At 36.2% G+C, this 72,089-nt stretch overlaps 5 protein-coding genes across 12 annotated transcripts; 4 read left to right on the forward strand and 1 right to left on the reverse strand.

Moving 5' to 3' along the window:
* Positions 1-15,766: 15,766 nt before the first annotated feature.
* Positions 15,767-17,218, reverse strand: LOC116165647 (inactive selenide, water dikinase-like protein). The gene is made up of 7 exons (XM_031480265.1): positions 17,007-17,218; positions 16,851-16,955; positions 16,653-16,801; positions 16,493-16,605; positions 16,249-16,442; positions 15,985-16,197; positions 15,767-15,939 (listed from the first exon to the last, which is right to left on the reverse strand). The coding sequence occupies exons 1-7, from the start codon at positions 17,185-17,187 to the stop codon at positions 15,782-15,784; spliced, it is 1,113 nt and encodes a 370-aa protein (XP_031336125.1). The 5' UTR covers positions 17,188-17,218; the 3' UTR covers positions 15,767-15,781.
* On the forward strand, positions 17,154-20,895 carry LOC116165646 (E3 ubiquitin-protein ligase KCMF1-like). Of its 7 annotated transcripts, none has more exons than XM_031480262.1 (7): positions 17,154-17,278; positions 18,983-19,012; positions 19,076-19,243; positions 19,294-19,436; positions 19,888-20,120; positions 20,201-20,312; positions 20,367-20,895. In XM_031480262.1, the coding sequence occupies exons 1-7, from the start codon at positions 17,191-17,193 to the stop codon at positions 20,778-20,780; spliced, it is 1,188 nt and encodes a 395-aa protein (XP_031336122.1). In that variant the 5' UTR covers positions 17,154-17,190; the 3' UTR covers positions 20,781-20,895. The 7 variants fall into 7 exon arrangements, with proteins under 7 accessions (XP_031336122.1, XP_031336123.1, XP_031336124.1 ...); XM_031480263.1 differs by having other exon boundaries at positions 20,210-20,312; XM_031480264.1 differs by having other exon boundaries at positions 20,213-20,312.
* Positions 20,896-28,653: 7,758 nt separating this feature from the next.
* Positions 28,654-45,334, forward strand: LOC116166287. 2 transcript variants are annotated; one of them, XM_031481194.1, is made up of 5 exons: positions 28,657-28,955; positions 29,313-29,447; positions 30,709-30,836; positions 30,887-31,552; positions 44,714-45,334. In XM_031481194.1, the coding sequence occupies exons 1-5, from the start codon at positions 28,919-28,921 to the stop codon at positions 44,960-44,962; spliced, it is 1,215 nt and encodes a 404-aa protein (XP_031337054.1). In that variant the 5' UTR covers positions 28,657-28,918; the 3' UTR covers positions 44,963-45,334. The 2 variants fall into 2 exon arrangements, with proteins under 2 accessions (XP_031337055.1, XP_031337054.1); XM_031481195.1 differs by lacking the exon at positions 29,313-29,447 and having other exon boundaries at positions 28,654-28,955.
* A 4,051-nt stretch (positions 45,335-49,385) lies between these two features.
* On the forward strand, positions 49,386-50,337 carry LOC116165709. The gene is made up of 2 exons (XM_031480370.1): positions 49,386-49,724; positions 49,774-50,337. The coding sequence occupies exons 1-2, from the start codon at positions 49,386-49,388 to the stop codon at positions 50,335-50,337; spliced, it is 903 nt and encodes a 300-aa protein (XP_031336230.1).
* Positions 50,338-56,179: 5,842 nt separating this feature from the next.
* Positions 56,180-70,913, forward strand: LOC116165710 (cytoplasmic polyadenylation element-binding protein 3-like). The gene is made up of 2 exons (XM_031480371.1): positions 56,180-57,534; positions 70,794-70,913. The coding sequence occupies exons 1-2, from the start codon at positions 56,686-56,688 to the stop codon at positions 70,911-70,913; spliced, it is 969 nt and encodes a 322-aa protein (XP_031336231.1). The 5' UTR covers positions 56,180-56,685.
* Positions 70,914-72,089: the final 1,176 nt, after the last annotated feature.

The following is a 72,089-nucleotide window of genomic DNA, read 5'->3' on the forward strand; positions in this document are numbered from 1 at the left end:
CAGATAATTTAAACATAATCAAACAAAAAAACAAAAACATTTGGACCACTATAAAAGTTACAACCCCCGCAATGAACGATGCTATGCATGCTAGTGTGTATTTTCTAAAAATTTACGTAAGTTAAAAACGAGAATGATATTTATTTATAGAGGGCAGTTCCTGAGTTGCTTATAGAACATTTAAACATAATCAATCACACAAACAAAAATATTTGGACCACTACAACCCCTGCAGTCGAAGACTGCTATGCGTGTAAGTATGAAATTTCTGGAAAGTTACCTAAGTTTAAAACAAGAATGAAATTTATTCCTACTGGGCAGTTTGAGGGTTGGTTATAGATCATTTAAACATAATCAATCAAAAAAACGAAAACATGTGGCCCACTAAAAAGTTACAACTCCTGCAGTCGAGGATTGTTGTACGTGTAAGTGTGAAATTTCTAAAAAATTACGTAAGTTTAAATCTAGAATGAAAATCATTTCTAGAGGGTAGTTTCCGGGTTGCTTAGAGATCATTTAAACATAAATCGGTCAAAGTACCTAAAATATTCGGAACTCTGCAAAAATTACAACCCCCTTAATCAACGATTGCTATGCATGTAAATGTAAAATTTCCACAAAATTACATAAGTTTAAAACGAGAATGAAATTTATTTTTAGAGAACAGTGTCGGGGTTGCTTAGAGATCATTTAAACATAGTCGATCAAGGAAACAAAAATATTTGGACCACTGCAAAAGTTACAACCCCCGCGATGCACTATTGCTATGCATGAAGTGTAAATTTTCTAAAAAATTACGTAAGTTTAATACTAGAATGAAATTTAATTTTAGAGGGAAGTTTGGGGGTTGCTTATAGATCATTTCAACATAATCGATCAAAGAAATAGAAATATTCGGTCCGCTGCAAAAGTTACAACCCCCCTAATCAACGATTGCTATGCATGTAAGTGTGAATTTTCTAAAAGCTAAAACACTACGTTAGTGTAAAACGAGAATGAAATTTATTCCTAGAGGGCAGTTTCGGGTTTGCTTATAGATCATTTCAACATAATCGATCAAAGAAACAAAAATATTCGGTCTGCTCCAAAAGTTACAACTCCCCTAATCAACGATTGCTATGCATTTAAATGTGAATGTTCTAAAAAATTACGGAAGTTTAAAACGAGAATGAAATTTATCGTTAGAGGGTAGTTTGGGCGTTGCTTATAGATCATTTAAACATTACCGATCAAAGAAACAAAAATATTCGGTGCGCTACAAAAGTTACAACCCCTGCAGTCGAGGATTGCTTTGCTTGGATATATGAAATTACTATTAAATTACGTAAGTTTAATACAAGAATGGAAGTGATTTTCGAAGAAACAAAAATATTTAGTGTGCAACAAAAGTTAGAAACCCTGCAGTATAGATTTGCAAGTGTGAATTTTCTAATGAACTTAATCCTGAAACGAGCAGAAAATTTATATTTATAGTTGCAGTTGCAGTGCTGATTATAGATTATTTAAATATAATATTGCAAAGAAATAAACATATTTGGTGTACTACAAAAGTTACAACCCCCACAATCGAGTACTGCTATGCATGTAATGTGAATTTTATCATAAATGTGAGGTTAAGTTAAAACGAAGACATACCGGTTGTAGGATTCGTTATAGATTATTTAATCATAGGAATGAAAATATGTGGTGTACCACAACCCCAAGCAGTCGGAGACTTATATACATAACAAATTCAAACTTAGTTAAAAACACTTTCATATACCAATCAGAATGTCAGATTGCCAGGAATATCATAATGGATTTGACTTTTACTAGCTAATTGGCACAATTAGCTCATATTTCCCAATCGTGTATTATTGTTTTTATCAGGCGTAGTTAAGGGGGTTGGGGGAAGCACATCAGCTATTTGTAAACGGTCTCCGCAAAACGAGACAATTTCTAAAGTGAAATTATATGAAAACTTATCGCAGGAAGACCCGAATAAGCCACACATGTGGAAATTTTAAAAGTTTACGTTATTAACTTTTACTTATGGCCCGAAATTTTATAATTTCGAGTTATAAGTGGAAGTGATGCGAGTCAAACTGCAATTTTAGATTTCGATTTTCGAGTTCGATTCCTCATATAAGAAATTTAATCTATCGTGAAAAGTTAGGTATTTATTTTTTCTGCAAGCATGTATAAGTATTCCTCAATATCTAATTTTTTAATTTATTTGGAAAGAAAGTGTAGATCCTATACACAAAAACCCTACGGGTTTTAACTGTTGTAGGAAGAATCGCCTCGGAAAATTCCCTCCGGCGAATTCGCTCCCGAAAGATTAGCCCAAGGGGATTTCCTTCTCAACGGTAAGATTCGCCCCCAGAAGTAAAAGCTGTTGGCTCTCAACTCAACAGAGAATTCGCCCCATACGGAAGAATCTCTCGTCAGGAACTGAAAGGAAAATTGGGCACCACTCGTCTTTGATTCAATTGCTCAATACTGTCAAATTGCTCATTGAATCTGATAATGAGATACACAACCAAAACTATTCCGTGAAATTCCACCTCCATGCCTGAGCTTACTTTTCAGAATACCCACCTCACACAAATGCCATCCAAAGAGACAACGCCCCTTCAGTATACATAGTTGCTCAAAACCAATTACCAAATTACTAATTACACCGTCAAATTTAATCGGGGTTTAGGGTTACACATCGTTTAATATCCATGGCAACAATTTGTTGAGTCTATAGGGTGCGTCCGCGTATATGTATTTACCTCCATGGAAAATTCTCCCCTATACACCCGTTCACGACAATTTGAATTTGGCATTAATAGTGACAGCAAATTTTCCGAGAGCAAACCTTCCGGATGTGAATATTGCGGGGGCGAATTTTCGTAGTCGAATTTACCGAGTCCGAGTTTTCCGCCCTTCTCATGCAATATTGTGTCTAAGATGTGCAAATAAATAAATTTGTCCTTTTTGTGAAAACACGGCGGGGGGTGGGGGATGCTAGCTTTAACTTCGCTGTTTCCCAATTCCTATTACTAGATCTGAAATTATCAACAACGCCGAGGTCCTATTTTGATAGGTACTGAACCTTCCCAAGTCTATTGTTTTGCAATTTTTCTTGTTATTATTGCATGCAGACATTGGACTTGGTTTATGCTTTGTGACGCAATTAATTCAATAGATTTGAATGAAGTGCTTTGATTTTGGGAATGTTGCACGAAAAAATCTGCAATAGCCCTGGAAATCGGAAAGGTCGATTTTTTTGTTATTCCGGAATTAATTTGCATGTGAACAAACGAAAATACTATCACAGATTTAAATTTAAATCTGTGATACTATGTACCTAGGTACGTTCGTTAGAAAATAATTTTTCGCACTTGAATATTTATAGCTTTTTTTGTCCGTAATAACCTAAGACAACATAAAAGTGAATAACAAGTCGTAGTTATAACAACGGCCTTGTTTTTAACCAAACGATTCCATGAAATGTATGATAATATAAAAATATTTACTACGAAGAGACGTTGACGGAGCAAGTATATAATGTAAATATTCAAGATTACAAAATTAGATGTTTTTATGTAGAAGGAATAATTTTTCACGACCATCAGGGACGGTTCAAGAGACTGACTGGCCGACTGCCTTGAATAGTCCATTGGCCCACCATTTTGCACATATGCACTTCGTCTGCATTGTCTAATGTCTGTGACCCCAAAAATTTGGGCGTTTACTCGTATAACTGCACTGCATGTGTTAAACGTATCTATTTCAAATTTGGCGTCTGCATTTTTACGTCGAGATAATTTCGCCCGTCGCATGTTCCTTTAATTTATGTCAGATCTTGTAAGTAGTAGGTGCTAGGTGAAAGATTTCCAAATAAAAGGACGGACAAAAACGGAGATAAAAATAAAAACATTGTCCTAGAGCAGGGAATATTTTTAAGTTACGAAAATAAATAAGTCAATTCGTGTAAAGGATGACGGGAAAGCAGATTAAAAACAGAGAGAGAGGCCCTGAACCCGTGCGATGCACTTTGCTGAAGGTCGTATCCATCGAAATGAACATGTCGTATTCACTACGTAGTGTCTGGTTCACGGTACACACAACTTATATGGCAAAAAAAACTACTTAACCCATGAACTTGTTCGATTATCAAACAGCTACCTGTTCCATTATTGATATTCCTCAAAATAATCTTCCAAAACAATGATGTAATCTGCACAAAGCCATGCTGATTTATTTTTAGTTATTTTTCAGCCGCCTCTTGCCGCTTTTCATTTTATGAACACACAAGTGCATCGTCCTGCAATGCAGTTCGGAAGGGGCTCTGTTAAGGTTTTCAAAACAATAGGGGGCAAATCTCAAGAGAAAAAGTTAAAAGACCTCATTTATTTTATTAATACTTTTCCACGTAAAATTGCGAGGAAAAGTGCTTCTGAGTATCGAATTATTCCGAATTATTAATAAGTCCCGAAAATTTTCTCGAGCGAAAATTCGCGGAACTTTGATGAGTAAAAATAAGTTGTTTTTAATGTTATGACATCCTTACATCATTACGATCCTTTGGTCATGAGCTACCTAATAGTAGGCAACCTAAAAAACAGTTCTGTACTCGCAAGTTTGTGATACGTTTTTCAATGTATATTGCAGAATATACAGTTTTCTGAAAAACTCTCTAGGAGCTTCCAGCAGGGAAGAGCATCTCATAGTTATTCCTGGGGAAATCTTCTTCCTTCCACAAAGGAATGTGTATTTTGAGAGCGCTTCTTCACATTTTTCTTCTCGCAGTGCCTACCTCGAAGCCAGGGAGGTAGCAAGAGAGATTTTTATGGGAGTGCATGCATGTAGGTGGGTCCAAAAACAGTTTGAGAGGCACTATCCTTTATACACTATTTACTTCAGATACTATTATAAATTGTTGTTTATATTTGTATACAAGGGAGCTTATAATCGACAAATATGCACTGTACGGTGATCTGATGATAAACATGAGGATTTCAGAAACTGGTGCAACAAAGGGGCAAGCATTGTAGTTTTGCAATTCGACTCCATTTTTATACTAAGGGATACTAACGATACGCATAGAGTCGCACGCCGAGGGGTCTTTCTTGGCGACTTCAAACAATGCACAATACACACGTCATGTAGACCCAAACAATATGAGTCCCTCTAACATCTATATACGAATCTCCGCAGACACAACAAACTCTATCAATGCTGGACAGGTTTTTTCATTTTGCAAAATTGCTATCATATTTGTAGGAAATGTAATTTTTCTCTCGGCGCCTTCTATAAGACATTTGTTTCAGTTTGTGCTGGATACTTAGAACATACCAAAAAATTATGATTCAGATCACCTTAATTTGGTCCACCGTCACAATCAGGTGTATCTGCTAACCCAATGCTATGTAAATGAGCCGGAAAGCGGCCATGTCCAAGTTTTAATCTTGCAATTAAGACGCAGGCAGATTTCTATACAATCCGACAAGGCATGACGCTAATTTCGTAGGGATACCAATTTTTACAAGTTTTTGTTGTAATAAATATAGGTATCCTAACCACCATTCTATTTGTACTTTCCGTATAGGCTCAAATGTTCTAGTTAAAGTCTTTACCGATTCGTGGTAAATGGTAAATCAAGTCATAGCTGATATTGTCAATTCCGGAGAAGTATTGGTTAGTATTTTTCATAGCCACTTCTAATTTCGACAAAACAAAAGTGAAAAGGCCTTAAAAGATAGTGTTCACGCTCATCTGTTGCTGTGAGTGGTTTATTATCATCAATAAATGACGGTGCAAGATTATTTATAAAGGTGTTCATTCCCTCACTTGCTTCCCAGGAATGGCTCTTACTTTGGGTAATTTTTCCATTAAATGATCACTTTTCACTCCTGGTAAACTTATTTAAATTTTCACATAATTGTTTACAACTGTCTCTTTTTTATATCTTAAAAATCGTTTAGAATGTGCGATTTCTTTAACAAGTTCAAATAATCTTCCCAACTTCTAGACAACTGATATTTGTTAAGAGCCTCCTTCTGCGGTTAACAACTTGGGTACATTTTTCATCCCACCATGGAGATGTCTTATTACCTAGATTGCAAAGGTACAGTTTAAGTCTTCCTTGTCCACTATACAATACAGTCTGATAATGCAGCACTTTCTGAATAAAACTATTTGCTTAATTCTATTATTTAGTGTATTTGTTTTACTATTTAAATGCACATAAAGTATATATCCTTTTCCTGTTTTAAAAAATAGAAAGTTTTACGGAAATTGTATTTTTTAATGACAATTCGTTTTTTACAAGGGAGGTAATTTTTGTAGTATGTACAGCGAATATTTTTGTTTTTTTGTTTGATTTTGTGTACATGACCTACAAGGGTTATAAGTGCACATGAAAGAATAAATCCCCCTCCCCTTCCCTTAAAAAAATATACATTTTTTATTATAACTCACTTTACATAACAATCAGTTTATTGTGAGGGCTTGCATTGAATTTTTGTGGATAGATTTTAAGTAGTTTAGAACAAACCCTGCAGGTGCTCTATAAAAAATAAATGTTTTGGAGGTAACAGCGAAGTCAGTTTTATTATTTAACACGGATCCATCAGAATAATCTTAATCAAAAACTCCTGTGTCTTAAAATAGGCAACTTGTTAACATAACAAGCAGGCATTTATTTAGTAAATAAAGTTTCGCTCTTGTTTTCTTGTATACTTCGCAATGCAGTCTGGTATATTAGTGGAGTGGTTGAGGGTTTATCGTATTTGCATATCTCCCAGTCAAAGTAACGGCAGGTGTGCCTGTGCCAAGGTGGGAGTTTTCTTGGTGTTATTGAAGGCTGTGTTCTGGATTGCATTGAGTTGACTTAGGGTGGATAAAGCTAGCCGAGTCGTAGATTGTGGAGGCTTAGTCGATTTTTACTCGTGTGAGTGCTTTTGGGTTAGCACCAGACCTTTTAGCTGCTGATACAGGTGAAAAGCTCATAAAACGTAGCCCATACGTTACAAACCAAGCCATTACCGTCAAGATATCCACCTCCTAATAAATTAATTGGTTAAATAAAATCTTTGAATATCATAAGTAGGAAGTAGCAAATCTCTAAGCACCTTTAATACCTACAATGTCGCTCCTATCACCACATATAAAACTACTCGTATTTGAAATGTCTATAACTGAAGACGCATTACGAATTTAGTGGTTCCGTGACACAATTGAGTTAAATATAAAATTTTATTATGATATGAACTTTTTCATTTAAATATATGACATGAAAACTTTGGGAAAGGATCTGAAATGCACGAGGTTATAAAAGTCTTCTGAAAGATGGTTTCCAAATCTTTCTCTCTCATATTTTCATTTACGTTTTACAGGAAACACGCTCGCCTGGATGGCATCTATAAGAGATATACATATCTCTGAAAAGAAGAAGACTTTTTTCAGGTAAGAGCGAATGTTCATGCAAATTAAGAATTCCTAAAACGAAATCGAATTTTACTTAGAATTGGAAATTTAAGGGTTACTTCTTTATTCTTTTAATATAATTGATCAAGAAAATAGAAATATTTGACGTACAACAAAATTTACAACCCTCTCAATAGAATATTGCTACGTAGGTAAGTAAGAGCGAGTGTTCATACAAATTAGGAATTACTAAAACGAAATGGAATTTTATTAAGGGTTACTTCTTGATTCTTTTAATATAATTAATCAAGGAAATAGAAATAGTTGACTGACAACAATATTTACAACCCCCTCAATCGTATACTACAACGTAGATAGGAGCGAATTTTCTTAAAAATTGCGACATTTTAAAACGGGATGGGATTTTACTTGTAATTGGAAACTGATGGGTTGTCTGTAGATCCTCTGATTATAATCTACCAAGGAAATAAAAATATTTGACTTACAACAGAATTTACAACCCCCTCAATCGTATACTGCTACGTAGGTAAAGCGAATGTTCCTAAAAATTACAAATTTCGAAAACGGGACGGGATTTTATTTATAATTGGGAATTTAAGGGTTACTTGTTGATTCTTTTAATATAATTGATCAAGGAAATAATAATATTTGACGTACAACAAAATTTACAACCCCCTCAATCGAATACTGCAACGTAGGGTGGGAGCGAATTTTCTTAAAAATTGCGACTTTTTAAAACGGGATGGGATTTTACTTGTAATTGGAAACTGAAGGGTTGTCTGTAGATCCTCTTAATATAATCGATCAAGGAAATAGAAATATTTGACTTACAACAAAATTTACAACACCCTCAATCGTATACTGCAACGTAGGTAGGAGCGAATTTTCTTAAAAATTGCGACTTTTTAAAACGGGATGGGATTTTACTTGTAATTGGAAACTGAAGGGTTGTCTGTAGATCCTCTTAATATAATCGATCAAGGAAATAGAAATATTTGACTTACAACAAAATTTACAACACCCTCAATCGTATACTGCAACGTAGGTAGGAGCGAATTTTCTTAAAAATTGCGACATTTTAAAACGGGATGGGATTTTACTTGTAATTGGAAACTGATGGGTTGTCTGTAGATCCTCTGATTATAATCTACCAAGGAAATAAAAATATTTGACTTACAACAGAATTTACAACCCCCTCAATCGTATACTGCTACGTAGGTAAAGCGAATGTTCCTAAAAATTACAAATTTCGAAAACGGGACGGGATTTTATTTATAATTGGGAATTTAAGGGTTACTTGTTGATTCTTTTAATATAATTGATCAAGGAAATAATAATATTTGACGTACAACAAAATTTACAACCCCCTCAATCGAATACTGCAACGTAGGGTGGGAGCGAATTTTCTTAAAAATTGCGACTTTTTAAAACGGGATGGGATTTTACTTGTAATTGGAAACTGAAGGGTTGTCTGTAGATCCTCTTAATATAATCGATCAAGGAAATAGAAATATTTGACTTACAACAAAATTTACAACACCCTCAATCGTATACTGCAACGTAGGTAGGAGCGAATTTTCTTAAAAATTGCGACTTTTTAAAACGGGATGGGATTTTACTTGTAATTGGAAACTGAAGGGTTGTCTGTAGATCCTCTTAATATAATCGATCAAGGAAATAGAAATATTTGACTTACAACAAAATTTACAACACCCTCAATCGTATACTGCAACGTAGGTAGGAGCGAATTTTCTTAAAAATTGCGACATTTTAAAACGGGATGGGATTTTACTTGTAATTGGAAACTGATGGGTTGTCTGTAGATCCTCTTATTATAATCTATCAAGGAAATAAAAATATTTCACTTACAACAAAATTTACAACCCCCTCAATCGTATACTGCTACGTAAGAAAAGCGAATTTTCCTAAAAATTACGAATTTCGAAAACGGGACGGGGTTTTACTTCTAATTGGGAATTTAAGGGTTACTTGTTGATTATTTTAATATAATTGATCAAGGAAATAATAATATTTGACGTACAACAAAATTTACAACCCCCTCAATCGAATACTGCAACGTAGGGTGGGAGCGAATTTTCTTAAAAATTGCGACTTTTTAAAACGGGATGGGATTTTACTTGTAATTGGAAACTGAAGGGTTGTCTGTAGATCCTCTTAATATAATCGATCAAGGAAATAGAAATATTTGACTTACAACAAAATTTACAACACCCTCAATCGTATACTGCAACGTAGGTAGGAGCGAATTTTCTTAAAAATTGCGACTTTTTAAAACGGGATGGGATTTTACTTGTAATTGGAAACTGAAGGGTTGTCTGTAGATCCTCTTAATATAATCGATCAAGGAAATAGAAATATTTGACTTACAACAAAATTTACAACACCCTCAATCGTATACTGCAACGTAGGTAGGAGCGAATTTTCTTAAAAATTACAAATTCGAAAACGGGACGGAATTTTATTAATAATGGAATTTAGGGTACTTGTTGATTCTTTTAATATAATCGATCAAAGGAAATAAAAATATTTGATTTACAGAATACTGCAACGTAGATAAGAGCGAATTTTCTTAAATATTATATACTTACGTGTTACTAAAAGGGGTTTGGATTTTACTTGTAATTGAAACTGAAGGGTGTCTGTAGATCCTCTTAATATAATCGATCAAGGAAATAAAAATATTTGATTTACAGAATACTGCAACGTAGATAAGAGCGAATTTTCTTAAATATTATATACTTACGTGTTACTAAAAGGGGTTGGGATTTTACTTGTAATTGAAACTGAAGGGTTGTCTGTAGATCCTCTTAATATAATCGATCAAGGAAATAGAAATATTTGACTTACAACAAAATTTACAACCCCCTCAATCGTATACTGCTACGTAGGTAAAGCGAATGTTCCTAAAAATTACAAATTTCGAAAACGGGACGGGATTTTATTAATAATTGGGAATTTAAGGGTTACTTGTTGATTCTTTTAATATAATTGATCAAGAAAATAGAAATATTTGACGTACAACAAAATTTACAACCCTCTCAATAGAATATTGCTATGTAAGTAAGAGCGAATGTTCATACAAATTAAGAATTCCTAAAACGAAATGGAATTTAACTTAGAATTGGAAATTTAAGGGTTACTTCTTTATTCTTTTAATATAATTAATCAAGGAAATAGAAATATTTGACTTACAACAATATTTACAACCCCCTCAATCGTATACTGTTACGTAGATCCTCTTATTATAATCGATCAAGGAAATAAAAATATTTGACTTACCTACAACAAAATTTACAAGCCCTCAATCGAATACTGCAACGTAGATAAGAGCGAATTTTCTTAAATATTACGTATTACTAAAAGGGGTCGGAATTTTACTTGTAATTGAAACTGAAGGGTTGTCTGTAGATCCTCTTAATATAATCGATCAAGGAAATCGAAATATTTGACTTACAACAACATTTACAACCCCCTCAATCGAATACTGCAACGTAGGTAGGAGCGAATTTTCTTATAAAAATTGCGACTTTTTAAAACGGGATGGGATTTTACTTGTAATTGGAAACTGATATGGGTTGTCTGTAGATCCTCTTATTATAATCGATCAAGTAAATAAAAATATTTGACGTACAACAGTATTTTCAACCCCCTCAATGGTATACTGCTACGTAGGTAAAGTTCCCAGGATTTTATGGCGTCTTTTTTTGCAAACGCTGCGAAGGACCAGAAAATCTGTGAGACTATAGCCAAAAATTGTTGACATAGATATAGCTCCAAGTAAAAAAATTCTATTAAAATGGGCCGAATTGCATATTAGCTGTGGGTTCTAACAATTTTCATTTAATTGCATGTTCCATGAATTGCTTAGGTCCTTTCCAAAGTCTTCTAGCTGTTTTCTAGGATTCCTAGATTTTCATCTTTTTCAAGTCCCTTCGGAAGGACAAAAAATGTATGGGATCTAACAGCCTTTGAAAGTAAAATCCTAGATTGAGGCTTTCAAAGGCGTGTAAGGAGTTTGAAAAGCGATAGGACGTTGCTGTAGAAGTGCACTGAAAAATTTACCCAATCCGGAAAGATCTTATACAAGACTTTGGGGAAGGCACAGGAGTTGTTTGAAAGAACTCTAGGCGAAAAGCTTAGAAAAATTCGGAATGGAAAAGTCTTAAAAAACCCCTTTGAGGATTGACTAACCAACTAATCGATTACTTCAATATTGAGCAAGTGCCTAGTTGATTACAACTATTTTATATAGTCGGCTACTAATTTTTAAAAATCTTAACATACTTACCAATGGCAACTATCTATATTGTAAAATCTTTCAAGTAAGTAGCTCCTATTTAGCACTTTGGTGCAAACAGGCCTGTAATTTCGATGCTATGAGTGTATCAAGTGGTTTTCCTCAGATATACGTATAGCTTCGCATAATATGAGCACTATATGTTGAAATTTACAAGGCGAATGGTCCCTAACCCCTCAACTCTCTCCTATCCTTAGATTCCCGTTTTCTGGAAAGACCGAGCAGGCCGCCGTGACTCGGTTTAGATGAATAAGCTTATACCGATCACCATCAGGCAAACGTTGGCCCCCTTTTCTCTTTTATCATCATGTTTAATAGAGCATTTGTTCTTTAGTAATTGCCGTCATGTCGTTTGAAACACTTCTCCAGGTTGACAAACTTTTTCAGCAACCCGGTTGTAAAAAGTTTTTGTCGGTCCTTTGGATAATTGAGCGTGATTATTTGCGGTGTGGAAGAGATTCAACTGCCCAGAGTTTTCAAGTTTTAGGCGCTAGGGTTTCTCTTCAACATTCTCATTTTGCTATATATTGGGGAAGGTCGTCAACCACCTTCTTCAGCTACTTCATATTGTGATTGTTTTCAAGAGATCCTTAAAATCTTGCACGAGTATCTCCAACTCCTAAAGAGGGGTTCTGAGGATTAGCCAGCGCTAGAAAATGAATCCTGAAAGGAGTGGTTTACCCTGTCCTGCTTGTCTTAGTCAAAGTAGACTCTTTGGGATCGATCAAGTTAGGGAGTCGGTACAAGTTAGAAGGGATCTCTGTGGACAATGGCAGGTAAATTAACTGAAACACCATCCCCATAGGGAGGCCAAAAACCCAAAAGGGTAGGGGGAGACAAAAAAGATAAAGCAAAGAAAAATAAACTTAAAATCCTGTAAAGTAAATGATACGGTTCGACTCTGGCCTGTGAATCAGCACAAATAATAACACACATAGGATATTAACATCGGGAACCAGATCAAGAACGGTCTGAGGGGAGATCCTGACAAGCGAGAATACGGTGAGTCAAAGACCCCGCACGTCGGACAATGATCATCATCAGTAATGGCGAAGTTTTGTCTACAAGTTACATAAGCAGGACATTTTTGCAAATGTGCATATCATTCATTTAGTAGTTCATTGAACAATTTCTCAACTGAAGAAAATTTGATTAAAAAGCACTTTACTATAATATTGAGCAAATATTATGCCACATTTCTCAACAAACTTGGTATATTAAGAATTGAGGCCATTTTTAAACATTTTGTGAAATAACTTGTGGAATAATGACATCAAATTTATATCTAAGGAAATAAATACATCTCGTATTGGTAGGAGTGTCGGAGTTGAGGTCTGCCTGACGTCGCTTGGAGGGACCTTTCTCTACCTCCATGGAGACAGAGAAGCGAGAGGGAGATATTGGTCGGGACAGGGTGATTCTATGCCACACTGCTGCTACACATAATTACTGGGACACACAAACACAGGGGTTCCCCCTTTTTGTAGTAGGTACCAAGGAAACTTACTACTGCTAGACTGACTTACTACTGGCCTGTGCTTCGTTGCTCTCCTTTGACCACAAGGAGGTAGGGGCTATAGTTCAGTGGAAGGTCAGACTTCTCAATCAAAAGTTATAGACTAGAAACCAATTTCGAAAGAAAATTCAAAGAGCTGTAACTTTTGAACTAGTAGCCCAATCTTGGAACTGTTTGAAATTATGGATTCTACAGGCCACATTCTATAAGAAAAAAATTTTTTTCCGGGTCGATCTGACAATTTTTTTTTCGGGGCTCAAAAAAAGGCAGTGTATAACCTTCCTTTTTTACCAAAAATGGACTACACCAAAATTTCTCGGGAAAACACTTTTTCTTATTAATTTTGGTGCGTAGAATCCAAAACAATTCGTACTTTTTCGATTAGATTTCTCAATCAAAAGTTATAGACTAGAAACCAATTTCGAAAAAAAATTCAAAGGGCTGTAACTTTTGAACTAGTAGCCCAATCTTGTAACTGTTTGAAATTATGGATTCTACAGGCCACATTCTATAAGAAAATTTTTTCTCCGGGTCGATCTGAGACAACTTTTTTTGAGGGCCTCAAAAAAAGGCAGTGTACAACAACCTTCCTTTTTTACCAAAAATCGACTGCACGAAAATTTCTTGAGCAAACACTTTTTCTTATTAATTTTGGTGCGTAGAATCCAAAACAATTCGTATTTTTTCGATCAGCCTTCTCAGTCAAAAGTTATAGATTAGAAACCAATTTCGAAAGAAAATTCAAAGGGCTGTAACTTTTGAACTAGTAGCTCAATCTTGGAACTGTTTAAAATTATGGATTCTACAGGCCACATTCTATAAGAAAATTTGTTTCCGGGTCGATCTCAGGCAATTTTTTTTGAGGGCCTCAAAAAAAGGCAGTGTGTAACCTTCCTTTTTTTACCAAAAATCGACTGCACCAAAATTTCTCGGGAAAACACTTTTTCTTATTAATTTTGGTGCGTAGAATCCAAAACAATTCGTACTTTTTCGATTAGACTTCTCAATATAAAGTTATAGACTAGAAACCAATTTCGAAAGAAAATTCAAAGGGCTGTAACTTTTGAACTAGTAGCCCAATCTTGGAACTGTTTGAAATTATGGATTCTACAGGCCACATTCTATAAGAAAATTTTTTTTCCGGGTCGATCTGAGACAATTTTTTTTCGGGGCTCAAAAAAAGACAGTGTATAACCTTCCTTTTTTACCAAAAATCGACTGCACCAAAATTTCTCGGGAAAACACTTTTTCTTATTAATTTTGGTGCGTAGAATCCAAAACAATTCGTACTTTTTCGATCAGACTTCTCAATCAAAAGTTATAGACTAGAAACCAATTTCGAAAAAAAATTCAAAGGGCTGTAACTTTTGAACTAGTAGCCCAATCTTGGAACTGTTTGAAATTATGGATTCTACAGGCCACATTCTATAAGAAAATTTTTTTCCGGGTCGATCTGAGACAATTTTTTTTTCGGGCCTCAAAAAAAAGGCAGTGTATAACCTTCCTTTTTTACCAAAAATCGACTACACCAAAATTTCTCGGGAAAACACTTTTTCTTATTAATTTGGGTGCGTAGAATCTAAATCAATTCGTACTTTTTCGATCAGACTTCTCAATCAAAAGTTATAGACTAGAAACCAATTTCGAAAAAAAATTCAAAGGGCTGTACCTTTTGAACTAGTAGCCCAATCTTGGAACTGTTTGAAATTATGGATTCTACAGGCCACATTCTATAAGAAAAATTTTTTTCCGTGTCGATCTGAACAATTTTTTTTGAGGGCCTCAAAAAAAGGCCTTCCTTTTTTACCAAAAATCGACTGCACTAAAATTTCTCGAGAAAACACTTTTTCTTATTAATTTTGGAGCGTAGAATCCAAAACAATTCGTACTTTTTCGATCAGACAGGAAGGTTTGAATGCTTGTGCTTTTAGAACTGGCAAACAACTTCCAATGCACTGAAAACTACTCTACTACCCTGTCCATCGGGTCTGAGTATATTGGGGTTGTTAGTGCTCCTATAGATACTGGTCACCTGCAGATGCTTGCTTGCTCTTACAATTCCACTATGGTTCTCTTGGCTTATATTCTCTCATAATTGTTGTGTTTTCATACAATGAGGTCGAATTATTTATTTAGTGTGATATTTCTACTCACTTATATCCTCTCCTTTATAGTGCTAGAAAAGGGCTTCTCTTTTGCTAAGGCGCTGTGAAGAGAAAGCTGTCACACAATGGAACCCACACTGATGGTGTACTGCAACCTATTCTTTTATATTTATTAATAATCAACTCACTTCCAGTTTTGATGCCAGTTAATTAAGAAACAATTTATTTATAACAAAAGTGGTTTAACAATCTTTTACCAACTTCATAAAACTAACCATTTCAACAATTTTATTTAGTTTTAGTCATTACGGTAAAACTTGTTAAACTGATATCGAGCCACAAAAAATTATAAAAACGTTAATTCTAAAACTTAAAAGTACATGAGAAAGGAATGATCATTTAATATTTATGAGATTTGTGCTATGAGGCTTCAATTATTTTCACATCACTGCTAATATGTACAGTTTTACTGCCAGCCTCAACTGTTCCAATAATCCATGCCTGACGATCATCGATTTCTGCCAGCTCTTTGCAAAATCTCTCAGCGTTATCCTTCGACATACAAATTAACAATCCACCTACAAAGAGAACTTGATCAACTTGTCAAATCCATGTCAACCTACCGGATGTTTCTGGAGCCAAACCACTTAATAATCGTTTTTTATTACCAATCACCTCTGAAATCTGAATTACATTTTTGATTATTGGCAAAGTGTCTATATGAAATGAAACTTCGCGACTTTGAAATGTTACCAGATTTTCTGCATGGCCCAAAATTCCAAAACCAGTAACATCTGTGGCCGCATGTGCTTCATGTTTGTGCATTAAATAGGCGGCTAAAAGCTAATTGTTATAAACTAATCGACTATATATACCTTCCACATTACCATTCTTATTTAAGTGGCACATATTTTTAACAGCAGTGGCAAAAGCCTTCAAGACCTCGTCCTCAGTGATCACCTTTAATAAATTCTCCCATTTTTCACCACCATTAATACGCCAACGATTTATATTACTGGCAATTTGAACTCCTAAAGGTTTAGTTAAAACAAGCACATCACCAATTTGTGCATTTAACGGACTGAAAGTGCGTGTCATTGCAAATTTGGTACAATCAACAGGAAATCTTACAGAATGTATTCTTGTGACGTGCAAAGAGATGTAGCAACTCCTCCTATTATGCACCAAGGATTAACTGAAGCGTTCTGAACAATTGCTTTCAAATTGGCTACCTTGGCAAGATCCTAAAAGAATATACCTAATAAGCTCGTGACAACGAAGAGGTTCCTACCTGAAAACCTTTGAGCATTAAAGGTATGACCACAGCACGTTCCTGTTCGGTCATTTGATCACACACAGCCATGATAATCCGGACGTGATCGATACAATACACCCCAAAAGCATATAGGTCACTTAACACGTTGGCACAAGCAATTTTTCCTAATAGGTACAATTTATAAGTCGAAGAAAACATATCATTTCTACTCACCCATTAAATAGGGATCATCAATTAGAGGATAGAAAAAATCAACAGTCTCGATTATAAATAAGTTGGGAAAACGTGTCGGAATTAAGCAGGCATCTAAACCAATTTCTGCAATCGAAAGACGTACAAGACTTTTGAAGTCAAAAATACAGCGCTTACCTATTTTATTATTATCTACAACATTGTGGCTCGATTGTGTTGTGTGAGGGTCCCCCAAGTACCTTCTTAAAGCTTCTTGGGAGACCTTACAACCTCACCCTCGCAATTCGGAAAAATCGGTTAATTTTAACGATTTTCTTAGACCATATTTGGCTGGATCGAAAAAGAATTCGTTCGCCATGCTATGATGTTACGTAAATTGCCATGGACCATGACCTCAATCAGCAGGATACGAGATAATTCGGTGACATGGGGGAGATATTTAATTAATTGTAAGTACCTATAATTTGAGGTTAAGTTGAGGTTGGTGCTGTTCAGAGAGGTTGGTTTGCTTTTGTGATCTCCAAATGAAATGAAATATAAAAAACATCCTCTTTGTAATGCCCCCCTATGCCTACATCAATTACCGAGCCATCCCGCACACTCGAGACACACTTCAAGATGTCGGCAGTCTAATCGTCACCGTCAAACATGGATTATCTAACTTTGCAAGTGTGAAATGTGGTTGCCCCCTCGGGTTCATTGCATGCAGTACCCACTTGGATAGTGGGTATCCCGGACAATTTTGTACAAATAATAATGCCCTCTCTTGTGTATCGACAATCTTAACTTTGACATTACTGCAAGTTACAGAGCTGCCTATGGGCAGCAAATCAGTTGTCGTGCACTGAGCCCTGCCAGTTCGTTTACAGTAGATAATTCGTGGTTAATCTTGAAGGAACTATACATCCTCTGATCTAGGATGAAAAGATACGCAGTCTGTCCCTTTTAGAATGTGACAGAGTGTACGCTTTCTGTGCCTCTAAGAACCCACCATTCTCTTTGGGCACAAGGTTGACCTCGGACCCTGATCCCCCAAACATCCAGATCTATAGTGGAGGCGGTCTGATATGCATACAGTGCACTTTGGGCATGATTCAAATATACTATGGTGGTACCAGGGTTTGGATTTTCTGATTCCTGTTTTGTGACTTCCATAATTTTTGATTCCGGTTGTAGTCTTTTTTTCTGGTTTTATTAAATACATTACTACCCAGGTACTGCGTATTGGTTCTGATTATCGTAACTTGTTGAAAAACAGTTCCCGTGTTGCAAATGAAAGCCCTATAAATGCATTTGTTCTGGTACTGGTTCTTTTCAGTTCTGGTCCCAACACCTGGGTATATACATCAGTGGTGGTAGTGAGTGTAGATGATGAGTATGTGGTGCCGGGCTAATTACAGCAATGCAGCTAGAATTACTTCTATAGCTCTCAAGGGGTTCTTTTGTTCGTGGTAGATCATTTGGGCACTCCCTATATCTTTCTTTCGTTAGCGAGTTTGGTACCACTAGCCCTCCTAGTGGCCCAGCGGGGGGGGGGGGGGGATACTCATATGCTTGTGCTTTAGTCAGGTCTGTCATATGTATAAGGAATTAGATGCTCAGCCATCACCTAGGCTTTACACGCCCTTTTCATCGTTAATCCAGGTTCCAAATCCATCCGTGAAAGGTTAATATTCCGAAGGAGGTAGCTTAGACACGTTTTCTAGGGGAATTTAGTGAACCTACTCCCAGCCGTTTTTTTTTTGCCGTTTCCCTGAAGTTTCTACCAGGAAAAATTGTAACTTTTAAGTAAAGCGCTGTGATTATGAATACAAATGTATATGGAACGATTACGGGAGGAGGTATACGATTTCATTTTCAAATTATAGTGGAATGTAGCAAATTCGTGATTTCAACTCTTGTTTAATAAACTCTTAAAACAGAATTGTTTATGTTACGATTTTAGGGCTAGTATGGATTAATTTTTTGTATCTTGTCCTATTTTTCTGTTGATCCTGTGCTAAAATTTAGTTATTTTACGCTTGAATTAGTGGTGAATGTTGGTTTTGTTTTATTCGGTTGGTGCCAGTGTTTTGGCTTTTCAAATATAACCTCTCGGTTCATTACAATTTTTTTTGTGCAAACTGATAATTTTTGCATTTTTTTCTGTTTAGGGAGAAGAAAATCAATGAATTGCCACGAGGGTATGTTCGTAGATTAGAATTGCTATTTACAACGAGTCGTTTGCATATGTCATCTATTTTTAGGTGTCAGTTGTGATTCCTGTCTAAGGGGAAATTTTAGCGGCCGACGCTTTAAATGTTTAATATGCTATGACTACGACTTATGCTCGACTTGCTATGAAGCCGGTGTCACGACTACTCGCCACAACCCAGACCACCCGATGCAGTGCATCTTGACGAGAGCCGATTTTGGTAAGCGCATTTGAAATCGTAACCTCGAGGACTAATTGATACTTTTCCAGATCTGTATTACGCCGGTGAAGCTTTAGCCAATTTGGATCAACCACAGTCTTACACTTGCCCATATTGCGGACGTATGGGATTTACAGACGCTACTTTGCTGGAACATGTTACTGCAGAACACGCAGAAACACCTCTAGAAGTGGTACGTACCTACATTATTCTTTTTGGCGATTGCTTTATTTGAATAAGTTTTTAAAATGGTCAGTTAGGGTGGGTACAAGGGTGGTTAGTCTGACGATCCAATGGAAAGTAGGGTGTTTAAGAATGTATATCGTTCATTCATAACTTAATATGCATAAAATTGAGAGCAGAGGGGGTTTGCCCCTATGATAATGCTGATCACTCATTTGACTCGGAAGACTGTATACAGTCTTGTAGAATCTGGTTCTACAGACTTAGCTAAAAGTTGTAACATATTGTTTTGCCCATCCCTCCTTGAAAAACCTCCCCTTTTCGGTAAAAGTCCTACATCAAACGTATCAAAAGTCGCACATGTACTTAACCCTCGTTCTTATTGGTGGTGGGAGTGTATTTTATGTATTTCTGAAATTTTCATTTTGTAAGTTCGATTAAATTTGCTATAATTATTAAAGGTTTGTCCGATCTGTGCGGGAATGCCCGGAGGAGACCCAAACCTAATGACTGACGATTTTGCCGGCCACTTAACGTTAGAACATCGGACTGGTCCAAGAGAACTAATCTCCTTCTTGGACGAACCAGTTGCTACACGCGTCCATAACGTGAGGCGCATTCCATCCGGACATCTTGGTGGCGGCAGTCGCAGTTCACAGTCTGGCCGCCCTCGCAGATCCAACATGCACTTCAGGTACTGTAGAGTGACTTTCTTAACTGTCATCCATGTCATCGCAAAATTTCATATCATAGAATTCTGGTTTTTTTATTTAGCGTTTTTAGCAGTGGCGCTTTGTCATCATTATCACCATCGACTCGAGACTCTGTGGATCCGATTGCAGAATTACTGTCGCAGTTATCCGGCGTACGGCGTTCAACAAATAACGTAAGCAGCAATAATAGTAGTACCCCATCTCAGCTACAACAATTGCAAATGCAGTTACAATTAGAGCGGCAGCAGGTGAATGTACCAAGGCAGCAACAACCGGATCGTCTTCCCCGTCCTCGACAAACTGTAAGTCAGATACTTGCTAGGGAATCATCAAATGCAGAGTCATCCAGTTCTCATACCTTGGTATTGAAACCAGCAGTAACCTTAGCACAATCATCGTCCAGTTCTCTAACATCTACCTCGTCAACCGCATCAACCTTTCTGTTATCGGAACTGTTAGATGAGAATGCATCTCAGTCGTCCTGGGAAGATGAAGGATCGGAGCGTAATTTGTTTGTACAACAAATCGTTTTGTCCACTATATCTCTTAGAAGGGATGAAGTTCCTACACCTAAGCTGCTCGATTCTGATGCACCCTTCTCTGACAGTAGTAATAGTTCATCCACATCCGATTTGACATAATCATCTTAACACCATGTATTGCCTCCTGTAATCCCTTTCGAAAAATTGCAAAATGCGCTTTGGTTTGTAACATACTTCTATAATAAAAGAGAGAGTTCGAGCTTGCAAACTCGAATCTGTGTTTTATTTATTAGGTACGAAAGATGTGTGAACTTTAGAGGGCAGACCGGTCGATACATTGTCATAATGGTCATGGTAAAAAATTGATTAAGTAATGTCGAAGTAATGCATCTAAATTTCACCATATCTACACTGTCTTATGACAGAAGTAGCATTTGACTTTGGCGTGTGTCATCCTGTTAGTCTCTTCCAATGTTTTGGAATAAATGCTGTGCCAATCGCATACATTGCCCATGTCTCCCGAAGTAACCAAAGGTAAGTATTACTAAAAATGACAATTCCTGCCCCCCCCCCCTCCCTCTACATTTATTCTTGTTACATACTTGTTTATAAAAAGCTTGCATATTACTGGCAGTGTTCCTTTGCCAATAAAATTTAAGGACAGATACTTATTTCCAGTATAATACACAGGTTTAAGAAACAAAACTTCGCTAAGTATTTATGTGTAGATGAAATGTATATGACCTAAGCTTCCTGAAGATTATAGCAAATTCAATCGAAAATCCATTCTGAATATATACCACATTCATGGAATATTCTTTTGAACATATTTGCATATTATAGGCATATTCAATGGACATCCGCTTTTCAGTAAGTATACCATAACATGAAGCATGTATGATGCATATACATGAACAATGCAAGGAATAATATGCACTTCAACATGTAGAAATATGCGCATATATATGCACAAAACTAGTGTTAATTATGCACCAAATATGCATCATGTTCTTACCTTTGATAACAACGAGAAGGAAAATGCTACTAAGTGGGTACTGCTTCGTAAAACTCCAAAGAAAAACTAATAATTACGGCAGCGACTACAAATGCAGACGTAAAAACTGCAAGCTTTTTATGCAATCGTCGGAATTTATGACTCACTAAGATACACAAAATCCGTGGCGTCGACTTATGAACAGGAAAGCGCAAAAGTTTTTTGCTTTACAATTTTATAATAGGCCAGAGACAAAAATTCTTTAGAAATAACTACACAGGGATCAAAAATGCTTGAATATGCTCTTGATAATATTTTATGCACAAGGGCACTGAAATATGCAAAAATTAATTGGGTTATTTCAACTCTATTCAAGTTGATCAGCCCAGATCCAAAAGCACACACATGGCATATTATTAATTTAAAACATGCATTTGCATAAAATCACTGCCTTGTACACGAATGTCCATAAGACATCCAAAACGTATAGACTAATTATATTATGTAAATTCTGCCAAATGTAAGTATATCCCTTACACGTACATTGGAGATTTTCGACATCTCACTATGCGATAAAAAATGAATCGCTGTCAAGTCACCTTTGGAAATTGTACGTAACTTGAATTTCCAAAGGTGATTCGACAGAAACTCATTTTTGATCGCCAGTTATCTATTAATAAGGGAAGCCCGGCCAGGCAGCAATTAGGCACACCAAAGGCCCATCGTGTCTACTCCATTACCTTTGCAACTAGGTTCAGAGCCTGTTCCTCTTAATAAAGGATAGGACCCAAGCTGTTTAGCCTAAGTTTCTTCGTCCCCCAGACAGCTGTCGCCAAGGAGGTGATGTCTGTCTTTGATCAAGGCGTCACAGTGACAGACCACATGCTCGGTAGTTTTATCTGCCTCGCCATAACCTGCACATGGGCTCTCCTACAGCAGTCGGGTTCCTTATTGTTGCCACTGAGCCTGAAATTAACTGGTCACTCAGTCTTTAATCCTGGTCTTGACAGCAGAGAAGGTAAGTACCACTGATGCCTTCACGAGCCAGCCCGCGCCCACCATTGAGAGTTGCCCCCTATTCCGCAGTGCACTGGCACCCAAATTAAGCTTACGCTATTAGACTCGCCTAATCTATCTAGAGTTCGCCTGCAACTTGACAGGGCTCTCAGCACTGTCCGACTGTCACTGCATGGAGGTTCTCCTGTGCACAGATCGTGATGGCTAACATCTCTGCCTGAAACACTGTGCTAGAGAGAAGCTGATGTCAGCTCTCGGTCGATCACCATATAAAACTACCCATATGCACTTTCCTTTTTCCGTTAGGGACCCATCTGTAACCACATGAGCTCCACAGGTTTGAGGAACGGGCAATCTGAGTTCAGCCACTGCTCCCTGTCCAGGAGAGTGATCTTATAACTTTTTGGTCTTCGCATAGTGTAAAGATTATTTAGTTAGTAGTAAGACAGCCCAGATCACATCCCTTCTGGTGAGAAGGGGGATCGGATCTGATGGATTTTCTCCCAGATCCGCCCGTGCCCAAGACAGGCGAGTCTCTGAACCTTTCCTAGCTGCTGGCAGGCCACCATATAAGTGCACTGTAAAGTATTATTGGCCATATCACTACATTGGAAAGTCAATATATGAGTCGAGGGTTTAGCCTCATGTACAACCAAACGTAGTCCTTCTACATGCCCATAGACATGCAGTGGTCTTTTTGTTTATTCGCCCAATATGTGTCCTTTCCAGGTCAGGCGGGAGTCATGATGATGACTCTCAAATCTTTCACTGACCTGGTCCTCGAAGAGTGAGCCCATCGAGGTTCTTCGTCCTTCTTTATCGTAAATGGAACAACCTCGGTCTTTTCCGTGTTAACGGAGAGGCCATGGCTACTGCACCATCTGTTCAAGAGCCCCCTGCATGAGCTTTTTCACTGTGAAATTTTCCAGTTATTCCGCGCATTCCTGGTGTATTGTATACGCTCCAGGCACTACGGCAGTGGAGCCAACAGTCCACCGTAGCTGCGAACGTCCTCTAGTAACCGATGAGCTCATCTCTGTCGTTCCGATGGAGGATATGACTCTGCTTCCGAGCATGGCTCGGATCCATCTTACGATTGATCCATCAGTGCCAAATCCTTCAGCAGCCTCACTAATTGAATTGAACGCGGTGTAGTTAAACGCACCGTGGACCTAGAAACGCTCCCAGGACCAGTACCCTATTCCTTAATGCATCCACCAGCTGCTTCGCCGTTTTTAGAAGAAACGATTATAGGCTGATCGGGTTGTACCTAATTGTAATCCTTCGCCATGTCATGTTTGGCACGACCCGGCTTAGGTAGGTAACTAGGTATACAACTCTTTACCTTTCTCCACTTTTGGGGATATACGCAAATCTTAGGAGGCTCTCAAGAGGTGTAACAAATGTAAGAGCAGCGGCTCCAAGCATTGGGACGCGGACGTTAGTGGGCAAGATCCTAGGCTAGGACGAGTAGCGCATACATTGGTGCGTGGACATTACGACACATGTATAATGTAAGGAGGAAAAATGGGTATAATTTGTCTTTAATTTTTCGGTTGTTAAATTTAAACTTTAAAGTACGACGTCAGAATTTTTTATTTTACACTGTAAATTTGGTGGAAGGCTGTGGGTTATGTTATAAGTAATTATTGAGGTAAGTAGGATTGTTGTTTAGTTACTAGGTACCTATGTATTATATGTACCTATACGTGCACATAGGGGTACACGAAAAAAAACTAGAATTATATTTTGACACCTATAATTGCACACCGTACAGACGAACAAACAGGCGCACAGACAAGGGGAGAGACAGACAGACAGCAATACAAAATTATAAACGATTTCAAGGATCGTTAAAAAAGCAAAAGTGTAAAATTATGGTACATGAAAAAAATTGACTTTTTACTATAACTTTTTATTAATGCACTCCTCAAAACGAAACTACTTATAAAGCTTCAGTCTGATACGAATCATTTACAAAAATGGGCAGTGTACAGTTAATACCTAATAATAAATGAAAAGTTCAGTAAGGTAATTAAAAGAAAACATAGTTTTATGGAGTGCGGCGCTATTGCTTGAATTGGTTCACTATAAGCATAAATGAATCAATGCTATAACCAAAGAGTTGGGTACTCTTTGCTATAACACACGTATTTTAACGTAATTGTGTCCGCCATTAGCACCAAAGCTATGCGTGTAACTTTTGAATTTTGATTTAAGAAGTTGCGTTATTTTGTTCCTAAATGAAAAACCGGGGTCCGGGACAGTGCAGTTAACTCCGGGACAACCCCGGAAAATCCTGGCCATGTTGCAACCCTAGCAACTGCACATGATTCTCTAATTAGGTTTTCCTGCAGTTTCNGGCACCTCTAAAAAGCATTATGCGGGTCACTCTGTAATTGGGTGCAAGCCTGTTGAGGGCCCAGAACAAGAGAGAGATAATAAATTAATAAAATAAATGAAGTGAGCTTAGGAACACGACATTGTAGCCGAAGTAGGTATAGGTGAAGAGCCAAAGTGGAGTTACTATAGCCCTGTAATGAGCTAATAAGAAAACATAATCTTCATTTGTGTAAAGTTGAGGATAACCGAGAGATATAAATGAATTTCCACTATTTCTGTCGCAACAACCACTCTCTTTGGAAAGAGGACCCAAAGTTACAGCAACCTAGAGCTGGACAATGCGTACCAGGTCAAATGATAATAATCTAATTAAATCGAATTATGATTTATGCGAATTGCGAACAAATCTGAATTGGAACACGACGAAGTGTTAGAGAACTTTGAGGGTTACTGGTACCACAGATTTTAATCTGTGCTGGTACATTAATTACCTGTGCTACAGTTAAGCTATATATGTGAGGATCATTAATTTTGTTAGTAGTACGTTGCACACTAACAATTAAAACAACGTATTTCTTTCTCTTATTCCTACGAATTTAAATACTTTTATGTAGGCACTTAGCAATAATATACACCGTAAATTATAAGTTCAAGACGAGCAAACTTTTAGTAAACCTACAAATTAAGTATTTTTCTTGAACCTATACCGACAGTTAGACTGTGCAATAATAAATTTCGTGGAATGGAATTACAATCAATTTGCCGTGTCTCGTTTTGGTCCACCTTCTGACCGGCTTTGCTCCTGTGGGATCACCGTTCCTCTACTACACGCCTCAGCAGTGGTGTATCTGCCACTAGCAATAAGTCTTTGTTGGGTACTGTTCGATATAACTTTGTCTACGTTGTTCGCTACCGTTGTCAATACTCCTATTTATTATTGAACTGACCGAATTAGTTTCTTCACGACTAACACATATTCTAAAAGCATTCTAATCAACGGTTCTCTTCGGTCGAGGTAAAGCTTGAAGGGCTTCTGTGGCGTTCTGATTTTCTGAGATGTTAAAAGGCACGAATACGCCCCTCAACAGCTTCCATAAATGGATGATAACAGCGTAGGAGTGTACTACCGTTTTCCAGCTTTTTTTCAAGAAGCTGAACTAAATACACTATGAAAAGTGTCTGCAAAGCCATCGGATCAAAAGACCCTTGAATCCACCAAGAACATGCTACAAGTTTTGGCGTCCTTTGCCGGTCACGGATCAAACAATGCCGAAGCATGTGCTGATGCCGTTACTGCATCATGCTAGTTTGTAGCTGGTACGGGTATTTGATGGATAAAAGACAGCTGTACCATTGCAAATAGGTGGAACTTTTACTTGTGTTATTTACCAATGCCTCAAATAAATGTTGGAATGTTTTCCAATTGGCGGGATCACCACGGACAGATTTATCAGTCGATTTTTCAATTGTATTGAATCATAAAAATCAATAACTCCGAAACAATGAGAAATATCTTACCAGCGCCGAGCTGGTGGTCTCTGAGCGTCAGATTTTCGGAAACCGTTACAGATAATTGTATTTTCCCATGCATTCCTTTTACCCTCCGGCCTCCGTTATTACTTTTCTGGCTGCTGCACGTGCCTTTTTGAATGAGATCATAGTTTCAGCACTGAGGTTTCGCTTAAACCGTCTTAGCATCTGCTTCTTCTCTTTGATAGCGTTTTTAACAACAGGTGTCCACCATGGGGCACTTGTAGTTTATGGTATACATTCTTCTGCGGCGTTTATGATGCTTACGCGCAATAACATGAAATAAATATTAAATGACATGAACGGCTCGGTACTGCTGTAAAGTTATTTTACTTCGCAATGAAATGGGTAGGTGTTAGTGTTCCCGTATATTCAAGAGTACCACTGGGTTATTATCCATATATTCTTCCAATAAACGACAGCATGGGATTGTAACCGGTTATTAATTAATTGTTATAAAATTTCGTCAAAAAACGTTATCTTTTAGGTAGAATATTTCATCCCTTTTTAGGTGGGTTTCTTGGAGGCAAATACAAAATGGTTTGTACTTGCTTATGTTGCAGCACTAAGGTTGCAGCAATGTAGCTTTAAACCATTACAATTTCAGTGCAGAATGCAGAATATTTTCGTTCTGGAGTGTACCAAATTTTAATATTGATAATATGAATATTATTACCTTAAAACGACCAAAGTTAAAATGTGTATATATAAATATAAAGAATATATAAATAAATAAGCCAGATAAATAAAAAAAAATGCAATAACAGTTTGATACAGTTCTTTATGTTTTCTTGACTATTATTATCACAGATTGCAGAGGTACTCTGTTCGGATGTACCTTCCTTTACTTATAATAATATAAATCATTAAAGAACCTATAAAAGTAGGTATAAGAAGCTTATAAAAAGGAGATTTTTCCTTTCAAGTGCCGTAAGAAAAAATAGGTTAGTTTTCGCTGTTTTTGTAATTGAACGAGCGCCACTGGATAGCGTCGTTCCCCAACCCATTTTCTAACATTCGAACATCAGGGTCGATGCACAAAGGTGGAACTTAATTCCGGAAAATGTCAATGGGTGAAAGTTCTCCAACTAAACAGTATGAATTCTTAAGTCCAATCATTTTTATTTTTCTCGAAAATTACTAACTTTGGTCTTTATATATCTAATGTGCTATATTAAAATTTACAGTATCAAAATGAATATCGTTTCCCAAAAAGGTCTAACCGACGCTCCACGTGGAAAACGCTGTACAGAGCGTGCCCATATTTTAATGCACACCTCGGTTGATAGCGGGGGTAAGTGTTTTGTCAGTCTGTCTGTTTGTCTGCCTGTCCGTAAACAAATTCCCTTACCGAAAATTGTTTGCGATTCTTCGTATCATGTATATTTATTTTTAAGGTACATTTTTTATGTATTGAGTGCTCGTAGATTATAGTTTCAAAATTCCTTGATGTATTTATGAAATCACTTGTTCCATTTCCGTAACTACTTCCGCCGTTCAAGTGGAATGCCGTTAGAGAGACAAACGTTGTTCTCTTGAAATCGGGTCACAAGATACATTTGATTTTTATTTTATTGTCATTTATATCAACAAAGCGATAGTATTGCCAATAGTGCGCAATGTACAACAAGATTAAGAGAATGATCACGAAGCCATACTGGCACCACCGTTTTTCCCAATCTTGAACCTATCTCAAATCACCTCCGAACCATGCTCAGTAGTTGTACCCTCAGGATGGAATAATAAAGAAGCAATTTCCTCTCACTTTAATAGTTATGTAATCAGTGACCAAATTGGCAAAGGCTTCCATGGATCTTTTAACGTTGATCATAAACCAGACCATGGTCTACCGTCTGTAGGGATTAGAGGGATCAGTCTTGTAAATCAATGTAATAAAAGAGCGACCTTTAATAACTTAACGCTTTGCAGAGACGGAGAGAATTATAGAATTTAATTGAAAACGAATTAATTGCGGTTAAATATTTATTTTGGGTCAGCACTTTCAATGGCATCTTTAACTTTGAATTTAGTAGGTTTATGTTAAATTTCAACATAGAACACTTGCCAATAGTTATTAACTTTTATAGGTAAAATTAGAAAATAATTTGGGATATTGTCGTTCGGCAATGTTAGTACGACGCAAGAGCACTTGCTGGTTGATAAGAGAACACGTAAACGTTCTTTAAACGACTGATTAGAGGTATAATAGATTGTGCGAAGGTTGGTCAGTTTACGCCATCGACGTTATTGGTACTATTGATACCGTTACAAGGATTGGTGAAAAGACTGGGTCAGTGGTAGTCTTCGTGTTAAGTCAAAGAACCGAAGTCGCGTTCCTTCTTGCAGTTCAAAGAGTTTACTTGGTGCATGTGTGCGTGCGTCTTCAGCAAGTGCGACGCGTGTTTGTGAAGATATGAAGTGCGCGAATTTAGTTTTTATTCTTATTCTGGGTAGGTAATTGTATTTTACTTTTAATTACGCTGTAAATCCTTCATGTTAACTAAGCATGTAAACACGTAATTTCTTGTGTAGATCTGCAGGATACACGTAGGTACAAGTGGTGGTTGTCTTAATAATCTTCTTAGGCTTTATGGGTCTCGTAATTTTGAGATCAAAAGCGGATATATGTGTAAAAACTGTAAATAATATTCCACAGACAGTTATAAATGCACCATGTGGGTCAGTAGGTCTTTTAAGTGTACATGCCTTACCGAATATTATTTGGTGATTAAGCGATCATCTTGGAGAACCCTACATAGTTTCTGGTTTTTCCAGGATGTTATTACAATTCCACTTATTGGTTGCAGGCGGGACTTGGCGTCTTGGCCACCCCACCTGTGTTCTGGAATCAGAATTCGGATTTATCCTGAACTGCGCTTTTAAGAAATCCGGACTCTTCCGAGTTAGAAATCTTGGTGGTGTCAAAGCTCACATTGGCCTGGGTAATCTTTCGCTTATTTTCATGCTCGTTTAATCATCGTGCATTAACGTCTTTTGTAAATATGCATTTTTGATGGCGCTAAAGTACACTGAGACATCTTCCATCACAAGTTGACTTGATTACGTAGCATGTCAATTTGTTTATTAACTTTCTACTAAATGAGACTTAGATTATTTACATAATGGCAATTTGTCCTCTTAAAATTTTCAATTTATCAAACATTGGTACGGTCATTGGCCAATACGCATTCTAAGACTTTTCAGTGTCCATTGTAAGTTAATGTAACACACTGGAGTTAAAAATCTAGCTCAATTTCTCCAATGACAATTTTTCTTAATTTTGGGAATTGTGTGGTATGCAAAACCAGTTCGAAGACGCACTTAAATATTTTGTATGTCAAACAGTTCAAAAATGTAACTGAGCAAGACCTACAGTGTCTCCATCCGGGTCACTCAAAGACAATTTAAATTTGCTGGCTAATTTTTTTTAAATTTGGCACAAGATATATAAATATATGGTCGCAAAACAAAAACAAAATCGGAATCATATAATAATTTCTTGTGTATATAAAGCTAGTGAAACAACTTAAAAAATACATCGTTCATTACCGTTTGTCGTCTTCTTTGTAGAAGAAAATTTATCGCTCCATTTTTCGACGGTAGTAAGTGCCCTTTTTTTAATATACCTCTAAATATTCATTGTTTCTCGTCTTTTTTGTATTTAAAACCAAAGTATCAAAAACGCAGAAGATAAAAAATGACAAATAACTTCGAATTTCCAGGTGTAGTGTATGTTTTGGGAAACATATTTAGCGCTAACAACTTAACAACAAAAGCAAACGGCAAATTTCTGCGCTCATTTTCCAAAGAAGGAAACGACACTTTTTTTTTAATGAATGGGTTATAGATACATTTTTTTAAGTTGTTTTGCTAATTATATATGCATCGCTGGCGTAATTTGCAGGGTGATCTGCCAATTTTGAAAGATATGGCATATTTTTTATGCAGAAAAATTAATCATTCAGTTGACAGCGGCGCGAATAAAATAATGTTCAATAGTACCTACGTAAACTAATCGGACCAAATTTGACAAAACGGTTTTTAGGAAAAATTGCCATAATGTGTAGCTTAGATTTCATACTTCTATAGTATTCGTAGAGAAATACTTTGCTTATCTTACTGTAGTTTGGCGTTCATACGTTGGTGTCATTATCAATTTCTAGCAATCACAGGAGTGCCAGAGTTACTAAAATTATCTTTCAGGTTTCAGTCTTGGAGATGAACTGGGATTTAAGGAGTCACTTACGAACGTTGAAGCTGAAGGTAATCGCAGACGTTCCGTACCAGGAGCGTCAAAATTTCAATCCATCAACCCATCACCTCAAATAAACGTACGCACCCTTGGTAGTAGTTACTTATTTAACTAACGGATCTCTTTTAGGCAAAAAACTTAGTAATACGCCCCATTCCTTCAATGACATCGGCAGACGGCTCCACAATACCTCCATTTAAACCCATTCCACCCGCGCCTGAAAGGGTACCTGTAACTAAAAACAGCACCAGACGAATTGGCAGCATCGTTCCAACACCAACCTTCGTAGGAGTTGTTCCCGCATTTAACGCAATTCCTACGTCTATATCACGCGTCTCCACTGGGGGAATTATACCTGTGGATAGCAACAAACTGTCGCAAACTGGTGATAAACTAAGCAGCACGAACTTAGCAATTAGAACACTGGCATCACCGCTAAACAACGAAATCTTCCCCACAGTGCCCAATAACGCAAAAAGTTCCATTCAGGCTTTGGCGGCCGCAACTAACATTTCATCCGAAGCAATCGAAGCAGCGCTGTTAATACGCCAACAGCAATTGGCAGCGAAAAAGGCTACTATCACGACAACCCATAAACCACCACCAACCCCTCCCAGGCATCTATCAAGTCGAAATAAGGTTATGAACGCACCTAAAGAATATTACCCTGTCGGTTACGACAAAAATTTTGATGATAATTTTGCGTCGCGCGTCGATCTTCCGGATACGTCGTTTTACTGCGGTGACCAGAAGCATTTCCCCGGTCTCTACGCCGATGAGGATTTGGGGTGCATGGTAAGTGTTGTTTTATAATTTTGACACGTGGCCATACCGTCGGAAGATGAGTGTTAAATGGCCTTCTTTGGTAATGAGTCACGATATGTTTAATTTTATTACAAAACTTAGATCCACAGCTTTCTTTTGAGAATCCGTGCATGAATGTTACAAGTACGTTGGGGTTGTTTTGAACCATTCAAAATGTATTGCCGGCATTCAAGCTTCGTTGCAAGTTGAACTGAATTCGGTACAATTCAGACGCGCATTATGCTACTGGAAAAGCGGAACACCGTGAAGGTGTTCAGTAAAAGATGTTGAATAATTTAGGTCGTTTTGCATGCATAAACATATGTAAAGAAGTTCAATTCCTTAATAGAATAAATTTTAATGCATTACTTTTGACCTGACGTTATACGTGTGATACAATTAAGACCAACAGAATGGTCTGTACGCGCAATTGTACCACAATTAATTAGAGGACTTATTCAAATGTAGAAAACTTTTTTCGGTCATGCTTTGACAGTTATAGAGGATACTTAAACATATAGTCTATTTTACATCTTTTGTTAGGGGCCACAAATTTGCGTTGGACCACTTGTCCACGTGTCTATATACCTCAACTCGTTTCTCCAATATAAAATGAAAATTTTTGACGGTAACGTTATTCATCGTTTAATGATGCTTTAAAGAAATTTTTCTTTTGCAAGAATTGATGATAATAGGAAGTGGTTACGTGCATTGTGAAAGTGGATGGGGTTATTTGTGATTCAGCCTACTATTTAGGTGTATTACAATTTACGTCACTTTTGCATTCAAATTTGCCTGATTCAGATCACTTTCTACTGTAAACGTTTTTACATCTTTAACCTAGACTGAAGACAATCGATTAGCGTTTCTAGGGAAATGCTTCAAATGTCTCGTGCAAATTTCATAATTTTTCTAATAGGAACTAAATATGAGCTCCACAACAACACAATAATGTTGTTGATTTTGTTAATTTCTCAATAAGTGCAGATTCCGTAAGCAGTGACGAAATAAGTAATCCATCAAAATGTAGTTGTTACCTGAAGTTTTCGATTTAATAGCCTTATACCGTGCTTGATTAATTATTTAGAAATTATTGCAACCGAAATTCTGTTTAAATAATTACATTTCTGTACAAAATATAAATGGCCATGTATAACAAAGTGGGTAACACGTGAGCGAGGCTGAATTTCTGATTTGTAACTTCAGTTTTGGTAATTAACAATTGTGCTGGATTAGTCCCCTCAGATCTGTCAGGTTCTAGAGCAACTATTTCACTTTTAAACCTACTTCATTATTTGTAGAGAATGTCTATATAGTATATTCGCTTTGGACGTTTGTAGATCTTTGGAAAAATGCAACAACTAAAAATTGGACACCAGTATCGGAACGTGCAGTTGAGGCAACCAGTTTGTAGACGTTCTTTGTAAGTGCAGTATACAGTATATCTAAAAATCCAATCACTTCATACACAGTGGATCGAATATTTTTATTTCTTTGATTGATCAGGTTTAAATGATCTATAAGCAACCTCAAAATTCCCCTCTAAAATTAAATTTCATTCTAGTCTTAAACTTACGTAAATTTTTAGAAAATGTACACTTCATGCATAGCAATAGTGCATCGTGGGGGTTGTAACTTTTGCAGTGGTCCAAAAATTTTTGTTTCTTTGATCGATTATTTTGAAATGATCTATAATCCACCCCGAAACTCCCCCCTTCAATTAAATTTCATTCTAGTCTTAAACTTACCTATATTTTTAGAAAATTCACACTTACATGCATAGCAATACTGCATCGCGGGGGTTATAACTGTTGCAGTGATCCAAATATTTTTGTTTCTTTGATCGATTACGTTTAAAGATCTATTCGCAACTCCGGAAGTACCCTCTAGGAATAAATTTCATTCTTGTTTTAAACTTACGTAATTTCCTATAAATTTCACATTTGCATGCATAGCAATTGTTGATTAGGGGGGTTGTAAATTTTGGAGCAGGCTGAATATTTTTGTTTCTTTGATCGATTATGTTGAAATGATCTATAAGCAACCCCCAAACTTCCCTCTGCAACTAAATTTCATTCTAGTCTTAAACTTACGTAATTTTTTAGAAAATTTACACTTCATGCATAGCAATAGTGCATCGCGGGGGTTGTAACTTTTGCAGTGGTCCAAAAATGTTTGTTTCTTTGATCGATTATGTTGAAATGATCTATAAGTAACCCCGAAACTGCCCTCTAGGAATAAATTCCATTCGCGTTTAAAACTTATGTAATTTTCTAAAAATTTCACACTTACATGCATAGCAATCGTTGATTAGGGGGGTTGTAACTTTTGGAGCAGACTGAATATTTTTGTTTCTTTGATCAATTATGTTGAAATGATCTATAAGCAACTCCCAAACTTCCCTCTGCAATTAAATTTCATTCTAGTCTTAAACTTACGTAATTTTTTAGAAAATTTACACTTCATGCATAGCAATAGTGCATCGCGGGGGTTGTAACTTTTGCAGTGGTCCAAAAATGTTTGTTTCTTTGATCGATTATGTTGAAATGATCTATAAGTAACCCCGAAACTGCCCTCTAGGAATAAATTCCATTCGCGTTTAAAACTTATGTAATTTTCTAAAAATTTCACACTTACATGCATAGCAATCGTTGATTAGGGGGGTTGTAACTTTTGGAGCAGACTGAATATTTTTGTTTCTTTGATCAATTATGTTGAAATGATCTATAAGCAACTCCCAAACTTCCCTCTGCAATTAAATTTCATTCTAGTCTTAAACTTACGTAATTTTTTAGAAAATTTACACTTCATGCATAGCAATAGTGCATCTCGGGGGTTGTAACTTTTGCAGTGATCCAAAAATTTTTGTTTCCTTGATCGATTATGTTGAAATGATCTATAAGCAACCCTCAAACTCCCCTCTAAAATTAAATTTCGTTCTAGTCTTAAACTTACGTAAATTTTTAGAAAATGTACACTTCATGCATAGCAATAGTGCATCTCGGGGGTTGTAACTTTTGCAGTGATCCAAAAATTTTTGTTTCCTTGATCGATTATGTTGAAATGATCTATAAGCAACCATCAAACTCCCCTCTAAAATTAAATTTCATTCTAGTCTTAAACTTACGTAATTTTTTAGAAAATTTACACTTCATGCATAGCAATAGTGCATCGTGGGGGTTGTAACTTTTGCAGTGGTCCAAAAATTTTTGTTTCTTTGATCGATTATGTTGAAATGATCTAACGGGCGATCAAAAATGAGTTGCTGTCGAGTCGCCTTTGGAAGTTCAAGTTAAATACGATTTTCCATGTAAACAACAATTTTAAAGGCGACTCGAAAGCAACTCATTCTTGATCGCATAGTATAAGAAACCCCGAAACTCCCTCTAACGATAAATTTCATTCTCGTTTTAAACTTCCGTAATTTTTTAGAAAATTCACATTTAAATGCATAGCAATCGTTGGTTAGGGGGGCTGTAACTTTTGCAGTGGACCGAATTTGTTTGTTTCTTTGATTGATCAGGTTTAAATGATCTATAAACAACCCCGAAACTCCCCTCTACAATAAAATTTCATTGTAGTCTTAAACTTACGAAAATTTTTTGAAATTTTACACTTCATGCATAGCAACAATGCATCGCGAGGGTTGTAACTTTTGCAGTGGTCCAAATATTTTTGTTTCTTTGATCGATTATGTTTAAATGATCTATTCCCAACCCCGAAAGTACTCTCTAGGAATAAATTTCATTTTTGTTTTAAACTTACGAAATTTTCTATGAATTTCACACTTGCATTCATAGTAATCGCTGATTAGGGGGGTTGTAACTTTTGCAATGGACCGAATATTTTTATTTCTTTGATCGATTATGTTTAAATGATCTATAAGCAACCCCAACACTCCCCTCTACAATTAAATTTCATTCTAGTCGTAAACTTACGTACATTTTTAGAAAATTCACACTTACATGCATAGCAATACTGCATCGTGGGGGTTGTAACTGTTCAAATATTTTTGTTTCTTTGATTGATTATGTTTAAATGATATATTCGCAACCCCGAAAGTACCCTCTAGGGATAAATTTCATTCTTGTTTTAAACTTACGTATTTACCTATTACCATTGAGAACTATTACTGCCTTCTAGGACTACAGTTTAACCTTGAAGGTAGTGGTAGTGAATGAAAAACGCATACTTTGACCTTGATGGTGGTGAAAGTAAATGCCGTAGATCCCTTGGTACTATAGTAGAAATCTCCAACTGAACGCACTGAAATGGTAGATAGGTTTTTTGGGTGTGCAAAACTTCAAAGAAATGGAAGGGAAACAGTCCATAACCCCTCTTAATGTGTATTTTGGATGATTAACCATTTACTAGAACACGGTTTATTTCATCTAACTACAACACGTCAAAGTACCGTAATGGATTATGCGGGAAACCATAAAAATGTTTGTTTCGATCTGTTATCTTTACGTTTTACGTAGAAATCAGTGTTGGAAAATAACATTTTCCTTTCCAGCGTTTGTTATATTGTTCACAATAATGCAGCTATCAGCTTTTGAAGAGTGAATGTCGGTTTTTCGTTGATATATGTAGTAGGTCATGGGCTATCCAAACAAAACAAGAGTATAAATTAATTCGGCTCTGAAATAGGCACTTTTTGCTCATACTTTCCAAAAAGACTTCATTCAAGTGGATTTAATTCACGAAATTTAATTAATTGTTGTTTTTAATTTATGCACTGTCTGTTAAGTGCTTCGGTATTACATGAGTCAAGCACATATCAGGTATACCACAGACCGTTCTCCAATGATTTGAATCATTAGAACATCCAGATCATTTCGGTCGGCAACGAATTGAGTATTACCTTATGACTCTAATTGTTTATAAGGTCCCCCAAATAGTTTTTTTGGGTAAATAATTAATAATCAAATAAATCATTATGATTTATGCTTTCTGATTTAGGAAATTGACTTATGACTTAAAAAAGCAGTTAAGTAATACAACGAATTTATTACTAACTTACTTAATTCAAGTCTACTCTATATTATGCCTTGGGAATTGGATAAAGGTTGACCAATTTTTAATTTTGTATCAGATATAGTATAATTTGCTAATCGGTATGCTGAATTTCCGCCAGTGTTCTGCTGTAGGGTAAATAGCAACTAGTTATTTTCATTAGATTGTTGCACAAAAATCACCTTTTGATCGAAACAATTACCTTGACTGGCGCACTATAGTGTATAAATGTGATGTTACCTTTCAAAATTGAAGCAAGAACGTTTATTTGGCGTGGCCTGTAATAAACAATAGGCATCACATCTTAATCATAGCACTCAGCACCACCTCAAGCAACACGCATGTAGCAAAAAACCTGCGTGTTTGAAATTAAATTTAATAAATAATTTATCGCAAATTTGCCCACGATTAACTAAATATGTATCGGTATGTATAGACAATTGCTTGCAATTATCAATAATCGAGTTTCTCCTTAGGTGTTAAAACTTTCTCTATGAAATTTTATAGTACCCGCGTATTTTCTAATTATTAAAATTATGTAAGTCGTAAACAACAATAACTACCAATACTTTTGTTTCCGCTGTGGAAATGCGTACATATCATCCTGGCGCGTTCAGTGTGGGAAACTTGTGCCTGATCACTGGTGTCGTTTTAGGTAAATTGCCGCATTCGTTTGAATAAAATTGTAGAACTAGGACAAGGTCTTGACAATCATTGAAATTGATCACGTTTCGATTTTATTATTTTAAGTATATAAAAAAAATGTAGCGTAAAATTAACTTTTGAAAGGTCCATCATTTCGAAACGATATGTCTAATATGTCGATGACCAAATGAGGGTAGAGTGTGGGGCACAAAAAGTTTCAGTCTCCATTATAAGATTTTGATATGTACCCCGCTAATTTTTGTAACTATAACCAATAGCGTCATATTATTACTATAGCGCACTATATCTGCTCAATTTTAGAATTGTTTTAAAGATAATTAATCTGTGCGGTACTAACTAGAGGCTTATGTAATTGGTGCATGTAACTCAGCTGGGAAAACCTTTTGGTTTCTAATTAAAACAAGTTCTACTTTTTTTATTTTGTGCAATTAATTATTAAATTTAAATTTTTTACTCCGCTTGGTTGCTAAAATTAAGTTTATGGTGAAAGAGAGACATTGCCTTAATTTCTTCGTTAGTCAGTACTGACATTAAAAAGGTACTTTTTGATCCCTAATTTGAATCGCACTGAAGTGTTCCTGAGACATCACTTATCACCGTTAACACATTCGTAATGAAATAAAGTCTGACGGATTTTCAAGTCAACTTTTATTTATACTCGTAGTTAGTTCGATTGCTTGATTTGCCAGATTTGATGTCATCTTATTATAGATATTTTTGGAACGGTATACATATATAGAACTAATTTGCATGCTTCTCAAGCTCTTTCTCTCTAAATAATTTGAAATAATTAAAATGTTTAAAAATTGGATATATGAAATTCTATTCTAGTCTGCTTCAAAAGTTTGAGAAAAACTTGAATTTCCATGCTGACGAACCTTTGTTGTCAGCGAAATAATGATACTTTTTATTGGTTAGAAACGTCCACATAAATATAATTCAAAATTTGTAAAGCTTTCAATGTATCAGATGGCCTTGACCGTTTAACTTACGTAAAACAAAAAAGCAATTCACTTGTTTTAGTTTCCATCTCTTAGTATCGGCATATAATAAACGTACACACTCATGCGGCCCCAGTATACTCCCCTGTGGAACGCCCTTATTCCTGAATTCGTTATTAGCGCGCGTAGTTTGAAATCGATTGATAATATACATCTTTATTAAGCATGCACTTTGTTTTAGTCAAAATAGTATATAGGAACTATAGCTAAGACAGTGAATATTGCCCTACAATATTCGCCCTGCTTAAAATACTCCAAGGTATATTGCACGAAAGAAAAAATGACATCGGCTGTACACTTTCCAGGTGGAAATCCAAACTTCTTGTTGTACAATAGATTGTTATCTTCTAGATTTAGATATACGACTTTTTCTTGTATATTTTAAAAAAACCTGGAAGAATCGATATCGGCGGTAACTTTTCTCATCGCTACGATCGCCTTTGTTATACATTGGGGTTACAACAGGTACTTTCAACGCATCAGGAAAGAAATATATCCGTCATCAAGGGTATACTGTTAATTAGTTTCACTAATAAGTATGCATCATCCCATAGCTTGTGCAATGAGTTTAAACATTTTCTTTTCCAATATATACCTATATAAGCTTAAGGTAATTGTCTCCAATATGACCGTGTGTCACATAAACTAAAGGAATTGCATTGGCTTAACATGAAAAATCGCCGAACATATTATAGTTTGCTTGTATTTCATATAAATTGAAAGCTCCTGGTTATCTTCATGGCCAAATTCTGTACAGAACAGATGTACATAATAATCAGGCACAAATAATTGCTTCTGCATAAATCCCACCTATTGCAAAGATGTTTTTCATACAATGTTGTTAATTTATCTAATTCTTTGCCATTTAATACATGTACCCTCTCTGTTTCTGCATTCAAACGAAACTGCACAACTCAAAAACCAACTGGGAAATATTCAGAACTAAAATCAGCAACAATGTAAAACTTAATATTAGTCTCAAAACCACCGAAGAAGTAGACCCAGCAACAAACACATCGGAGCAAATGACAAGTATTAAATTGGTAAGCGCCAACGAAGTTAAGGGAAAAATTGTTCTTCTAAACAATCGGAAAGCACTACGAATTGACATGATCAAAAACGCTGAAAGAACTTTCAAGAAAAGGGGTTGGGGATGCTAACATACATATCTAATGGCATTATAAGATTACGATATTGGCAAGCGTCTCAAGATATCTGAAATAATACTAATACCAAAGCTTGGAAAGTAATTAACTGATATTTCTGCATACAGACCGAGAAGTTAATTGTCCTCCATCTCAAAATTACTTAAAAGACTAATATTGCAACGCATCCACCCTATTCTCAATGCTATCACTGATCACCAATTTGGGTTTCGTCATGCACATGCAATTAATGAGGAAAAAATTACTGCGCTGCTGTTTCTCTACACGTGAGCGGCGTGAGCCAGACCTTTGACTTGACAAGATCTGGCACAGGGGTCTTTTACACAAAATTAAACAATCACTACGAGATCCTTACTACTACCTTTTGAAATAGTACCTAACAGACAGGTATCTCAAAACAAAGGTTAATGATGAAGTTTCTCAGCTCCAACCCATCAAATCTGGAGTCCTCCAAGGCAGTGTCTTAGGATTAATTCTATATCTGTTATACACATCAAACCTCCCCACATCAGATTCCACCACAACTGGCACGTTTGTAGATGATATTGTTGCCTTAGCTGTCCATGAAGACCCAGTAACAGCGTCTGCAAACCTTCAGGGCCATCTCTTTCAAAAAGAGGAATGGCTTATAAAAATGGACGAAAGAAAGTCACAATATATACCTAACCTTTACATTAAAAAAAGAAAAATGTTCTCCAGTGTACATTAACAACAGAGAAACCACAGAAAGATGAAAAGAAGATGGCCAGTAGAAGCCTCATCCGGACATAGAGAGACCTTAACTAGCCTCCCAGCCAGTTAAATTGCTTATACAATGTAATTCTGATTGCTGTTATAAATCAATCATGCAATCACGCCAAATCAGCCACCCGTCTCTAACATAATACGCAGACTGAAAAGACAATGGCCGTCTGATCTCCGAAATCCTCAAAATCATTGGTACTTAAAAGCTTCAAAGCTGGTTGACTCTCTCTTCAAGATCATACATCTGATCCACCTATTGCTCTTGATAGTACCTACTTATATAGAAGATTCTAAATTTGCTGAATAAAGGCAGAAAAAAAGGTACATGTACGTAATGTTATCTGTGTAGATGAGGCATATTTTGACTATGCAACGTTAAAACCTTTTTAGGTTTCTACTGGATATTGTTAGAGAAATATTTGAATACAATTTCATCAACATAGCTTGCTTGCAATACGTAGGTGTAAATATGGCATACAGCAAGGTCTGATTTCGAAATCGATAACCAGTAGGAAAATTCCATTTATAAGAGTTTCATTATATACAACCTAACATAACTTATAATTATTATAAATGGAGTAATACATCAATAACATTTCGTGGACGACTTTCCCAATGCATTCAATCGAAAGGTACAAAATAAGAAAATAGATTTAAACCAAGAAATATCAATTATTAAAGTTATTATTTATTTTGATATACATTTTAATTGTACCATACCAGATTATGCAAGAATGTATCGAATGTAATTGTATCTACCTGGTGCATGTGAAACCTCACAACTTTTATAATTCAACAAGTTTTTTAATTACTTCCAGTGCTAATGAAATTAGCATCGCAGCATCCTTTCTTTATTGCTTTCTTAGATAAGCCATATTGGTTGTCGTTTTTTCGAGTCAGTCACCTTCGCTACTCCTATTCAATTTAAAAGGTATTTAACAAAAAGCCTTTCAAATTTCAGTGCAAATTTATTGTAGTGTGACAAACTTGATTTCTCGCACCTACGCAATTTTGTAGATGAATTACGAGCTTTTATTTAGAAGCAATCGTTGCAGTAGCGAAATATGGTTTGTTCGTTAAACCTCCGTAGGTTACTTTATTACCTACTTATTAGAGACAACATTTTATGAATTATTTACGTTAGTACCTTTTACTTTTTTTTATCTGCGTAAACGCTGTTTTTGGTTTTAATTTTTTGCTTTTTTTGGTTTGGTTGATGCGATAGTGTAAAGGTAGATTCCTTGATTTGATTGACAATTTCTTGTATTGTCTTGTTTTGCATAAGTCTTGCTATTTCGTTTCTTTTCTGGCGAGTAAGACCTGCATACTTCTTGTTCTTGCCTTAAGAGCTGGCGATAGTTATGTTTAATGAAGTTAAAATGGCCTCGAAGTCTCATTTATATTGTAGCTATCCTTCTAGAACTAGAATCTAGAACATTGTTAAGGCACCAGCAAGTTGATAAATGATTACTCCTCGATGATAAAGAATGAAAGCGTTTTATGTAGAGATTCTTTATGAAGATACAAATTGACTCTTTATTTTTCTCTAATTTCATAGCTCTAGCGCCCACTCTGAAGTATCTAAAGTGAAAATGTCTAAATGCATTAGTTTGATGCCTAGATCCGTAAAAAAAGAATTTGTTAATTGCAATTTTTTAGTTGCTTCGGCCTTCTCTTTACTCTTCGACGCAATTAGATATATAGGAAGGTTAATAAAACAATAATTTGGCAAATGTCAGACGACTTATGTCATTCACAAAGTTCAATTTCGTGCTCAATTTCTGGCAATAGGCCACTATCCATAAGGAAAGCTCTTTCCAGCTTATCCCTAGAAGCTCTTCTGTGGGAATTGATGGTCTAAGACCGAGACACCTTTCAGATTTAATAACGATTCCTAATTCCGCTCCAACGCTAGCTTTATTAGAAGCCCTTGCCAAATTTGTTGATGCCGTTCTGGAAGGCAATTTACCGAAATTAATTCTGCCGATATTCTTTGGCGCTTCATTGACGGCCTTGCCGAAAAAAGATGGTGGGATTCGTCAGATAGCATGTGGCCACACTTTCGGACGTATTGCTAGTAAAGTTGCCTGTGCTATAGTTCGTGAGGAATCACGTGCCACGTTAAGACTGATACAACTAGGATTTGGTATAATAGGCTCAAACTTTCTTGGACATTAAGAATAGTGCAGATTTGGTTGTGAAATTTGACTTTGCTAATGCTTTCAATGCTTTTATGAAGAGATCACTTGCTGTTCGTTGTCTACCGTGAGATTCCATTATAACTTTTGATTGAGAAGTCTGATCGAAAAAGTACGAATTGTTTTGGATTCTACGCACCAAAATTAATAAGAGAAAGTGTTTTCTCGAGAAATTTTGGTGCAGTCGATTTTTGGTGAAAAAGGAAGGTTGTACACTGCCTTTTTTTGAGGCCCGCAAAAAAAATTTCTCAGATCGACCCGGAAAAAAATTTTCTTATAGAATGTGGCCTGTAGAATCCATAATTTCAAACAGTTCCAAGATTGGGCTACTAGTTCAAAAGTTAAGCCCTTTGAATTTTCTTTCGAAATTGGTTTCTAGTCTATAACTTTTGATTGAGAAGTCTGATCGAAAAAGTACGAATTGTTTTGGATTCTGCGCACCAAAATTAATAAGAAAAAGTGTTTTCCCGAGAAATTTTGGTGCAGTCGATTTTTGGTAAAAAAGGAAGGTTGTACACTGCCTTTTTTTGAGCCCCTCAAGAAAAATTGTCTCAGATCGACCCGGAAAAAAATTTTCTTATAGAATGTGGCCTGTAGAATCCATAATTTCAAACAGTTCCAAGATTGGGCTACTAGTTCAAAAGTTATAGCCCTTTGAATTTTCTTTCGAAATTGGTTTCTAGTCTATAACTTTTGATTGAGAAGTCTGATCGAAAAAGTACGAATTGTTTTGGATTCTACGGTCCAAAATTAATAAGAAAAAGTGTTTTCCCGAGAAATCTTGTTGCAGTCTATTTTTGGTAAAAAAGGAAGTGTATACACTGCCTTTTTTTGAGGCGCGAAGAAAAAATTGTCTCAGATCGACCCGGATCATTAATTACAATTGCGTGTACTTAAAAGCTTTTAATTTGCTTTGGAATAATAATAATAATGGGGGGCTAAGAATACTTGGGGTTGATTCTTCCAAAGTACCATGGACACGGAAAGTTGGATGGATAGGCTGTTGTGTGTGCAAGTTTTACAATATAAAATGTAAAAAACAAATCTAGATTATATTGGTATGAAAAGTGAAAAAATGGGAGACTGCTTAAAAAATGTGAGCCAATTTCCACTAATGGGAATATAGACCTGCTAATTACAACTAATTGGCGAAATTGCCAACTTTCAGTTTAATTCAACAAAATCTAATCCATTTCCGTTTACGGGCTAATCTTGTGCCTAGTATACTTATAAAGTTATTACTTTTTCAGCTTCTTTCTTGTCGCCATTACGACGCTGATTGATGTACAAATTTTAAAAAAAGGACTGCGTAAGACGCTGATATACATGCACCTGCATTACACCGTCGCGTTACAAAGGATAGTGATTAATGATTATATACATCACGTTTCCAAAAAAGTGCAATGGTTTGCCCACGACACTTGTTATATAGGTATGATAAATGCGTATCGTACCTTTCAATAATTAGGTAACATCACGCGGATTTGGTACACATTCTGTACTTTCTCTGTCCCCGAAATCCAAAAGAACAGACTGATTAGCGCAAAACATTTTTTGACACTACAATCCAGTTTTTAAAGCTTACTTTGAAACCCATTGTAAAGCACCTTGCCAATAAGGATGACCCATGCATAAATCCGTTTACATTTGTCAAAGAAAAGAAAATATTAAAATTGGTTGTTGTTGACCTTTTTGTTGCTAAATTTCTCCTGAATTTATCACATTCGTTCCAAATTTTGACACAATAGGTTTTCTGCAAGAAAATTAATTTGACGCTTTTCACGTTTGTTATTGTTCAGAGTTTGTTGCAAAATAATTAGTACCCAATTATAACAGTCATGCCACAGAAATCACTTCATTATAGCTACCCACAGCTTGTTCATTAATTTTCATTTCCGGTAGTGATGATTTGTAAATTGTAACAGGTTTTTCGATACACTAAAGAATTATTTCATTTTTGGGTTAAACCGATTAGAATACAAACTTTTTACAGCCACCACTGATTTACTAACAATTCCTTATTCCAAACTATCCTATGCTACGCCTATAGAAAAGGAAAAGACAATGGACTTCATTCTTCTTAAATAAATGGCAAATGCAAATACGTTTAGTCATTTTTTCCAATGAAATCGGTGAAAATTAGAATTTTGTATTGCGTGCCAAGATCTGCCTATATCCTTCCTTACAAAACAAGTTTTCCTTCGATTAAAAGAGGAGGATAGCGCGACCTTTAGCTAAAAGTTGTCAAATCAATCATCATTAGGTGAAGTCTCGTAAGCTTTAGTAGATTGATGAAAGATCTTTTGGTTGGTGATGGTTAAATATCGTAGGTACTATAACTAAATCTATGTTTTGTTTTAGGTTTTTCACGTATGCGCCCTAACCGACGATGGTTTGATCATGAAGAGCTTTCTTTGTCCAGAATCAACATTATTTGATCAAACAATATTGAAGTGTAACTGGTGGTTTTATGTAGAATGTAAAAATTCTAAAAAGTTGTACGATTCCAACATTCCAGTTTCCAAAAGTTATCAACTGATGAAGGCATTAACTTTCTTTTCATCATATAAAAATGATACAAGAATTCCAAAATCAAACCTAAAAGACTGAGTTAACTGTAATTTTGTTTATATTTATACTTTTGATAACTTGACGTACCGAAACGTGTAAGGTAAAATGCGGGTACCTGTCTAGGGAAAATCCATATTAATATCTCGATATTGTTTTGTATTCACTGATAAGGTATGTACCTATTGCAGAATTACCAAGGAGAGATTCCTAAAGAGTACATGATAATTATTTATTTTAGGTTTAAGGTGTATTAATTATTTACCTAAATTATTTAAAAGTTTTTATAGATGTATTATACAAAGGCATTAGGTAATTTGTTGATTAGAGATATAAGTGTTAAGTGATGTTATAATGCATAGATGCTAGGTGTGCAACATAAATTAAATGGACAAATAAAGTAATTTCTTCCAATTTACAAGTGAAGTAAAGTTCAGCCATCAACTTTCACTTTCAGATCGTATAAAAATGTCCAATAATAGGAGGCGTCCGTTTTTAGTTTTTGTGACAAAACCATTTGGTTTTTAAATGAAGTTCCTTATCTGTTATATAATTTAGATGTTAAGTTAGAAATGTATTGAGAATTATTGGCTGTTGTGGTTACAGTGATGAGAACATTAATGTGGATGATGATGATGTATGTTGCGGAAGTTGAGGTTTCGCCGGTTAGCAATCGATTATTACAATATGGCTCTAAAGAAAATACAGTTTGCATATCTTGTCTTCGAAGAGTAAATGAGACTCTGCCAGCACGTTTCGTACCACCAACATATGCAATGCGGAATTCCTAATGTGTTCTTCGCAGAAGTCACTGATTCTTGCCTTCTTCCTTCCCGTCGGGTAGTGTAGACGTCTCCAGGCATCAAGTTCCCTACTTAGTTCTAATTCACGTTCGTCCATGGTTCAAAGTGGTAGCTTTTGTCGAGTCTTTAAGATTCTTATTGGTCCCGAACGTGTCTACTTATTTCGATTGTTTCCAATGTGTGAATTTCAATGTATAATTCATTCACTCTTATCTGGCTCCTATGTGGTCAGGTGGCTCCAGATTCCCCTTCTTGCACAAACTATTTGTAAATGACTAAATCATGCACTATCCCACTGTTTCCTAATCAAATCCATTGTTGTTCATAAAGGCGTCGGGATGTGACGAAGTGCAGTACCTGGTAAATATTTACATGTGAAGGGAAGCTATTTACAAGGGATGATTTCAGCTGTACTGTAACCAGAATGAAGCAGTAAGGTAGCACACACATGTGTAGAGAGCTGTGGTAGCTTCCTACTTTCCAAAAATTGCAAATAAATTTTTGTTATAATTTTTTACCACTTGTTGCCATTTTTTTGCGTCAAACAAACATGAAGCTTTCGAAAGGAGACGATTGCATCCAATTTTACGAAAATTGGGAGCGAGCTCGAGATTTTAAGTAATGCTGGAAAATATTTTCCACCTCAATATTATAGGCTGAGGGATGGTGATCTTGTTCTTTTTCTTCAGTTAATGCTTAATACATAGGTGTCGCAGTTCTTAAATTTCTTCCTCCACTCTGTTCGACCTCTCGTGTCTTTTTTCCTCCACTCTCCCTCACCTCTCGTGTCCTTCTTTCCCTCAAATCCTCCGCCATACAGTCTATGTCTGGTCCGCTTGCCACTTATATGCAGACTATTCTTAATACATGTGCCTCATATCCCCTAAACACATGGCTCTTGCACCTTCTTCGACACCTCCACAACTCCTTCCGGTTATTTGAACTACTCGTTCCTTACCCTTCGCCTTTTCCATAACATCCTCATTTCGTCTACTTCAAACCTCTTTTTTTGAACTTCTGTACGGCCCATGTCTCACTATGGAGGAGGTCTGATCGCACCAGTGTTTTGAAAATCAGCCCCTTTGACCTTCTTGCTGTGCGTTTATCGTATAGGTGGTCTTCCAATTCATCCATCGCATCTGAGTCTTGTGATTGATCTCCATATCGCGATTTCTATCTGCTGTGTTTGTCACCAGGTGGACATACTTCTTTGATATCTCTTCGCATCCTCATAGAGGTCCTATTCACAGTAGAAAATGAGGTGAAGTTCCTGTTTTTTCCATACTTCTCCAACATCTGTCTAAGGTTTACCGCATCGGGGCGACGAAGATCGGTCTAACTGTAGTCGTTTATCCAAAAATGATCGGGCCGATTAAAATCGGCAATTCGTGTCCATAGGTCGGTCGCTTTTCGAATGATTTTTATCGGGTTGTCTTCGATGAGATGTCAAGTGAAGACGAAATTATGATTTTGCACCAAAGAAGAAGGAACATTCGTCGCTACAGTGATCCATACATAACCGATAGAAACAGAGGTGCCTTTCATTTGTACCCGAGAACTAATCATGAAGAAAAATTTTTATCTATGAATTGTATGTGTGTTTGTTTCCTTTTGGTTGACTTTGCGCGACCATTAATTGCCAAAAGCAACAGCAATTATAGAAGATGTGTGACAGCAGAAGAATGATTACTCATAACGCTAAGATTCGAATGATCACTGCAAAAGGCATCGATATTTTCCACTAAAAGAAACAAATTAATGTTTAATTTGTTTTAACTGTTCACTATTTTTACCACTTCTGCAACAACAAGTTTATTGCGACGCATGACTGACGACAATTGATTGTGCAAGTAGCGTCGGGCTAAAGTAGTCGGTTGCATTAAACAGGCATTAAACCAAACTGACTTGTATATCTCTTTTTCCTTTGCAAATAAGCACATTGTCCCTCTCTTACACAATATGTTAATTCTTTTCTGTCCAAAAGCTTTCAACGCCTCCAATGGAACGCCATCCTCGCTCTAAACTCAGTAAGGTCTTTTGAAACCTTATTCCTTGGTTTCGCTATGCCGAACAGCCTGTTCGGTTCTTTCAGCGTTCAAAGTGTCTCTACAATTTATTTTGAGCACTGGTTTTCGTCGTGGTGGCAGCCCGCTTTGTTTCTTTCTTCAAACGCTTGTACTCTTCTTTAGCTGAGAAAGATCGTACTTCTTTTTGGCCTCTGTCCTCTCCCCAACCGCTTGTCGAACCTCTTCTTTTCAGGAGGTCCTTTACCGAAGAACACCAATGTAGTTTGCAAGTCTGCCCGTTGAAAAAGTGATCCCGCATAATAAAGATTATTGTTTAACACCAATCTTAGTGCACTCAGAGTAATACTGTTTTTTTTTCTGCCTCGTACTATTTTCGCGAAAGCCGGCCCTCTATATGCAATGAAAAAAATGACAAAATCTGAAAGCTACTAATAGGAAATTAGCATTACTAATACAGGCACATTCGGAACAAAAAATGCGTTATTAATTAATCCTATTTACGGCGATGTTTCTTTATCCTAACGTCCCGTCTCGAACAATTTAGAAGTTGTTACGGCACCAATCTTTGAGTTCTTCCGTTTCTGAGAGTAGTGTGGATTATACTGGTGTCGCTCTGGTTTGAAACCAATCGTATTTTATTCATATTCTACCCTGAAGACCTATCAAATTTTGAACAGCTGTATTTTCGGGTACAATTGGTGTATGACTACACGATTGGGATAAATTGTCACAAAAAAGGTATGGTAGTTTTTCGAATACCACGTCACTATTCAATTTAAACTCAGCAATCTTAAAAGCATTGCTCAACTAAACATATAATCAAATAATTGCTACATTTTAATGAAAACAAATTAATTGAGCTTTGCGAGCTGTTTTGGTATCAAGAAGTACCATTTCTTTTTACCTTGGCCTAACGGCTTGTACGCATCGCCAGTTTGAAGGTATTCCTTAGGGTTCCAATTCAGCACAAGTTCAAGGTAAATTAATGGGATGCATAATGAATCTACATTCTGTTTCCCTGCTAAATCTTTTTGAACTTATCTTACTCTCAAACATAACTAAGTACCAAGTAGCTGCACTTCTCTTTTGTTTACGACTTTGCCCGCGCTTTATTCGTCATTTCCCTAAACCTAATCTTTTTAAAGAAAAAAAATTGGCACAGTCAACTTACATCATAGCGCGTACATTACTGTTTTTACATCGAATTATAAATTACTTGTAAACGAAATGCACTGGAGTTGTGGTCCTATTTGGAGAGTGGTACCTACTGAGCTCTAAATAAAAAAAAAGAATTGATCGGTTACGGTTTTCACTTTAACTTTTTAGTAATTATCGATATCTTTTACGTTTGCAATTTCGATGTTTTTATTTACTTCCAGTAATTCTTCAGCTAAAACGAAAGATATAAATTGCGTCATCGTTTGTTAAGAACAGTAGTGCACAGATTGTGGTCGAAGTACTTCGGGAGGTACCTGCGGTTTTTTTGTTAGTTTTAACTGCTCGGACTAGTGTAGTGAATTCTTTATTTCAGAAATGAGTGCGTATAGAATGTTTCAACAATTTATTGTCGTTTGTGCCTGTAAGTTGTTGAAATTCCTTTAATATCTATTGATTCTTCTTTTAATAGTTGTTGGGATGACGTGTAAACCTACAAAGTGGCAAAGCTTTACTGATGACATATTGAGCGATTTTTTTGGATCGGAATCAAACAAATTTGAAAATTACGCTACTTATAATTCATTTAAAGAAAACAAAGATGATTTAATTGCTAGTCGAAGTAAGAAAACGGAAGTTTCATCAGCGACTGGATCTGGCGGCGGAGATGATAAACTAGGGTATAGTGCGGGTAGTGGCTTGAGAAGCATTGCTCAAGGGTCAGCCGAACAGGCCCACACAGCTGTGCAAAGTCAAGATGCCGCCGGTCATCAGGCTGCGTACGTTGCAAAAAATACGCTTGCACAAGCAGCTAATGCTGTAAGTGATCAGCCGTGGTTCTGAAACAATTTTAAAAACTTTGTTATAGGCATCCGCTACTGCCCAGGCAGCTTTGGCAGGCAAACAAATTATTCTTCAAGGATTAGAGCAACAACATCGTGATGCGAAACTAGGTTTGCAGGGTGAAAAACAACAACTTCAACAAGCTCAAAGAGCCGCGGTTGCTGCCGAGCAAACTTCTCAACAGGCCCAACGCCACGTACAAGTTTTAACCGCGGCCCTAAATGTTGCTCAAGCTACAGCCGATGGCGCGGCTCAAACCGCTTCCGAAGCCGCCGGAGAATTAGCAGCTCAAGTTGCAATGGTTGGTGCGGCTCAACAACGAGTGGACGCTCTAGCTGAACAGTTGCACGGTGTTCGACTGGACTTTGAAGCAACGCAAGTGGCTGCTCAAAAGGCACAATTTGCAGCAATGCAGGCGCAAAACAATGCCGCTAAGGCAGCTGCTGCGGCAGCCGCTTCATCTGGAGTTAAAAATGAGGGAGATGGACATCCTAGCAAAGGAGGTGTTCTTCCCGTACCGGCCGATGTTGGACAAAGTGGACATTCGGGGAAACTCACGACGTATATCAATGCGGATTACGATTATTAATAAAATTTAATGTGAATCTTCGGTATTTGTAATTTTGTATAGAAACAAGTTGAAATTGTACACGAGCCACTTTATATACGCTTGGTATTAATACAAACTTAAAGTTACGTAATCTGTTGCAATTGGAAAGTAGGAAAGATAATTTCAATTCTATAAAAACCTGCTACAGATTCAATGACTGATCCGCATTTAATCAAATATTTATATCGGAAGAGTGCCGACTGTTTAATTTTTCTGGTAACTGATGGTTATTTTATGTTAATGCGAAGATGTCTGAACAATTGAGGTTTTATTTCACACTCCAGTTCACCTTTATCGAGACATGCACACATTCTATTGAAAGAAGCCAACTTATTTGCTGATTTTGGATATTGAAGTATTTAAGCCCATTTGAGCTATTAGTTGTTCTGATTCTACCGTCTCAAGAGGCTTTTATAGATTTTAACATTAAAATTCAACTGGAATTAGGTATATATTATATAGATAAAATTACAAAGTTAATTTTTGATAGTTGCACATATTTAATATAACGAAAACCCGAAGTCGAGATGAGGTCTACGGACTGAGCTATAGGGTGGAACGACGGACGCAAAAATAAGGACATAGGCGCTCCACCTTTGTAGGTTGCGCTAAAAACTTCCAATACGCGAAATGCGCCCATCTCTACGTGCAAGATATGTTTTTTACATCCGCCTTGGGCAGGATATGGTCATACTCTAATGCGCTCCATGAAAAGTTCAGGTGGCGAGGAAGAGGAAATACTGGGGCCACCAGGAAGCACCGCCATCTGCAAGTTATTTGAGGAGCTCGTGGGGGTGGTTTTTTCAACTAGAGAGCAGCACGTTGTTTTCCGGCTATCACGGCAACTCAGATCGATCTGCGATTCGAGATGCCCCATTTCCAAAGTTGAATTCGTTCATGTCGCTGCCAACGGGCATCCTGGCAAATTCAAACGTAAACTGTCACAAAGCCCTTAATATTGGAACCGTCGAAGATAATGATGATGAATGTCACCGTTTACGATCTATTTAGAAAAAAACAAAGTTAACTTTTACACGGATTATTTCCCCTGTCTCTCCTTCGTAGGGTAGGCTATGAAATTCAGATGTAAAATTAATTCCATTTCGATTACATTAAGTAATATTGGATTCTCAATTAGTGATCGTACAAATAAGTGTAAAAAGACATGGAGACAGATCAGTACAGTAACAGTAACAAACAAACATTAAAAATAAGGTTATCACAGCTTTTGAACCAAATACTCTCCAATACTATAGTAGGGGTGATCGACGAACAGGTTATGGGCTATTTTCTTGAACTCCCTCGAGGAGGCGCAGTTGCGGATATGTGGTGGAAGATGGTTGAAAAGTTTTGTGCCCATATATCTTGATGAATGTTCATAGAGTGAAGTGGCATGGTGAGGGACACAGGGATTCGAATAGTGGCGTGTTAGCATTCTACGATTGTCGTCTTTGTTGGCAGTGAATTGTGATTTATTTTCAAATACATATACAACGCACTTGTATATGTATAGTGAATAAATCGTTAATATCCTCAGTTGCTTGAAGAGAATTCGGCAGTGGTCATAGGCTCCAGCGCGGCACATTCTGCGGATTTGTGTGCGAGGTTGTGCATAAAATTTATACAAAAAGCAAACCCTTTGGAACAGGGGAGGTATAAAACATGCGTAGGTGTTGTTTTCCTCAAAATATGATTCTTTCTATCCCAAGATTCCTGATGGGATCTTAGCTATTTCAGCATTCCGTAATTATAGCCTTTGTACCTCCCATTAACATTTCTTGCTCTTGTATGAACCTAACAAGTGGGTGGAGACCATGAGGTTACCTTTTGCGTTTTGGTGTCTTGCATTTATTTGGAATGCCATTTCAATTACTTCATAGTTTTAAATTTAATGTCCAGCGAAAATTATTACAAAGGAAGAAATATGTCCTAAAAACATTTGCATTACACCTGAAGAAAATAAAAGTGAGATAGGGTCACACGTCATACGATCGGACACCTATAAATGGAAAAACCAGATATTATTGTAGGTAACTGATAACGCCAAATGTTGAATGCGATTTGTTTAGTATTGTAGTCATTCCGCGGACGGGTTTGTGTGTGTATCGTAACGTTTGTGGTTTGAACTTGAGAATATTTTTGGGGGTGATTATGGGGGCGAATGGAGGATGCTTCGTTGCCGAGAAAGGTAGTGTTTAGCATGTAGTTTTCCTCGGGCTAATTTTGAAGTTCCAAAACTTTTATTACCTATGGTTAAAATACTTTAATTAAACGATGACATATTTTGGAACTTCAGTATATTAGTGCCGCAATGAAAATTGAATATGGTTTTTATGCGTATATGCGTCTTTTTTCGAAAACGTCCTTATAGTTCACGTTGTCCATATTTATGAGCTCTGGAAAGGGTCAGGTTATTGAATTTTTGAACGTTCATCAATGAACCGACTACTGCATTGGTTGGGTTAATGTAGTTAGTCCCCTTTCATCGAATTGGGGAGTATCATTTTGAAACATAATATATAACAACTTCTTCTAATGAATGTACCTACTATTTATGACACATCATTCAAAGCTTACGACTTTGTTGATACGGATCCATTATAGAGGTCACCATCACGGAAAAGGGGAAAGAACGTCATTTAAAATGTTAACGATCAAGTTTTAAATAAACTAACGTTGTATTTATCATGGCCCAGTCGATAAATTGAAACTACACTCACAGTCAACATTATACTTGAAAATGGAAGAATTAATAGCCAAAACAACGGAAAGCCGTCAAGGGACATGCATCTCTTCTTTCTATCAAACTTTCAAAAAACGAATACGATCATTAAAGCTCGATAGGTGACATGTCCAAAGACTGTTATCTAACAAAGGTCTGGATATGGGTCGTTTATTATAACTTGATATTTCGATATTTCTCTTATAGTTCCTTTACAACTGACATATTTGAGGCTAACTGGTAGAGCGGAGAAGACAAATTACTGTTTACCAAACTTCGCCTTTGGGAATAGTACAGTAATAAGCCTCAAACACGTGTGTACACCTATCCGTCACGCCCAAAGAAATATTAATTCGAGATCGGTTAGCTTATTGTTTAGAATTAGAAGGAAATCACTTTGAACACTTGTTGTAGTCTATTTTTGTTGTTATTTATGTGTTGACGATATCTACGTTTTCAAATAATTGTTTATTAAAAAAAAATAATCGAAAAACTTTATTCCCAACTGTTGGAAGGGAAATGGGCCAATGCTAATTTATTTCAATAATAGTCATAATAAATCGTTCTATGAATAGGTATAATAATAAAGAGTCTGATGTTGACGACTATGGCAATGAGAGAGTGGAGCGGGGGGATTGTACCTTTTTGCATATTTTTTAGTGAACAATTTATAGAGTTCCCTTTTGGTTGAACATAATTTTGAGTAAAATATTTAGTGATTTGGTCCTCCACAGCATTTTTGTCGATTGTAAAAATCGTAATCACCTTTGACGTTTTGCTTTAGTGGTTAGAGTGGGGATGAAGTTTTCCTGTAAAATACCAAAAACTAAAAAATGCACTTTTAGGGGTGGCTCACTCTCCTCTGCCAGAGGGGGGCGGATAGCTCCCCTTCTAAAAATGTTTGTTATACAACTGTGCAAAGTGGATTGCTTTAGTCTCGACTTGTATAGGGCTATATGACTACGAGAACGTTTAATTGATCAACTGCACAGGTGATGCTAATACTTTAATTGTCCAGGACAAGGCATATAATTCTATCGATTTACAGAATCCGAACGTTCTTCATAAGTGTAATCTTAGCTATTTCAGCATTCCGTAATTATAGCCTTGTACCTCCCATTAATATTTCTTGCTCTTGTATGAACCTAACAAGTTGGTGGAGACCATGAGGTTACCTTTTGCCCATGGGTGTCTTGCATTTACTTGGAATGCCATTTATATCGCCCTTCAATTACTTCACAGTTTTAAATTTAATGCCCAGCGGAACTTGATTGTATTCTTTACCGCAAAAAATTACTACAAAGGAAGAAATATGTCCTAAAAACATTTGCATTACACCTGAAGAAAATAAAAGTGAGATAGGGTCACACGTCATACGATCGGACACCTATAAATGGAAAAACCAGATATTATTGTAGGTAACTGATAACGCCAAATGTTGAATTCGATTTGTTTAGTATTGTAGTAATTCCGCGGCCGGGTTTGTGTGTGTATTGTAACGTTTGTGGTTTGAACTTGAGAATATTTTTGGGGGTGATTATGGGGGCGAATGGAGGATGCTTCCGTGCCGAGAAAGGTAGTGTTTAGCATGTAGTTTTCCTCGGGCTAATTTTGGAGTTCCAAAACTTTTATTACCTATGGTTAAAATACTTTTATTAAACGATGACATATTTTGGAACTTCAGTATATTAGTGCCGCAATGAAAATTGAATATGGTTTTTATGCGTATATGCGTCTTTTTTCGAAAACGTCCTTATAGTTCACGTGGTCCATATTTATGAGCTCTGGAAAAGGTCAGGTTATTGAATTTTTGAACGTTCATCAATGAACCGACTACTGCATTGGTTGGGTTAATGTAGTTAATCCCCTTTCATCGAATTGGGGAGTATCATTTTGAAACATAATATATAACAACTTCTTCTAATGAATGTACCAACTATTTACTCATGTTCTTAAGGATATAAGAAAGGCCGCTATTGTTTTTCAACTACGTAGACTATCCTGCCAAAAATGTACAGCCCAAAAACTACCCCAACTCGAAAAAAAGGGTTTCTTGTAAACTGCCTTTCTTGGCAAAGGTAAAGCACAAATTATAAACTTGATAAATACTAAAAGGGACATGGACTACGCTTTGAATACATTTAACAATTCATCATGGATGAAACCAGACAATCAGCCCTCAGATGTATCAGAAACGTCAAACTTAACGTGCAGGTTGTCTGCGTTATTTAGTATAGGCAAAATGACATTTTTAACAAATAACCTGCACGTTAAGTTTAACGTTTGTGATACATCACAGGGCTGATTCTAGTATGAGCTGAGAAAAAACAACATTCTTGACGCGTTTGTCAAATACATGCGTGGCCTGGAAAAATTTTGACTCGTGGAAAATAATTAGCCAATGGTGCCAATTTTCTCAACTCAGATGCCAGCTTCTACATTATTCTTCATTTGATATCTTATAGTTGTAAAAAGGGTTGCGGGCAAGGAAGAATTACCTGAAATCCATTGTTAAATAAAAAGGACCTAATTGGTTTTTAGCGAATTAATTAGATCTAAAGGGGAAACGCGTAGTGGTGTCTCGTAATGTCCAACACACTAATTGGTGTTTATAGCCCGGTTTGTGAAAAACAATCTGCTTGTATATTTCAAGACATTTATCACTTCCCTCGTGTTCGCACAACATATTTTTGACGTTAGGGTACAATATAGAAAAACAACATATAGGACATAAATGATGTAGAATTTTATAAGGAATAATTTAAGCTCTATCAATTTTCCTCGTCAGGCTAACAGTTTTTGAGAAAAATTGAAAACACCAGTGCGATGTCGTGTTAGGGGGTAGTTTTTGAAGCAAAAAGACACGATGCATCCTCCTGAGAGGTGTACACTCTTTTAATATGTATTTACTTGTCTGTAAGGAGTCCGTACTCAAATTTTTAAATTTTTCTCTAGAAAACGTCGTCAGATCTGAAGTTGGTATGTTAGTTGCCTATACGTCAACGGCGACCAAATTTAAATTGAATTTCTGTCTAAAGTGCGCTACATGAATGGGGGAAATAACTTGTAATTGCGATGCTATCTTATTAGTTTCACTAGATAATGTGGGTTGAGTTTCACATTTTGTATCCGCATAGCGAATGAGCGCCATTTTTCTGTAATTTGCAGATATAATATTAGGTTCGTCACGTGTAGATACGCGAAATGATGTTTCAAATTGGCGTCAAGTGTTTTATTTCAATTTCAAATTCGTAAAAACAAAAGAAATTATAAATAAAGTGATTTTTATAGAAATAGCGACCTCAAATTCAAATACTGCGCTAAAGAAAATAGCGCAAAGTGTTCCGCAGTAATACCCCGCGTTTGCAGCGATCAATGTGGAAATTCATACGAGTTTGTGAGCTGGCGTCCTCTCGGAAGGCGGTAATACAATTTCAGACCATCAGCTGAACGATCACAATGTAACACGCATGTTCGTTCGATGAAATCTTGGTAGGTCGGCTCGCGCAATATAGTGATATAATGACAAGAAAGCGGTGGGCTGGTGGAGTGTCTGCGGGTGTATGACATAACGGGCGTCCCCTATACATAGTGAAACTCCACTAATGGGAGAGTTTAGTTTAAGTGGTAGTACTAACATTGGTTTAAGTGCAGTAGACATTGGAGTGACCAGCAGCAAAAGTAATCCTTCTCAAATATTCTACACCACACCTACGTCCACGAGCGATAAGACTGTCCTACAGGGACAGTCTCATACAGCTATGCAAGATGTACTCGTTGACAAAACGGCTGTCAGCGGAACAAATAACGACGACGTGATTAGTGCGGTTAACGACAAATCTCAAGAATCGGATAGTAACTCAAATGTAGCGTCAGACTTGGCCGATAAACTAAACGAACAGGTGGCCCACAGTAACAAGACAAGTTCAGGGGTGCCTCTTTTTCATCCCAGTGAGTCTAACACCCCATCTGGTGCTTTATGGTCGACAGCTATCGAAGACGGTTTTGTTCCTAACATAACCAGTGTCAATGGTGGTCTAGGATTTCAAAATTTTCCATCACCCACACAATCTCAGCTATTTAACAACAGTGTAAGTCAAAATCAAGGGCGAAGAGCAATTACAGCTAGCCACAATTTCCCTCATAACATGGGACGTCAACAACCCAGTCACCCGCTTTATAAAGCAGGATATGGGTCGTGGGCTAACCCTGGCCAAAATTGGTCGGCAAGTTCGTCTGTTTGGAATAGAGGCAGAAGTGTTCCAAATCTTACACCTTTGCAACAAATGGGTGTCGCTGGTCGAAAACCAAGTCCAACATTTAATCATCAACAAGTCATTTCGCCCGTAAAATTTCGTAGGAGTACTTCGTATCCAGGTAAAGGACCTTTTCCGCAACCACCTACGTTCGAAATAACCAATATGGATGAGGTTCGAGAACTTCTACCCTATCAGGTAATGTGTGAGTACTTCTTGAGCACGGCACAGATTGTCATCGTTACATTAGTTTTTTTGTGCTATTACCGCTTTCACCTGTGTTGCCTTTTTGCCTGTTTAGCCATAATTTTGTTTTTGTGTTGTTTTAATAAACGTCTACATTCAAATGATGTGTATTTCTTATTGTGTACTTGTGTGTTAGTTTTAAGCACAGCTCGTTATTCTCTGTTTTGCTTTATTTAACTACCTGGCCATTTTTATTTATAGGCACTCACCGACTATTTTTAATCGCATGCGATCCGTTTGTTATATGAATTCGCACAAATTTTCCGTTTTCCCCAAAGTCGCGTATAGGAACTTTAACGTATTTATGATACAACTAGTTCATTTTTGTAAAATGCGGAGAAGTTTCAGCATACAAAAGTGACGCATGATGTAGCGTGTGCCATTGACCATATCGACCGAAACTTTGACCTAATTTTGAAAGGAATATATGGATTGCTTTACTTAATACCATGACTTGTTTCACAAATGTCTTTATATGCATCGTACATTCGCCAGACAGGTGAAGTTAGCACGGTCTCAAAATAGTATAATAGTATGGCTGCGAGTTGCGGCAACAATCTCTATATTTAAATGAGCGTCTCTTATCCGGACCATATAGTTCGCATTCCATTACAATTTAGTGAGTGTATATTTTCAACAACGCGTTTCTGCCTCATATAACGTGATCGATAATACGTAGTTGATCAATTTGTATACACTAAGATTGCTAGTATCTAGGCGACTGAATCGAAAACATCAATTACACAAAAAATGATGCTTACGCGTGTTTCAATGAACTTCTGGATTATGGAGCAATGTGTATAAATATATACCTACCTTCGTGTGGTGGTTATCCTTCTTCTTTATTTAATTTATCATTGTTCCGCATAATCTTCACAGTTTTAGGTTTTAGCTAATAAGCTGACTCTTCCATAGTATGACTAAAATTTTGGCACCTTCATTCTTCTCATTTTTAATTATTTTGTGAAAAATGCATCCATGATGATCTACAAACTTGTCAGTCATACTTCAGAAACTGACCTTAAACTAGGGATGTTTGCAATGCGAAACGCTATGGTTGCAGATGCCCACTACTCAAAAGGTATCCGGGCAAAAGGTGGCATTGTATTGCAATTGCAATTGCAAAACCATTTTTTTCCATTTGAAAGGGTCTGTTTTCGATATCTAAAGGTTTTTCTGTACAAAGATTGATTTTTACGGAACTACACTAACCATGGGCAGCTTTTGATATTCTTAAATCCGTTCAAAAGGATGCATTGGATGGATTTACCTTTTTCGAACGTTATTCGTCAACTGTCAAAAGGCTTGACATGATGGACCTTGTCGTATGGGTGTTGCATAAATGATTTCAGCCAAGCGTCGGAGTTCTCATTAATATCTTTCGCTCAAATGGCGTCAACTGGGTTGGGTGGTTTTGCTGTTTACACCGAAAAAAAAAACACTTCTGCCTTTCGATTATCAAGGAATTTACTGTGCTGCTATCTACCAAGATCCATAAGGAATCTACTGCCCGAGTGCTGGGTTTTTGACCTTTTTTTGGTCATCATTAAATTTATTGGAGGGACTGCTGTATGGGGTAAATGTAAAAAGGGTGCGAGGGATTTCATTTCCATCAGCAAAAATTAATAACAAAGTGTATATATTAATCCCCAAATATGAGATTTCGACTTGATGATCTCAATTTGATAATTCCGAACGTCTTCTGGCAAATGTCCATTTAGTTTTTGCAATAATCACGCTATCAAATGTAAGAAAAATTAGGGCCCTAAAACGCATAGATACAATTTTTGGAAGAGCCTATAATTAATTTAAAGCAGCACGGAAATTTTGAGTTTCCTGGCGCTCTCGTGTTCGATAAATAACGAGCGGACTTGCGGACAGAAGTTTTAACGTGCTAACCAACCTTTTGGGCAGGGTGGCGCATTGGAAATAAAATCGGACAGTTCCCTTCCACCACAGCAAAAATCACCTGACCTGGCTTCTTCCGAAAGAAACTTCTGATGAGTGCGTAAGTGCAAGGAAACATCACAAATTTGTTGGAATCGGATTATACATAGAAATTACGATATATTCTGATTAGCTTGCAAATGGTTTTCGGAGATTTGTCCATGGAACTGCTTGAGAGCTTGCAAACGATTTTGAGGATGTTCTTGAAATCTGAATATGGTTAAAAAAATTCGTCTGTGAAAATCAGCAAGAAATGGATGATACGATTTTATGATGACAAAATTGCTGAATATACAGTCGCCCAAATTTGCAACGCATGGAATATTTTTGGTTCGATTGGTCTGCCATTTTGAGAATCTTATTTATTTATTGATTTGTTTGGCCAGACACCATACAGAATGCAAAGCATTCTAATTACATGGCACTGGGATGCTGTACTTAACTTAGAACTACATAGAAATTACGATATATTCTGATTAATTAATTCATTCAAAGTGCCGTGAAATGAACACATATTTATTTACATATTCATTTATTTACAGTATTAATTGGTTTCGTTTTCGTAACCATTACATCAACCTTCATAATATATTATATGCTAAATGATGTTTGAAGTTTAATGGTATTGGATTATTGTAAGTAACCCCATGGGCTTAAAAGATTAATAAAATTCATTTCTTCAAAAATCTGATTAGGTGAAAAGTATAGTGTGTAAAGTAATAAGGTTTCGTATAGGAAAACTTTTTTAATATTGGTTTTAAGAAAAAACTTATTCTTTATCAAAAGCGTTGCTTGTATCGAAACTCCTAACACAAAGAAAAATCTAATAATTGCTTAAGATTAGGTGGAAATTTTGAGACATATTAAATAATTAGCATCATATTAAACGCCACTTATTGATAGTTCATCGAGATTGCCCTGACAAAAAATATTACAGCAGCGAATTTACTTAGTTTGAATGGTTATGGCACAGGAAAAGTCTTGTATAGGTATATACAATGCAGTTATTTACTGAAAAGTACCCAAATTTAAGTGCAAGTAGAACAGCTACAAAGAAATTAGTTCTTTACGCCAGCGAGCATCGGAACCTAATGTTAGCCATACGTTACTATACCTAGACAATTTTCAAAAAAAAATCATCCATAAAACCGTAAATTTAGACACACCTAAGAAGTTAGAGATCACGTTTTGAGACTTATTTTTTCAATCTCAATCATTTTATTTTTCCATTTAGACTACATATAAGAGTATAGGAACATCACAAAATAAATAAATAAGTAGATAACAAACAAATACGTGCAATAGCGGAAGACTGAAGACTGAATTTTGTTTATGGGTAGGCGAGAACACTATGGAAAATCGCTTATTTTATGGAATGAAACATTTTCGGCAAACGGTACTGTTTCCTCACAGAATTCTCGATATTGGTCAAAGAAAAATCCAAGTTTTGGGATTATTAGGTAACGCCAGATATCGAAAAGTCAAAGGTTGGGTCGGAATGTTGTTCAATGGAATTGATCCCTATTTTTTTAATGGAAATTTAAATCAACACAAAGTCTTTTATTACAATCACTTGAGCTTTACGTTCAACAAGGTATAACATTTCTAAATTTACATTTTCCTGGCGGATGGATTGAACTGCATGGACCAATACATTAGCCAGCTCGGTCGCAGGGGTTAACTCCCATTCTTTGGGGGTACCTAAAGCAACTGTACGTGGTAGTACTGTTGAATTATGCAAATTTACTAAAAATACGTATTGCGGAGACTGTTCGAGAAATTAAGTGTGAAATACTGAACAACGTTTACAAACAATTGAGAAAAGGAGTTGGAGAGGAATAACTCTACAACTATCAGCTTTTGACAAAACTCCCGTTTTAGAAATGACAAACGCAGCTTTAAACTATATTTCAAAATTCAAACGTTTAAACCTTTAACCTCCTTCACTCATAACTTGACGTAGACTTCAACAAACTTTTAAGACCGTATCAGACTATACACATATGTATTTTGCAGCAGACTTTGTGGCAAATAGGGTTGAGAATTTGCTTTGTTTTTTATGAAAATGGAAATTTCAACAAAAAAAAGTTATTCAAATGCCAATTGCAAGCTTTTATTCTTTTTTTTTCCAAATCGTTACTTTTGTACTTTCTGGCTTACTCGAGAGATTTTCCCTTCATAATCTGAAAACTGGCTACACAATTTTTTCCAGCAAAATAACACTAAAAGGCCATATAAGTGTATATTTAATAAAATCAAAAAATGTCAAATACTGTTTACGAATGCATCTCCCTTTTACATTAAAATTTCAGTTACTAACAATTCCACCTGTTACAATCTGGATAATAAAATTACTTCGAAATGGCCATACTATTTTTTACCTCAAATACCTTAGTTTTTTTAAACTTGATTTTGGCTAGTACCAATAAATATGTTTACATCTAACTACATTTTTTATTCTTTATCAACATGACAAAATCTGAAATAAATAAACCATTGAATTTGGTTTAATTCCACATAAAAATTACGGAAACCCTTTTTTGATTCATGCCAAAATGAAATCCACATTCATTTAACTCGAATAATTGTTTATTTCTTTATTGAAGAAATCTCTTAGGTAAGTTCTACACCAAACTTATATTTTATATTAACGTCCTTACCAGTTTACTGATTTAAAGACGTTTTTTTAATGTTGAGCAAATACGACATCTTGTATGGATGATTATATTCCTAACGAATGCGCCTGCCAGCCCTTTTATTCGTAATTTCGAACGGTGTTTTTATTTAATTAATACGGCACGATTACGATTTTTTTAACTCGTACAGTTAGACACACAAATATTCTTGGCGTAATTTGGAACAATCACTAATCTGGTGAAGTTTGTAACCCCCACGAAATGACGGAACAGTGGTGGCGGCGGGCATTAATTAATTTTCATTGGTTAGGTATTCCTTTCCACCACTACCAAACGGCTTTTAGGGCTGTGGCCGACTTTCAAATTTTGCAGAATCAGCAATTGCTCACCACTTGCTTCTCAATTAGCGGAGTCACAAAGTAGCCAAAAAAATTTACAAAGTGTAATTAAAACCATACGCAGACCACGAGGAGACGATTGCGGACAATTAACCCATTGCTAAATCACGTTACAATTCTCGAAGTAAGACTTATAGGATTTCAGGAGATATTTTCATGGAAATATGGAAAACAGTGAGGCACGAGTATCCAATTTTCGCATTTCAGTGAGAAAGTCAAATGTTTGTTAGAAATGATTTTCTACATTCGACCAGTCTAACGACGGCCGTGATATATTAATCTTATTTGAAAATGTTGTATAACTAAGAAAGGTGAATAATCGACTTAGGCCGTCCAATGCATTTTATAAAGGAAACCAGTTTCAGATGATAACGCGTAAATTTGAATACTTTGATACCAGTTGAGCCGTGTTCTTGTTTCGGGAAGTATGTATCGATATCTTTAATTGGATGGTTAAAGTATTAATTATTGTTCAGTGCACGATTTCAACTAAAGAAAAAGGTATGGAAATAGACATTTTTATAGTTTTTTTAAAACAAACACTGGTTTTGGCTTGGTCAGTACTCAGTAGTGACGCATGCAGAAAGCAATTGTTTATTGAAATTAAAAATCAATTCCAATTTAATCGGTCCGTACGAATGCTCTCGAATTACTGAATTTTTTTTGTGGGCAATTGAACTTTCGTGGATCCAAAAAAAGGACTATATTTCCAGGAAAATTGGTATTGTAAATTTGAATGTGAACACGGAAAGCGACATTTTTGTTAACTGGTTAGTATGAAGTATGATGCGTTATTATGTGACTCAACATTCACGTGCGAAATAGTTTCATTGATACCACGGTGATGCGCCAATATTATCAGAAAATGAAAGCTGGTGGTCCTTTGGTTGGACGATACCTCGAAATCAAACGACCGCAACCTCACTGTAAAATTTCGTTTTCTGAGTGTTACTCAGAAGAAATGAAAGAGACAAGACAAGGCATTATGGAACTTTTCGAGGGGTCGTTTCTAAATGAAACATTTGAACCTTTCGTTTATGTTGTCACATCGTATAGCCATGAGCACAAGAAAAGTCTTCTTAATTTTAATAAACTGTTTTAAACCAACATAGACAACGAGTGACAAGTTTAAATGACCTATTACTGAAAACAGAACTGGAAAATTCGAAACCGTTCGCGAGTTATCATGCCCACAGACGGACGGACGGACGCACGGACAGAAATTTGTACGATAACAAAGCTTGAAGAAAGGTTACTTCATTTATGCTTGTCACCATTTATGAAACACAATTGTATGTCTGGTGATTTCATTTCGTGCAACTTTTTGAGAACAAGTTCAAGTTTTGCTTTATAAATTAGTTCGCAATCTCAAATACTCAAATTTTAATCGTCATGAATCGTGACCCAAATTTCAATTCTAAATTTCAAATGTCAGATTAAACAGAACTTCAAGACCTCAATTTAAAACTTCTGGTTTAAATTTAAATTTGAATTTACACTACCCAAATATTTTATTTCAAACTGCAAAAGGAATGTATTCTCGCAAATATTGTACTTTACTCTTTATTCTTTACAGTTTGAATTTGAAACTTTTAAAATCAAGCGCTAATGTTTAAGATTTTGAGTTTCGCTGGAGGAGGAAACCACCCATATAGATTTGTACATTAAAATTTTATATCACATAGTTCCAATTCCTCACAATTTAACTTGTAATTTCATATAACTGCACCTCATTTTGATTTAATCCCATCATAAGACTACTAAATTTCACGGATTTCAAGGAAATTTTGTGTACACCTACTTTTTTACTTTTCTCCCCCTTTGGCTTACCTTAGTAGACTTGTGGCGTTTAGTGTTATAGGTATGATCTGATTAGGGGTAACATATGTACATTGGTCCTGAGTCATCCCCAAACCACAATTGTATAACCATTTGTACTAATAAACGCATTTTGGATACCACTACTTTTCTAAATTGAAATTATACTCCCAGCGAAACAAGAGTAGGATATTTACAAAAGTTTAAATAAGTTTAAAATAACGAAAATGACGTAGAACATTATTATTGGTATGTAAACGCTCGAGTTACAGATGGTTCTTCTTTCAGAAGGCCTGAGTGAAGACGGTTAATGCATCCCACTCAAACAAACATTTTTTAACTGCCTAGCTTCACCGTTTTTTGGACATTTCATCAACTGTCAACGTTTTATATCATTTTAAGCAACTTTTAAAGAATAAGTTTTTTTCCGTCTGTGTTTATCCGCAATGGTAGCGGACTCCAGAGTAACTACAATTGATTTTTTTCGTATAAAATTGTTGGCGAACACCTAAGACGAAAGGCATTGCAGAAGAAGAAAAAGGAATAATGAAGGATCATCACAATCGTAATGTGTGCATGTACCTACGAACGTCGTGGATAGGTATTTTAAGCATAAAGGCTGCATAGGAAACATTTCCTTTTTCTGTGTCGTGTATAAAAATTATACTAGGTTTTGTTAGAAAAAAAAAACAAGGAAAAAAACAGTTTTTTCGGTAAAACAGTTATTTTGATTGCGTTAAAATTTTGGTAGTTGTATATTCGTCATAGAGGATGTAAGATTGCGTTTTTAGGTTTTTTTTAAATACCTGGTTTCAGCTAGGGAACTCAGGGTTTTCATTTGTATATCTTCCGAAAGCCATGCTAGTTTGGTGGAATGCATTCACGTGTTAAAGGACCAGTAGCGGATAGGCGATTTTTTATTACCGTTATGGTTGTTCAGTATCATATTATATTTTGATTATTTCACAATTATGAAACATGAAATAAAAAAATGAAATTAATCCAAACACAGAACGAGCTAATTAAAAATGAGTAATTGTTCATACGAAATAAAGGTTACTATGCGCGCACTCGCGGAAATCCTCAGGAATGGTCAAAAGCAGACTTCTGAGAAGATGTTAATTACGGACTTCTCCACGACGGGACTGGTGTAATGCCTCTTTATAGGACAGCTCGGTTTTGTCAGCAGAATGAATTCTAGCCCAAGCGCACTGCCTTACAAAGCCTTCTTCTACGGCGATAGTTTCCTCTTCCCCATTTTTGAAAAACTGAAAATATTCTTAAAATTAGCAGAACTTAATCTCACATTCTTAAATTAAATGTTTCGTCCAACGCACTTCATGTAATATCAACCCAGGTGCACATTGTATAAGGCTTCATAGAAACATTTTCGTAGACTTAATTTTTGGACGCAATTCATAGACGATAATGACAATTTTTAGTATTAGGTAGGTAGATTTGCTTAGAATTTGAGAAACAAGCGAGTACAGGAAAACCAAACTGAGCTCTAGATTCGGTTAGTTAAAAGTGAACTTTTGCTTGGACCGACTAATATTAGACTCAAGCTATTCTGAAGTTAATATCCTAAACAGGGCTCCTATTTGATGCGTTAATCAAATAACTTTTCCCGATAAAACCCACTTACTCGTTTATTCATCCCTCAGCCCTGTAATCACAACCTCCGAAATTTTAAATTTGATAATATTGACATATCGTGGGAAAAGTCTTCATTTGAACATTTTAAGATCAGATGGAAAAACAGGCACGAAAGCTTGTTGATGTCTCATTTGGTACATATATGTTCCCCATGTTGGTTTCCTCATCACTACGGGATGATGTTCAAATTTGGGCAACATTTCAAATTATGTACCAATATCTTGTGTGCTACGTGGCATACTTGAGTTGGTAGACCAAAATCTATCACCCAATTTTAACACATTTATTCTCCAATTTCAGGGGGTAAACTGTAAAACGCATTGCTTTGATGCACTGGAACTAAATTTTATGCTCTTCTGGTCATACTCTTGCTTTGGTTAAGTTTATCGAGCAACATTTTTATTTATTCACCAATATTTTCATGGGGTAAACTGAAAACACGTTGCTTTGATGCACAGGACCTACATTTTATGGCCTGCCTGTTAGATTCGCGTTTTGGTTAAGTTGGTAAAGTAAAATCTTTATTTATTCAATTATTTCGTCGAGAAGCTGCATAATACCCTTAGCTTGATTGTACAGGGTGTAAATCGAAAAGTGGAACATAGGCGTTTAATATGGGAAATTACTTTTTCTTTGCGCAAACGTTTCCTAATTATTTTACGCAAATAGAAACGATTATTCTACCTCTTCTTGTACGCGAAAAAATTAATTATAAAGATTCTGTTTTCATGAGTTTTTAGTCTAAGTAGCCATGGACTTTGATAAAAGAAAAACATAGTCCTATTTATGATGTTCGGAATGGAGGGTTTTCGAATTAATATAGCGCCTGAGAATATGACCATAAGCAAAAACGCGAACTGCTATCTTTAAACCTAAGGCTAATGCATAGTCGTCATAATAATAACTTGCAAAAGAGTTTTTTGCTTTAGTAAATAAGGCTGTTTTGCACCCAGCTTTTTTTAGAATGATTTTAGTGAACAGAAAAGGAGATAGAGCGCGGCAAAAATGTGCGAATAAGAAAGTTTCTGAAAAGTTTCATATGGTACCATTGTTTACAACTATGGCCATGGCTAAGATCTATAAAATTGCGCCCCATAGGAAAAGTTGTTGGCTTCCAAGCACTAAGATATGATTATTTTAGGTGGGAAAAGATGGAAACCCATATTAAAAAACTTGACTTTCCCTTTAAGAGAGTTTGGGAGAAGGGAGGAAATTAAAATAGTTGATGAGCCTCAATTATTGCTGTGGAAGATAAATGTTACTTTCGTGCCGTTTTATACCGGCATCAAAATGCAAGGAATCTAGGCAACCCACGTTACGAACCAATTTGTCGTAATGACAAACATTAGTTTATTGGCCTTCAGAATACATTTACAGTTTTGGACACGAATGTCATTGATGATCCGCTACCCAGATATTAATAGGTAGTTGTGTTTCTGTAAAACAAAATTAGCGCATGGATGGTAGATCAGGCCCGGTCACAAATGCAGTCCTTTAAATTGCCAAGTTCGTTCAAAGAACTTCAAAAGGATTCCAAACCATGTATTTCCACCTACAATATTTTGCTTAATTATTTTTAAATTCGTGACGTACTGTAAGTACGTATTAACTTGTATGTCGTAACATCCTGTTTTCGATTATAGATGAAGTTGACGTTACATTTTCACTTATATTGTTTGTACTTGTGTTACAGTGTAGAACGAACAATTAAAAGGTGCTATTTTACGCCTTTATCTAATCTAACACAATTAAGTTAATAATAAACTATGTACACACGCCGAGACGTTCCGTATTATTTAATTAATGGTAGCACAAATAACAATTTTGGATTCTCGCATTACGTACCCCATCAGGTAAGACTAGACTATCACCACTTTAACGGACTTAAATTAGATCTCCCCAAATTAAATTTACCTAATTCAGAATTAGTATTACGTAATTCATGTTCCATAGTTGGACGTGGACGCATAAACTAATTGTGACATTCAACTTTAATTGTTATTATGATCGCATTGATGAGTCTCCTTCAGAATTTATACAATAGCAATCTCTACATAGCATTTTGCAATAGTTCCCAAACACGTGGAACCAAGTACCATGTCCCAGAAACTGACATTCAGGTGAGATCTAATGAAGGCATCCCAAGAGCTCCCATAGCCATTGGATTTAGGTATCTTTTCACTTTACTTCAGATTATCGCAGACTATAGGTGTTACTTAACTTCCATGATCAATAATCTTATCTCGATTGTTTCTATGCAAAAATATTCTTCCTACAACCAGATGAAAATAGGCAATAATGAACTTGGGAAACTATCACAATTTTAAGTTTATTTGTTGCCGCTATGGTCCAGATACTACTGAATGTGATGAACGCTGTGGAGAAGATCGCAATTACATTCTTAGATTAACGAAATAGCATTTTTATAATTGATAGTGGTTTCCTCCACAAACATACAAAGAGAAATCGATCTGGGTTATTCCCAGTGAGGGACACTACGTCTGGTGACATAGGTACTTACAGAAGAATAATTTAGAGAAACTTGCTGGAACCTTGAGAGGAATTTGTGGAAATTTGAAAGGAAACTTGGCGTAATTTGATAAAAACTTGAGGAAATTGAGAGAAGCTTAAAACTTGAGAAGGATTTGGGAGGGACTTGAGGAGAAATTAAGGGCAGCTTCAGTGTTAGGGGAGACACAAAATACAACAACTGATGTACCAATTAAAATTTGGACCCTTTACTCAAAACGGCAAATTTGAATAGCCATAGGTGGAAGTCACCCCCAAAAAAAATTTAATTTGCGCTGGGGGTGATGATCATTTGCAAGTTCATTGTCATCTATTAATTTGAACACTAAGTAATAATATTCTATTCTGCTGAACCAAATGAAGTAAATCAAAAGTGACCCCATGTACTATTGAAAATTTTAAAGGGAGTAAATGAAATGTACGGCCTAAAAATGAAGTTTGAACTTGTTCTCACTTCAAATACTAGTTTGACAGTATTTCTTTTGCGGAAAGTGATTTATTAGACATACCTTGCGTATCTCACTCATTCTATTATATAGTAACTTTGAATTTGGTCAACATATCCATTGATTTAAATATGATTCTTTTTAATCAAAATTCCTTGATTTAAATCGGCTTAAATCATCTTTACTCACACGACGACAAATTTGTTATGGAATTTAAGGGAAATTGTAGCGTTTCCACTCATTAGTAAAACAGCGAAGATATAACTTCTTCCAGCTTTCTTATGCTTTATAGTTTCAACCTCCTCGCACTACACGTCGAATGACCTGGCACCTGTAACCGCTCTAAATGACATGTTTCTTAGTCTGTTCTTTTCACAAGCCATAATCCCTAATTTGCTAAAATCTTTTGGGTGCAACCCATTAGAAGGCTGCTATTTTATTTTCACCATTCACTTTGTGCCTAACCACCATATTCATATTAGACAGATCTCATTGTGTGGGCCTAATTTTTTTTAGCAAAATCTATTCAACGCAACGCTTCTGTACTTAAACGTATACCTACACTTCTTTGAATTTTGTTTTGAAGGTGCACATTCAGGCGAGTTTTAAAGAGACATTTTTTTTAAGCGTTGAATGTTTTTGTGAAAGTTACCTTAATCGACGGCTTGCGCAATAGGTGCTTTTCTTGAAAGTTTTTCGGTTCGGGCTGAAATTTTAGGGCTGTCAACTCTAAAGATTAATATTGTGTTTTGTGTTATTTAGTGGTCCTTTGTGTTGGAGGCAGATTATTGAGCGAAAATTGTAACAGCACAGAAATAAAAGAGAAACCAGTTATAAAAGGCGTCGATCTAACCTATATATTTTTTTAGGTTTGTATTGGCAAAAGTTCACTTGAAAGTGAAATAGAATTGCAGCATGTAACACATCTGCCACTTCAAAAATTTCCGGAAAGTTATTTCACTTCGACTTTCATGAAATAAGTTTCAGTATGTAAAACTGGCTTTCGTCATACCTTTTGGAAATTGATTGGTGGGCGAATGGAAATTTATATCAGAATTGACTGCGAAAAGGCACTAAGACACTTTAATTACAAGCACGTTCTTGAATATTTGTGAAACATGCGAAGTGTCAACTAATCTTGTCTTGCGTTTTCAATGATATCGTTAGTATCGTGCAAAATAAGATATAGGTAAAGGTTAGAGGTAAAAAGGAATATGAATAGAAAGACGGAAGGGAAGTTAAGATGCCTGACGCATTCAATAGGAATAAGTAGCGTCTAAAACAAAAAGCACTTTATCCGATCAAATTGTTATTCAGCATAAGCATCGAGCTTTTTGTGCTTTGAAACATAACTTTTGTTCTAAAAATAGTTACACTCGATCTGGAAATACCGCGAGTCCTTCTGATTGATCTTCCTTTTGGTTGTTACTGAAAATATTACTTACACAGCCGGGTTTATCGATTATATACGCTTTCGACCTTTCTCAGCGGGGTAGTACATGATGTGCTAAAGAAGTAAGTTTATTACTTATAATGAAAATGAATTGCGTTTATTGCATTTTTTGCATAAATCTTAACTTTTCGGACTAGCAGAATTGTTTTTGGAAACACGCGAAGTCGCTTTTACTCTGTAAGTATAATAACCATTGTCACGTCCTCGTAATAGCGACTCGAGCTCTTTGTTAGCATGCTACATAATTTCTGAGATTTTAATGAAACCTCTATATAAAAGTTCTTGTAAAAAACTCAACGTTTATTCTTTTTTGCTTTTTTTAATTCAGGATCGATGTGGAGTTGTGAGCGCCAACGGCAGCAGTCCTTTGGAAACAATGAGGGGCTTAGAACATTATCTAAACGATATTATGCGTCCTCCGGATACTGGGGATGTTAAAGGTCAGTAATGTTTGTCTATCTTTTTTTGCGTATTAATGTTCCATTTTGAGTTGATTGCCCATTTTTCTGAAAATGGAAATATATAACACAATGTTCAACAAATATAGATATTTCCAATTTTTACTTGATTAAAGTGTAACTGTAAAGTATATACAGTAGGTACCTATGTTACAAAAGTACGCCACAAAGTTCTTCTAACTTATTGAACTTTTGTTGCCGTGTTTATCCCCGACTGAAAAATATTTCATTTGGTCAACTATAGTAACTCTATAGTTATAGTATATCCGAATTTGAAAGAATCATCTTCAGTGCAAAATTAGTGGATTAATTGTGTCTAAGAAATGTTGAAAACTCCATAATTTGTTATTCGGGGGCAATAATAATTTAACGACTTTTATAATTGGTTGACCTCGTCATCCATGTGTACTAATGGCGGGAATAGATTAATAGTAATGAGGTGTAGAAACGATAATATAGTTAATAAGTCTTTGTTTAATTATTGTTTTTTTACTATTCATTCTACGATTATTCCGTAGACCTTAGATAGTAAAACCGAAATCCTTGATGGATAGCCGTTTATAAATTAAATATTTATTACACTAAACGCGACATGTAAAAAGTACGCTTTAGCCATTCATTCGAGGGCTAGTTATTTTAATGCGCATCCGCGAAGGATGTTCTCTATTGAAACTTTGAGTTTGGAGTTTATATAAAACTTAATAATATGTCAATGAACCTTGCAGTAATATTCAAAATTAATAGAAAATCAAGAAAGATTAATTTGCTTTTGAACCTGTTCCATACAGCTTAAATACGGGAAAATCAAAAACGTCTCCAGAGAGAAAGGAAAATATACTCGTATACTGTTTTTAAGAATCTCACGCACTTCTTCACAATCTAAGTGATTTTTACAGAGAGGTCCTTCTTCCTAAAACAGGGCTCACCACACTACACCATTCTTTTCCAAACCCTTTGGTATTTATAACAAAGGGTTCAACTGGCCAGTGTGTTACGCCTCGTCTAGAGTGGTCCTCATAATTAAAGCACGACCGGATGCATTTCGTGAGGAATCTAGTCATTCTAGCAAAACTTTCTGTGTTATTTCAGTGCTGGTGCTTCATTTCTTTTCTCTCTATTTCCTTATCAACCTAACTTCTCCATGATTTTCTTTGTAATACGAAAAC

This window comes from Photinus pyralis, unplaced genomic scaffold (assembly GCF_008802855.1).
Source record: "Photinus pyralis isolate 1611_PpyrPB1 unplaced genomic scaffold, Ppyr1.3 Ppyr1.4_LG3a, whole genome shotgun sequence".
Lineage (NCBI taxonomy): Eukaryota > Metazoa > Arthropoda > Insecta > Coleoptera > Lampyridae > Photinus > Photinus pyralis.

Coding starts and splice junctions, on each gene's coding strand:
- LOC116165709 (XM_031480370.1), top strand. CDS start 49,386: ATGACGTGTAAACCTACAAAGTGGCAAAGCTTTACTGATGACATATTG. Junction 49,725..49,773: donor TTGCACAAGCAGCTAATGCT/GTAAGTGATCAG, acceptor ACTTTGTTATAG/GCATCCGCTACTGCCCAGGC.
- LOC116165646 (XM_031480258.1), top strand. CDS start 17,191: ATGATGTTACGTAAATTGCCATGGACCATGACCTCAATCAGCAGGATA. Junction 19,244..19,293: donor CTTGACGAGAGCCGATTTTG/GTAAGCGCATTT, acceptor ATACTTTTCCAG/ATCTGTATTACGCCGGTGAA. Junction 20,121..20,200: donor AGATCCAACATGCACTTCAG/GTACTGTAGAGT, acceptor TTTTTTATTTAG/CGTTTTTAGCAGTGGCGCTT.
- LOC116166287 (XM_031481194.1), top strand. CDS start 28,919: ATGAAGTGCGCGAATTTAGTTTTTATTCTTATTCTGG. Junction 30,837..30,886: donor ACCCATCACCTCAAATAAAC/GTACGCACCCTT, acceptor GATCTCTTTTAG/GCAAAAAACTTAGTAATACG. Junction 31,553..44,713: donor ATGAGGATTTGGGGTGCATG/GTAAGTGTTGTT, acceptor GTTTTGTTTTAG/GTTTTTCACGTATGCGCCCT.
- LOC116165710 (XM_031480371.1), top strand. CDS start 56,686: ATGGGAGAGTTTAGTTTAAGTGGTAGTACTAACATTGGTTTAAGTGCA. Junction 57,535..70,793: donor GAGAACTTCTACCCTATCAG/GTAATGTGTGAG, acceptor TTTTTAATTCAG/GATCGATGTGGAGTTGTGAG.